At 37.7% G+C, this 72,089-nt stretch overlaps 1 protein-coding gene across 4 annotated transcripts; it reads right to left on the bottom strand.

The window, feature by feature from the left end:
• Positions 1 to 8,186: 8,186 nt before the first annotated feature.
• Positions 8,187 to 49,439, bottom strand: RAB11FIP2 (RAB11 family interacting protein 2). 4 transcript variants are annotated; one of them, XR_003433938.1, is made up of 6 exons: positions 48,597 to 49,438; positions 42,732 to 43,174; positions 41,552 to 42,020; positions 37,917 to 37,992; positions 18,297 to 18,342; positions 12,461 to 12,523 (listed from the first exon to the last, which is right to left on the bottom strand). XR_003433938.1 is itself a non-coding variant. In XM_027112711.1 (5 exons), the coding sequence occupies exons 1-5, from the start codon at positions 48,947 to 48,949 to the stop codon at positions 12,293 to 12,295; spliced, it is 1,542 nt and encodes a 513-aa protein (XP_026968512.1). In that variant the 5' UTR covers positions 48,950 to 49,417; the 3' UTR covers positions 8,187 to 12,292. The 4 variants fall into 4 exon arrangements, 3 of the variants coding, with proteins under 3 accessions (XP_026968512.1, XP_026968513.1, XP_026968514.1); XM_027112711.1 differs by lacking the exon at positions 37,917 to 37,992 and having other exon boundaries at positions 8,187 to 12,523; positions 48,597 to 49,417; XM_027112712.1 differs by lacking the exons at positions 12,461 to 12,523; positions 37,917 to 37,992 and adding an exon at positions 14,556 to 16,453 and having other exon boundaries at positions 48,597 to 49,436.
• Positions 49,440 to 72,089: the final 22,650 nt, after the last annotated feature.

Genomic DNA, 72,089 nt, shown 5'->3' on the forward strand with positions numbered 1-72,089 from the left:
TTACTAACAACAGTGTTGCAGTCAACATCCTGACAAATACATGTTTGTATACATTTTCCAGAATATTTGTAAGATAGATTCCTGGAATAAAATTGCTGGATCAAAAGGGATGCACATTTAAGATATTCATAGAGATTATAAAGTTGCCCTCCAAAGAGCTTGCTTCAAGTTACACCCCAAATGATCTAGCATCCGTGTCCCCTTTTCCTGGCAAGCCTGTGCTTTAACACAGCTGAGCAACCTGATAGGTAAAACATGGCACCTTCTTCGTCTATTCTAATTTGCAGATGTTCACAAGGCTATTTGGATTTTTCTTCTGTCTGCCTTCTGAGTATTTTCCTCGTGGTCTTTTTCTTACGGGTATATGAGGGCTTTTTATATTATAGAGAAATCAGACTTTGTCTGTCATTTGTGCTGCTATCTATTCCCCTTTTTGCCATTTGCCTTTTGATTTTGTTTACTGGATTTTTTGGTGGTGTTCAAATGTTTTAAAAGTTGTCTGTGGTCAAATATATCTATCTTTTCCTTTATAGCTTTAGGTTTTGTGACTTGAATAGAGAGATCTTCTCTGCTGTAAACCAAACAGAACAAAACTCCCACATTGTTTTGATACATCTCATATTTTACGTTTAAAATTTTAATCCATATAGAATTAATTTCGGTATAAAGAGTGAGGTGTGGATTTGAACTTGTATATTTTTCCAAATGGAATTCAGTTGCCTTAAGTCTATTTATTGACTGACCCACCTCTTTCCCATTGCTTTGATGTTTGTTTTTCGTCTTTTGAAGGTAATTACTCTCAATTAAAAAGCTAAATCAGACTCATTAGATCCTGGGTATGAAAATTTTTCAGTTAGTTTATTTGATTTAGAAGCTACTGGCAAAAAACATCCTTTTAAATACAATTCTAAATCCATTCAGCAGTTGGTACTTATTTTTCTCCAAACCAAAAACTTCCGTGTCATAAATGCTGATGAAGGTTTCTTAAATACAATTTACTTTCATTCATCTTTCATTTCTCAATGATACGGCTGCAACCCAAGTGGTGAATGAAAATGAGTTCTCTGCAATTCAGAAAAGGATAACATAGACCATCTGCATCATTACCTTTAATTATCCAAGAAGTGTCCCTATACTGGAGATAATTCCGTGGTTTTTTTGTTTGTTCCAGTCTTGCTTGGAACACCTCTCAGGTTTCAACTACATTTAAAAAAAAATTAAACTCATGGGTTAACAAAGAGAGTCATGGAAAAACTGCATATGAGCTCATCATTAGTTCTTCATACTACCAGATACATCTACCATTACCTCATTGTCTAGGATCAGTATTTGTCAGATGACGTGAAGTTCTATCCTCACAAGAAAGTAACACTCAAGTGCAGTCAGTTGGTGCTGCTATGATTAACTTGAGAGTACTTAACTGGTTACTTCAACTTGAATAGGCCTTAAAAAATTCAAAAATGCTCTTTAAAAAATGGGGGCGGGGCATGGACGTCATGAGCCCTTGGTAGACATCACTGATGGATCTGGGCCCTATTTCCGTTTGTCCATCTTGCTCAACTCTATCATTAGCATTTAGAACAATGCTTTGCACATAGCAGGTATTCAGTTTGTTGAGTTGAAGGATGGAATGAAGGATGGATCAATGGGTGGCTGGGAGAGCCCAGATGAGGCTTCACCAACTTCCTTGACACAGCAGCTGTTGATTGAGCAATTAAACACTCAAGATGACATCTATTCACCGAACTGCACTGAGGTTTTATTCTGGACTCATTTTCCCTAACTGTTCAACGAAAGACATGTATATTAAAGGAAGCACTTCAGTTAGAAAAGCCTATCTTGCCTGGTGTTCTTATTGAAATGATTTATTTATTTTTGTATCATGATACAATTAAGAAAACTGTTTTTATATCTAAAGTTTCCATAAGACTCCTAAACAAAAGTGGATCAATGTACTCCCTGTTTTCAATTAGGGACCACTCAAGGTTTCTTTCTCATTAATTACAAATATAAGCCAAATTAGAATGAGAACTCCTCCCTTCATCAAGGACAATGGAAAGTGTTTTTATAATAGCCATGGTTGCAATATTTTAAAGTACAGATAATTAAAATCTCAGCATGCTGCCAACCGAATCACATACAATGAAAAAGTACAAACTTCTTACACCATATTTCAAAGCACTAGCCACTGAAGTCCTCCTTCCCCTCCCTCCTCTAACAGGCATTTACTGAGGACCTGGAATGTGACACGTGAACTCTAAATGGGAGGGCAGCAAAGGTGACCAGCTATCTGGTTCTGTTGGGCTTGCATACAAATGAGCAGGGCGTGTAGACAAGTGAACAAACATGAAGAGTTGCAGGTGACCAGCCCCCACTAAAGTAAAGGAAAGAGTGAAGTTGACTAAGCATGCCTCTCGAACTCTGGTAGACGGCCTATAATTTAAGACGAACATTTATTTCTGCCTGTTCCCAGTTCATACTGGCAAGGTTTTGGTAGCAATCATGTCTCCTCTAGATACAAATTCCACTGCCTGTTAAAAACCTTTATTTTTATTCATTTCAAAGGGGCTGGCTCCCTTAGAAGATAACATCACTGTTGGTAACAGATGTTCACAACAATAATATGGATTTTAATAAAAAATAATCTGATCACTCATTCAACAAATGTTATTGAGTACCAACTAAATACCAGGCACTGTGCTACGCATCAATGTTGGGGATACAAGGACCAGAGGCTCAAAGTCTTTGCCAGGAATTCTTTGTGTATAGTTTTTAAATAACTAGTAGACTCAAAAACGAGGACAAATAAATGTACAAGACGGTGGTTTGCTGGAGGTCAGCAAAGATCAGATGGGGCGCTTTGCAGGCACTGGAATGAGCAGGATTGGAAGAAATGCCAAATAAAAAATTTATTCATATGATGCCCCGTCCCACAGAAGAGCTGAGGTGATTTACAAACATACATACAATTCAAAACGATGAAATAAATGAGTCAGGACAAAGAGAAATATGGGTAAGTTTACCATGCATACTGAAATTCATTCAGCTACTAGAGAGTGCCGAATACTACTGATTGCCAAATGGAAGAGAAACTTAGATGAAGCTTGTTCAACTGGTTGATTCCCTCCACAAACAGGAAGAACTCAGCACAAAGACAACTGAAAGGCATTTGTAAAATGATTGGCCAGTCTGCGGAAATCAACAGAAGGAACAGTCCCAAATTAGTTTAGGTGGATAATAATAAGTACCTAGGGTGTCTGTGATAAAAAGAGTAAGGATCAGACAAAAGGTCGAAATAATATGCTAATATCCCCAAATAGTGAGTTCTATACAATAGTCAATCAGAAATTAAGATGTGGTACATAGCTGTGGTCTTAAGGCTTTTGACAGATGTGTCTTTGGGGTTTGAGGTCCACCCAATGAGTGAGGTTACTCCTGCTACTGTGAGATCCAAAGGTAACAATCACTAAACAAAGAGAAGGTTTGATTCTGAGGACATCTGGTTTAGGCATCAGAACACAAGAGCTGAAAGCAGTTACAGAAGGCACTGCTAAAGGGTGAGTACCAGGCTTAAGACTGACCGTTGGCCAGACATTCCCGTGGCCTGGCAGGAACTAAATTTTGTCCCACATATATACCATTCCGGCCCATTCTTAGAGGCAGGCGGCATCATGACAGGTGTCTAGGCTACAAGCTCATCGGGTGGTGTGACCCTTAAGTGACAACAAGCCTCCTGGAGTGAGCGAGGCTCCTTGGAATCACTCCCAACTAGCAGAAGGGTGGACTAAGAATCCAGAAGTCTACCTGCAGCTGAGTGACTTAGGAAACCTTTCCATCTTTCACAAGGTCCCTTGCTCTGGGGAGACCCACCCAGGGCGCCAACCTGCTCCCATCCTCCACCAGTTCAAAGGAAAGAAAGAAATAGCTTCAACCTCCAACAGCATTAAAGTACCATCCAAGGCCTAGGATTTCACTGCACCCAGCTCAGTGTTTCCAAGACTACCAAATTCAACCTGATGCTCCCCCCAAATCCGTCCTCCAGGGGTGACCCCAAGACGGCCAGGTTGTCCTAATCCCAGCCTCCCTCTTGGGCCCGCTTCACAAAACAGCCTGCTTATCCTGGTTCCCATGCAGCTGCCGCCATTACTCTGCAGCAACTTCTCACACTTAATGAGGGATGCTCAGAGGACAATTCTAAGTAGTACTGATGCCAATATTTTTATTTAAGATCTATTCACTTAAAGGCAAAGTGACATCTTAAGGCCACTCAGCAGAGCAATTTGCCCAGAATAAGAAAAGAGCTTCAGTTTTGGAAAGACTTCCTGCTAGATTTCAGACATTTTTTTTTTTTTAGTTAAAATGCAAGGATTGTCTTCACAAACTCTTCCTATTATTATTTCATGTGTTTTCTGCTTTATTTGCTGTACATATCTTCAAAGTGTGCATATTATTCAAGTATGCCTAACAGATGGTCTCAAGTGCTACATATCATATAGCATTAAGTGAATAGCTTGGTAAAAAAATAAGTCAAGGATTAAAGTATTTTATAGCTTATAAATCACGAAAGATGTTCAGTAACAGTATATTAATAAAATATCTTTAAATGTAAACATAAAAACACTAAATACTGCTATTGGATCAGTCAACTGTTTATGACAAATGACTTATTTCTTAAAAGTGCTTGTCCTATATGGTTTCAGATTATAACCTAAATTAATCTGAGGTTGGCAACTAGTTTTCCTGTGAGCCTGGCCCACTGCCGCCTTCCCTACCCAATTCCCCAGGCTTTTCCTGCTATTTCCCTCTCATTAATGCCTCCTTCATAACTAGGAAAGGAAATGAAATTCATAAGCCAATGTTCTTACTCTTTGTCTAACTTTAGCAAAATTTTGCTGAAAGAGGCTGAAAGCACAAGTTCAAGTTGAGGATTCAGAATCAGCCGTGATTTTAATGACCCGTGCTCTCTAGATCCCTTTCTGCCAGAGGCTAATCTAATGTTTGGCACTGAAGTTTCCACTGAGGGTTTGAGAGTGATGATTGAAACAAACAAGAAAAAAAAACCCAACAACTTTTGCCAGTGTCCAGACGTCTCTGAATCCACGTTACACTGTTAATGTTCTAGCCATTTTTCCACCGAGGAATAAAAACCAATAAAATACTCTGCTATTGGATGTTCCTCTCTCATACCACCCTTATTTTAAATTACGTTATTTTTAACCTAATGCATAATGGTCTTTTCCTAATCATCCAGTGTTTCCAGTATCTGATGCAAGATCTAACAAGACTCTTACGTTTCATTCTAGATTTCCCTAGACACGAGAACTCGACTCAGTTTTGATTGTGAAAATAATGTAAGCTTTTTATGAACTATTTGACAAAATGATTGTAACTAGCAAACTTACAAAGTGCCTGTTAAACAGAACCTCTCACTTCAAGTCACAAGTTGGCTTCACTTGTTATATTAAGGTTCACTGCCCAATTTCACACATACATTCAAAACTTTTATTCTACCGCATTCCATACATGGCTCCATTTTCTGTTTCCTTTCTACACTACTATCTTTTACCTCAGTTTTCAAGGCCTCTGTGAGGCTGAGAAAGATGCCCTCCTTAATCAAGCTTGGCCGCCACGTCAGAACAAAGGAAGACATTATGGCAGTTTCCGCATTAAGGCCCATGTGCATTTTTGCCTTCCCCATCACAATAGCAAATCTTACTGCACAAACAAAACAAGATATCAAAGAATCAACGGTATTAACTATGTATCTACTCTGCATAACACGTTATGCATTATCTTACAAGCATTCTATCTATATTAAGTTTCATCAGACTTAAGTTTCTTTAAAACACAAAATATCCATTTTATCAAAAAACTAAAAAAACAGGTTCATAAATAAATTCAGGACTGGCAAGGAAAATTACATTAAGTTAAAAAAAAATTCTCTGAAGTACATTAAACTAAGAAAAAAGGGGGGTGGGGGTGGGTCTCTATCTCAATGGTAGTCAGATTTGAATGTGCATTTGAAACACGTGCAGGGCTGGTTAATAGAGCTTTCTGGGTCCAACCCCCAGAGTTTCTAATGCAGTAGGTCTGGAGTCGGGCCTGAGAGTTTGCATTCATTCTCCCAAGTTCCCAGGTGATACTGCCAATGCTGCTCTGGGGACAACACTTTGACAACCAGTGATCTAACCATCCAGCTTTCCTGATCTGGCTGGCATCCAAAAGTACAGTGGAATTTTAAATAGTGGATGTACAAAATCAAAGAAACTACGGAATCAATGACCATTATATTTCAATTGAAATATGTATTTTATACCCTAAAAAAAACACACACACACAACACCACATTGACTTTAGATGACTGGAAGTTGTCACATACCATACGTGATGTGACCTTAACACAGGACAGTGCTAAACTGATCTTTGGGACACTAATTAAGTGCTAAACTGATCTTTGGGACACTAATAGTTTTTATACAGTTTTTTTACCAAAAGGCAAGACCGTCATAAATAAGATACTGAAAAATCATAATTACCATAAAAAGGTATGTATCAGATACTAGATAACATTCTAAAAGGCTCTAAACACCAGAGCGGTGGCCCTTGTACTGTAACTCAGATTCACCGTGCTGTTCTCTCTCTGAAAAGCATCTGCACTGCCAGGCTCAGGGGCAGGCATACCTGAGAAAGGCTTTTTCTTTACTGCTGTAAGAACATTTCAAATGAGCTCTACCCCCGTAACAGATTTTTACATGCACAATACAGTGTCATTAACTGTAGGCACCATGTTGCACAGCAGACCTCCAGAACTTATTCATCTTACAAATTGAAACTCTAGAGTCACTGAAGAGTTACTCCCTATCCTCTCCCCACTCCCTCCCAGGAGTCCTGAGCTGTAATTCCGTCTTACACATCACACATGCCCTGCATGCCCCTTGGCCAAGTCAGGTTTTGATTAAACACAAGATCACCTGTGGGGGAAGTAAACAACTACACTCTGCACTGTTCTGATGACGATGATGACGACAATGACGGTACATCAGAAACAATGACTAAGGAAAAGACTGTGCACTAATGGCCTGCGGTTTTGTGGGTTTTTTGTTTGTTTGTTTTTTTAAAGAATCAGTTGCTAACACGTGGAAATCATATTTCACATAAAATCTATATTTTCAGTCTCTGAGATGATCAGGTTTAGCAACCCTGGCCTCGCTTTCATTTCCATCTGGCCTTTCTGAGAGAGGCACAGCATTAGAACAAACCTATGTGGAAAACAGCCACTTTAACAGAATAATAACTCCCTACCCTCAAATTACCTCAAATATCTTTGTCTCAGTAGACTAAGAAAAAATAAACGTGTGTGCTGCAGATAGACAGAAAGGGGAACAATCCAGAGAAATACCAGGGGAAGTAAAAAGATACAATAAATGGGCCTCTAAAATTGAGGGCAATTAAGGACCAGGAAGGTGTTCTGGCCTGCAGAGAACTCCCTTGTTCCAAGAGTGGATTACTTACCTTCAGGACCACTACGTGTGGATCATGTCTCATAATCTATAGAATAATACAACTGCTTAACACTCTGCCACACCCACACCATCATCCCAGGCCCTTAGGTTCCTGCTTCCCTCAGACAGCATCTGGGATGGACAGACATACACCTGGACTGCAGGCTGAGAGGGCTGGGAGTGGGCATGAAGTAGTGGTCTCTGCCATGAGCTGGACACTAAAAACTAGTGAGAAATGCCGTGGCTTTGCCAACTCTACTCTACTCTTGAGTTCCACAAATAGCTGTTTTGTTAGCTGTCTTCAATTTCCTCTGAAAGCTTGTACAGTCCTTACCGTAGAGGGCTGTTGTAAAGAATAAATGAAATAACGCATAAAGAGAAAGCACTCAGCATAGGTCTTAGCCTCTGTATAAATATGCAGATGTAATTTGCTACCAAACAGTAAGTTCTGTCCCTGTGAGGGGATATCTTATACACAAAGGGCTGCTAAACAGTGTCCACGCTAAACCTTACTTTTCAAAACTATTTTCATAGTGAAGTGAGTCTGTAGGTCTTACAGAATACCTGCTGCCATACATCAAATAATAAGAGGCATCCTACTGTACTTTTAAAAGACAAGGAGGGCTCACGTACAAATGAATACTCATGCTGTTTTATCTGCGATAAGAAATTATGACAACCAAATTAAGATTAAACATTTTAATCAACTATAATAAACCAATAATCATATATAAAAATTCTGATTCATGCATCAGATTACATAAATTATACAACTGTCATGTTACATAATGCTTACATACGTTGGAGTTTGTACCTGCAAAAATGTATACAAGTTACTAGAGCATTTTACTAAGTGTAATACTCTTCAGTTATAAATAATGCTTGTATCTTTCAAATACCTGCTAAATATATACATTTCTAGATCTGCAGCATTTTTTTTTTTGTACCTCAAAATCAAACCACCCCTAAGATCGAAGATTGACAGGTCCAAATGTACCATTTGTTACAGACTTCAATTCCACTGTAAGAGTGTATTTTTTGACATGGAAAATAAATGAAATAAAATGTCAACTCCAGTTTAATGCTTGAAGAGCTTCTACACTTCTTATTAAGTACACCAGAAAACCCTTCTTATGCAGATTAATTAGTTAAGATGCTACCTATTACATATTAAATACCTCCAATGATTGCATCTGGATTATTAAACTTATAAATCTGTGAAAACGGGGGCTTTCAGTGTGTGCTGACAGACCCTTCCATGTATAATCATGAACCAGCAGCACTGCGATCCTTTCCCTTTTACTTCAAAGAGATCGAGGGAATGAGCATGCTTCATATTTCATTTACACACACACGTGACACCAACCATATCTATAAGACATATGAGCACACAGACATCAGAAAGTTTCACCTTGTTTTACAAATCCAAGGTAGGCTGCTTTTTCTAAAAACCTAAGAGGAAAAGAAGTTCTAGCGTAACAATTTCTAGATATATTAAAGACAGCAATTCTTTTTTTTTTTTTTTTTTTTTGAGATTCTCCTTGCTAAAGAATAAGCACCCTTATGGGGGTGGTAGGCAGTGGGGTGTGAGGGCGGAGGAGTCAGTGAAGGATGTGAGGAAGGCAAGTCTGTCACTAGCGAGCTGAGTTTTACTTAGGTTTCCATTCATGAAACCCTTTTAAATACAGGCAACATTTTCACAGCTGGAAAATTACAACGAAATCTTCACTTACTGCTAAAAGCAATAGATGTAGTTATGTATAATCTATGGATACTACTACATTCATGGGAGGATGGCAAAACTAGGCTCAATGCAGAATACAGCAGCAAAAAGCAATACTTAAATATTTTTCATGAATGGGTGACACATTTTATATACAATTCTAAGATTTATTCCCTGGTATTTAATAAATGAACTTGAAGCCTAAGTGGTAGGACAGTTATGTTCAATACTTTGAAGCTGAATTTTAGAACTGGGAGGGGAGCTGGTTGTAAAACTATACTGTTTAAAAAATATTAGCAGAAATATTTTTAATTATGTAACAGAAGTATGTTAAGCTTAAGACAGGTTTGAGACTATTATAAACTCTGCAATTTAAAAAAATCCTCTTATTGGTGGAAATATTTTTGAACATGCCTTTTTTAAGCATAAAAGCAAAAGTAAACTCTGTCTATAAGTCTACTGTGCTGCGCGTTATTTAATGAGTACATATGTTTTATTTCCTTGTCTAAGTTACTAACAAAATATACCATTAGAATACTTAAAAGTTATAGTTTGCAAAAATAAACTAATGTGATCTTTTGGCCTTTTTTTCTACAACGCTAAAAATTAAAACTACTCTATTTGCACTTCTGCCCACAAACACAGGAAACACTGTTATGTTCACATAGGAACTCATTTTTACTTTTTGTTTTTAGTTCCTTATATTGACTGATTGATTATGAATATATATATATATAGTCAGTTTGATTCCAGGTCACGAGTGAAAGAAAGTTCATAAACGTCGGAACAGAACATTTCGGGCAGTGATAAATGCAGATTCAGTTTTCAATACAATTCTTGTCTCAGAATTAAAGATAAAAATATTAATGCAGTTATAACCAAATCATTAACGTATGGACAAGTCTAATCCTTAACAGTTTTTATACAGGCAAAGAATCCTCCTTAAAAATGAATTTCCTCATAAAAAGAATGGCAGTCCCTTAACCATACTTTTTCATGAGCTCTATTTACATAAAACATATCCCCAGTACAACACTGGCATCGTGGTTCATTCTATAAAGAGTAAATTTGGCCAAAGCATATTAAAATATCTGCAGATAATGTCATAATACTGCAAACACATGGATTTTAGTACTTTTAAAAGTGTAAGAAGAGCCTCAGTTATACCAACAACAGAAAAAACAAATACTAAGAATTGTGCAACATTTAATAAATGTTAACTAAAAATGGCACCATGTTAAAAAGAACTACCAAGACCTCAAAATAAAATTCTATACCACATTGTGAGGTTTATTACAGAAATTTAGAAGTGGAGGAAAAAGTCAGTGAAAGCTATTTCTCCTTGTCTCCTATTAAAAATTATTTGTATTTCAGAAAAATTTTCAGAATTTCAAAATTTATGCTCTCATAGAAAAACTGAAGAAACTCAGAAAAATACAAATAAGGGATTTTAGCTTGTGAATATAAGCTTGGCCAAGTATTATCTGATTCAAAATATTAAACTGAGCAAAACTATTATATGCCTTTGTATTTAACTCTCAGTGAAGTCTTAGTAGAGATAAATATTAGACAGAAATGCATTTGGTAAAAGATTGGGGAATATATGTCTCCATATACAGGTGAATTTTTCATCTTAAATTTCCTTTAGAAGACACAGATTCAGTATTTCATAGTATGTATTTCAGACTTTTAAAGTTAAAAAATCAGCAGATGATTAGTAATATTTCTATATCATGTTCACTTTAAAGACTAATTCTGTACAAATATATAAAGAAAATTCATGATAGTAGTCAACATTTTTGGGGAGCAGACTTAAAAACAAAGCTGACACAATTTTGTAATACTGATTTATTCTTACAGGGTGGCTGTAGAATAGTGTAAAATGTCGTGCTAGTGAAGATCTATTCTAAAAACTCACCCCTCCTTTAGTAACTCTTATTTTGGTTCAGAAACCAAATGCAACCATCTGTTCCATTATTTTTGTAACTTGAAACCGAGCCTAATTTTTCATTCCTAGAATTTGTTCATTGCTTTGGGTTATCAGGCATCAGAATGATCACCTACTTCCCCCCACCCGCTCCAAATTATCTTCAGATATAAATTCCAAATATTTTCTTTGCTAGTACTGAATATTTTAAAGACATTCAGAATCTCAACAAATCACACTTGCTTATCTTCTGCTTATAGCTCAAACAAAACTCAAATATTAAGATAAAAAATTAATTCAAGAAATTCATGCTGTTGCAAGGTTAATGAAGTTTCCTAAAATACATCGTTCTTTAAAAAGGGGCTTTAGATCATTACTTTTGGAAAAAGAGAAAAGATTTGATGCTGGAATAATATATAGTAGCAGCTTATTTTGAAACCAAGGTTCACGTAGTCAAGAGTGATTTGAAGCAGCTTCTGTGTAACAAACCATTATAGTAGCAATGACGATTTGTTTTGCATTGACAGAGCACACATATTTTCAAATTAAGAAATCCTAATTGGTATCCTAATTTTAGAGGCAACCAGTTGTCTTTAAATGTTCTAAAAACACATGTATATATGAGGTATATGCATGTATTTTATATACAAAGATACATGAACAGATTATTCATGTACATATATGTATATAAAATATGAACTTTTTTTTAGTAGTGTTTATAATGAGCAGTATTCCTGCAGCTAAATCTGTACAAATTGACTTCTGAGAAACCAACCACAGTATCAGTTCTGCTTGATGAGAAACCTGTTCCTGAGGAATAAGTCATGTCCTTCTGAAGATACTCCTAGGCTATGGCAGATTAGCGGGCCGGCACCAGCACCTAAGTGAATCCTAAGGAACTGCTTGTTCACGAGAATCTGGCCCATCTTCACTTTAAAGGTTTAAATTATTTAGCTCACTTCAAAGGTCACTCTTGATAGTCCCTGCTAATATTTACAGGTGAAATAGTTCTTCACAATGAAGGAGAGTATGGAATGAAACCTGATAGTGTGGTCTCTCTCAGTAACGAGCTTTTCTTCTATTTTTTCTCTCTCTTTCTTCCTTTCTTTTTTCCCCAATTATAAATGCAGTACCATTGGCTTATGAACTAGTGGAGAACTTGCCAGCTTTCCTGGATGGTTCGTACGGCACTCTGAGAATACTGGGCGTCTCCTCCATCACCCTTACAAGGAGGTTGTCGATGTAGTCCTCCAGCTCCCGGATGTGGGAGTCTTTCCTCCTAAGGAGCTCTTTGTGTTTTACCAGCTCCTGCAGTACCTCCTCGTAGGTGAGACTACGGTAGCCTGCAGTGGCATCAAAAGGGTTGCTGTCCTAGAGCAGGATAAAGACGGTCACTTTAACAGACAGCACATCAGGGGCAAATTATGAGTTATTCTGAAGTTCTACTGTTTCAAACCCTTGTCAAACTCTTCTCTATCCTTGGCTAGAACTAGTGTGACAGTTCACAGAACAGCTAGCCAGTTCTGAGGAAAGGACTAAAGCAGATACACCAAAGCCTTGATTACAACTCTAAATTCTTAAATATAAGAAACTGACCACGTAATTTAAGATTAAGTTAAGAGATAAAATGCTCAATAATAAACATAATTAAAATAGACAAAATCGAAACATCTGTAAGAATTAACTTTAGGAAATATAAGAAGCTACTGAAAACTATACATTTGGATATCACTTTAGTCCTCGTGGAATTGCTTCCGCTAAACTGTAGTTTAATGTTATGTCTTTGCCTTTTTATTGAAGATGGTTACAAGAAACAGCAATATCAACTCTGCTTCTCCAGTTTGCTATGAGATGTTGATGGCATTCAGAACTAAATCCATGAGCATCCTTTATAAGAAGGAAGCTCCATGGGAGTAACTACTGTTTTAACTTATAGGCAAATAGAACCTTTTCTCCTCTGAGTAGTCTATTTTCTCCTCCTAGTACTAATACCTATACAATTTATTTTATTTCCCTTTTTGCCTTGGTTGTCAGGAAACTCAAGAGTTCAACTACAGTCATGCTAACACTTAAGATTAGTATATCTGCATTCTCTCCCATTTCACTTACTTTATTTTGTTTAACCTCATTCTATTGGTGAAAATTCTCTTAACACAAAGGTACAAACATAAACCAAAAAAAAGGCATTGATTCAATTCATTTTTATTACAAAGCATCCTAATATTAAAAGAAAAATATTTCTCAGAAATTTAATCAAAAAGGCACTGTAACATCATCTATTTAAAGTGCATAATATCTAGATGTTTCATTATGTAAAATATAATGCCAAAATATAAAGTAGCAATCTCTATGCCTTCTTATACATAGTTCTATCACCACATTCAACAACTTAAAATGGTTTTCATCACTTTCTTTCCAAACATTTCCATTTGGCTTTAAAGAAAATAAACTAAAAGACTGAGGAAATTGGCCTTGCTCTTAAGGACTAATAGTATCTAATCTATTCAGTGGAGGATGGAGAACGAGGACTGGTGAACGTAGAAAGGTCTTTTTTTTTCCTTTTTTGTCATAAGAATTAAATTTGTCTGTATTCAATTTCAGGATCTATTTTAATTTGCTATGCATCCAGGAGTTTTCATCAGTAAAACCAAAGTGTAACTTTTTATCCCCTCCTCACCAGGCCCCATGACTTTGCTGCACCAGAGAAACAAGCTAGAGCACAGATACCAATTTGATGCTTGTGTTACCCAAGCACACTCCCTTCTCTAGGATAAAGGCAAAACAATATTCCTGGCTGAAAACTTCTCCAATCCATAGAATCTCTCAGGTTTTGCAGAGAAGATATAGCTTGCATTAGGCCTTCAAAGATTTTGCCAGGCAGAAATGCGTAATGGGCATCTCAAGCAGTGGCTCTGCTTGTTCAAAGGAGGAAGCAAGGTTCAAGGCACAGTGGCTAATAAAGGTGATCAGTGGAGCACGGCTGGGAAATAAGGTTCAGGACAGGGCACAGAGAGAGAGGCTGAAACAGTGGGTTCCAAACAGAACATCAAGGATGTCTGATGCTATCACACTTAGTGTTATGGGAAATAGAAAGCCCATTGAAGGTTTCTAAACAGAGGAAAGATGATGAAAGCTAAGTTTTAGGAAAGTGGCAGCAGTGGGTAAAATCATTTAGAGGGACCGCGATTAGTTACAAAGCTATTTAAATAGTAAAGACAAAAGTTAGGAGGAGCCTCTACTAGATTAACAGAATAGAGAGGATGCTAAGAGGAAGTTTAAAAATGACTCATTTTACCATTAGAAACTGGGTATAGATATAACTTTATGAATTAGATTACCTTTGTCCCCCAAAACATTTCAGAATATTGTTTTACGACAACTAAAGGACAATTCTGGAGATACGTGTTGGTTTACTTTTTATTCTCTTCTCTTTCAGATCAATTAACTTTTTGTTAGAATAAGTATACACACATATTTACTAGTTTAATTGGTCATAAGTCGTCTAGAGATACAAAACTTAGATTTTCCTAAACACATTCCTATTCACATTTATTATACGCAGCAGGTTTCTGTAGAAAAGATAAGACATACCATAGAGCTAAATATATTTTAAACATTAATTAAAAATAAGCTAAAGTTTCTTACTTTAACCTAAGTAATTCTGCACAAATTTGAGACTGAAACGCACCTAAGTCTCACTTTCCTTCTCTGATAAATGAGATGTTCTCTAAGGTCCCTTTCAACTCTAACATTTCCTGGTCTGCAAAGAGGTTTTTCAGAACTGCATTCTAAAAAAGTGATTATGTCCAACTAATGTGATTTAATTTTTCTAAAACAATATTTACTGAAAAATAGCAGTTCTTGTGAGAACTGCAGGGATTAATGAAATTAAACTAAATGGGATTCATTACCAATTGATTGTTTTACCTTTTTTCTTAATTTAACATAATAATAGCATCAGACTGGGCCTCTCTTAATCAAATTATCCATATATGAACTGATTTCTCCAAACTAATTAAGTGATAATATGCAGTTAGAAAATCATTTATATTGCTACATTTAACACTATACCAGTGCTACCAGAGAATGTAGTTAAAATAATTTTTTAACATTTCTCTACAGACAATGAGGATGAAAGACATGTCAAAAAATTCTTATTTTGACATAAGGAGTTTAAATTAATGCCATGACACAAATCAATCTAAAATTTAATCTCTCAAAATAATCAATTATTATCCCACAATACTGTTCAGCACTTAAGATATAAGCCATAATCTAGAATACACAAATCCATCATTTGGCTTATTTTTCCCCCTCACAACCATCTAATACTTATGGATAAACAGATTTCTTGGAAATACAGTTCTGACCTTTTCAATAAATTTTCCATTTGTCCTTTTATGTGAAAAATTTACCCCAAATTTCTGCATCAAGTTTTTATGCAAAAAAACATCTTAGAAACACATGTACTATAAACTATATTCTGGAAAAGAATATAAAATAATTAAAAACAGTTTTATGCTTAGTTCCACATTTTATCCCATATTTGAAAATCATGTAAACCTTCTAATTTTAGGCATAAGATTCTTAAATTGACTAATATACTCAATAAATACATCTATCCTTCTGTTTGTTGATATAATTCCAAATAAAATAAAGATTAATATTAACTAAATACAGTAGGAAATTAAAATATTTTCTGGTTACAAAAATTATTTTGCTTAAAGAGGAAAACTCTCAGGCAAATGTAAAAATGAATTATTTTTTCAAAAGATACTTTTAATACTATTCTTAGAAAAACTAAAATTGAGAAATCTCCAAACTGGTAAAGACTCAGATAACCTAACATGGGACTCCTACATACTCAACAGTTTCTCCTCTAGCACTCCATAGAGATGGCACATATGTTTCTAAGATGTCTTCTTATATTGAAATTTAATGTAAAGTTTTCTTCTCTCTTCCCGTTTCATAACCAACCCATTTTCATTCCTACCCAAACTCTGTTAAAAATTTCCATATGCAGATATAAGAAAATAAGAGTTGGGTGAGTGAACAGAATTATTACATTAAGTTGTCTAACTGGAATTTTAAATAACAGTTGTGCAAAATACTTCGAGAATTACTAGTGATCTATTTTTACTTTACTCACAGTCTAGCCTTTTAAACTAGGAAATGTATATTTTTTACAATATTTAAATTTCAACAAAAGCAAATTATCAAGACTCAAAATAACTGAAGATTTAAAGAAAGGTTGTCCTGGTAACCAAATATTGGTGGGGTACTAACTGACATCCAAGGCAACTAGAGGAGAGAGAGAGAGATAAGACGAAGGCTTGGCATTCTCTGATCATCTCATTATTGTTCTAATGAGGAACTTTGCTCTGGGAATATCATCTCAGCTACTTTCACATCTTTTGTGCTACTCCCTTCATCTCCCTTTCAGTTCTTAATTAGGCCTTAAAGAGCTCACACTGCCCTTTCAACTGGCTACTGCTCCTGTTTAAACACTGCTTTCACAGACAGGTGTTGGCACTAGCATATAAGACATACAAACTTAATTACAAAATACTATGTCCAGAAGGGGAAAAAAATATAACTTGGTGGACAGCTATTATTAAAGAACTTAAGGTAAATTACTTCAAACATCTTATAATCTTCAACATAAAACTTGTTCAAATACTTTTTTCAATAACGATCAGAATAAGGATGAGCAGCTTTCTCCTCTTAATTGTATCTTGCAGTAAATTAACAACACCTAGTAATCCTTTAACTGTCATTTAGAATAGTTAGTATTCCAGAGAAAAATAATCACACATCAAGGATTCTTTTATCACCTTTAAATCCCTGAACTAAAACAATTTTCACATTTTATTTCTTTAAAGAATTCTAAGGATGCTTTTACAGCAATAAATTACAAGATTTGGAAAAGTACATTTACAAGCACATAGAAATTGTAATTAAGGTTACTTAATAAACAATAGCTGCACATTAAATCGATTTTTTGATGTCGCATTTTGTTTGAGATTAAGTAACCGCCTGATAGAATTCATTTTACTATCTGATCAAAGGCTGACTTCATATATTCTGACATTTCTCGCCAGTCTGCCATAATATAAAGACTTGAGTATTTATGAAACATCAAAACGTACACATCATGTACATTAAAACAGCAAAAACACAGTACAAAGTCCTCTGCCTCTATAGTGTTTTCTACCATTTTAAAGACAAATGACTGCATTTAGAATGGTTTACACAACACCATGGTTTCTTCTCAGCCTATCACACCACAGAAGACTGTGATATGCTATTGCTTCGAAAAATTCTTATTACACATCTGGATCACACACATTAAGGACAGATGGTTCAAAGAGCAACCACCAGCCTCTTGGAATAAAGGCTTTATTTCTGTTATTCAGTGAGAATTTAGTTTCCTACCAAGACATGTGCCCATATTTTTGTAAAGCAACTTATTCTCTCTAGGCTTAGTATAGTATTTAGAATAGACTGAAGATGTACTGGACCTCGGAACAGAGGTCGAAAACTGGACTTCAAATAACAATGAAATGAAGTTAAGATATCTGAATAATCCTTGCAAAATATGTGAGCTAATCTGGCTGGTCGCTACAAAGCCTGTTAATATATTTGGTTTTGTTCTGACTTGGAAGGTAAGTGTCGTAAAGGATCTTTCACACACACTCCTGGTTAAATGGGTCTCTGGCCAGGAAGCTCTTCCTACTGTTAAATGTTCACAAGCAGGTTTATTCTCCCCTCAACCTGATTTACAACAACAGTAACAAAATGGCAGCTTTCTCCACATGCTCTTATTTCACAACTATAATGCTGACATACAGCTTTCATATCGATTTTTAAACAGTCTGCAAACAAAACCTGTATATTCTAAATTGGCTTCAATTATAACTATGTTTGCGTACACTTCCATAGATCATACAGAAGTCACACCCTATGGTATACTAAAGTTTGAATTTTGCTGTTTTTCTTTCTCCCTAAATCATCATACTAAGCTATAATCTGTGGATAACTGAGGGATTCAAGGAGACGGAGGCCTTTTTAGAAATGTGCCCCAGACAGAAAGACAGCTTGTGGCTTGGTTTTTGGTAATTCTCTAACCCCCTCTGCAACTTACCGGGATTTTCCTGAGGTCTTCATTACTTGTCGGATTCATATGAAAACTGAGCAATAAAAGACAAACATAAATGTTAAAAGCGTATCATAGTACACGTGGGAGGAAACATAAAAACAGGACATTTTAACCAACATTGCAATAACAATTTCTAAACTCCTATATTACCTGAGTGAGTGAAATTTAATCCAGGATGTAACAGAAAAACAATATTTACTAAACATTCTAAAGCAGCTACAATTTTAAACTTTGAAGGAAAACCCTTCAGTATTATTAGAACTGAAGAACTGTACCTCTAACGTGTACTTTCTAAACATCTTTAAATATAAGCGATTTTACCTAGTGAGATGTTTTATAAAATTAAATTCTATAATGTTATTATTCATTTTATATACACACACTCACTTACCTTAGGCCTTCTAATATAAAACTGTAGAGACTTAAATAAATTTAGGTTGGGAAGACTGTAGACTAAAAGAGTTGAAGCAATCTTTTAAAACAATTATTTCTATAGGTATTAGAAAAATTAACCTTTAAATGTTATCCTATCAAGAAGAATGAATTCGGAGCTGTGTGAACCATTTCTGTCATTAATGAATTTCTAAGTAGCTGGTCTTCAAAATTTAAATACCCAAATGGACCAAAACAAAATGGATTTCTTGCATGCACAGAGGACGAAAACATCACAGCTGAATGCTATAATCGTTTTCTTCTTTGAAACATGTCCATTAGGAAGGGGACTGGAACCAAAAAGAAGCTAAACTTCAAAGCCATCTGGTGAGTAAATATTTCATCGTTGCTATTCAAGTTTAATTTTTACCCGGCACTTAAGAGTATTAACCATTAGAACCTCTACAAAGCATTACTGTCCTAGGAACCTTTTTATTCCAAAAAAAAAAAAAAAGACTTAACTGTAAAATATATTTTTTCATTATCTGTGCTTTATCAGCCAAATAACTGGAATCCTTTGAAGAAATTCACTTTTAAAACTTTTGACTGTATGCACAAAAAGTCTGGACACTGAAAAGTATCTATTATTACAAGTACATATCCCCAGCTGTAAATCTACAGGGCATGCAGGCATGTACAACCACCTCAAGAGAATTTCTCACATATCCAACGTTTCATTTGTTATGACTAAGATTTGTAGTACTAGCTTCCAGAACCGGTTGCTGACCTTTTCTACCTAGAACTCCTGTGGATAAACCTGGTATTTCAGTAGAGCTGGGTGACATGGTAGGGAAGATTGAAACATGTTTTAAATACCTACGATGCACCATTTACAGGCCGACTCGGCTGACACATTTTCTCATTCCCTGTACCTCACCGTCTTTATTGTGTTCTGTATGGTCCCAGACTAGAGTCACTGTACCGGCAAAGTCTCAAAAGCCTGACAGAAAAGTGGCTTAAAAGAAAACAAATACAAACCCAAAATACATTATCACGTGGTACCCCTAGGCCTAGAGTGCCGAGGGAGCAGCTGATAACATGCACAGTTCTCAGCCTCCCTGATTTTCAGTCCAAGGAGGTCAACACCAGGGACCAGTGGGACTAATCTCTCCTTGTCCCGTGATCTCACAGCATGTTGCTCTCTAATAGGTCAAGAAACGCATTCTGCTGCATCTCTCTCCATCCGACTGTGACATTCTCGAAGACAAACTGATTTACATTCAGTGTAACGGCACACCGTACTGGTTACAGGCAGAGAAGTGCTTGAGGGCCCTGGAACCACATGGTGTGAACTCAAATCCTGGTTCTGCCCTCTACTTACTTGCCTTTGAGTGTGTCTGGGTTCCTTCCTCTGTAAAATGGGGATGGTAACAGGATCTACCATGTAAGACTACTGGGAAGATTAAATGAGTTGACCACATGTAAAACACTTAGCACAGTGGTTAACAGACAACATGTTCAGTAAATTATTTTAATAAAACATTTGCATAGCCCTTAGAAAGTGCCAGATACTGTGCTAAGCACTTTACCAAAATTAACTCATTTAATCTTCATAACCCTTAAGGTAGGTATGCTCTTCATTTTCAAAAGAAGGAAATGAATCACAGAGAGGTTAGGTAGCTTGTGTGAGGTTGTCCAGTGGATGAGTGTTGGAGGTGACACAGTCCTAGCCCTGTTTTCTGCTCATAGATCTACCTAGTGAGCACAGGCCGCACGGCTGAAGCCCTGAACACACAGGACGCGTGGATCAATCAGATGTTTTGAGTAAGCACACAGGAGAGATGCCCTTGTAGGGGGAGAGCACCCCTGAGAGTTAAATTCTTAGACTACCCAGAGGAAGGAAACGTTCTATCGCAGCAAGGAAGGTCTACTAAGTCAAGGAAAAAGTAGAACTTAAAATTACATGACGGTTAGGTTCGGCAGGCCAGAGAAAGAGAACTCTGAAGACACATGCTGTCTGGGGATGCCGGACAGCGGTGCCACTGCAGGACACGGAGCAGACTGGTACACAGGAAGCGGGATGGGAAGGAGCCCCTGAAGGGTTGTCATGCAGAAGATGAGCTCTTAGAGCTGATCCATAGAGCAACAGGCCATTTTTGACAAATTTAATCTTTCATAAATGTTATTTAGATGTTTCATATCTATCCTATCACATCCTTGAAGAATAAACAGTATTATGACTGTATAAATTTCATTATATGTCTCAGGAAGAAATTATTGAACTGAGAAATAGAAATGCTGGTATTATATTAATTGTAATAAGAGTTTTGAAGGAACAGACATTTAGGACAAAAATTTTATCAAAATCACGAACCTAACCATATGTACTATCCAACGTCTTCAGCCTATGGGGAAGTGAAACTCAGTGACAACCTGAAAAGTGTCTGAGAATTCTCAAGAATGGTCACAACTGTAAGGGAAAGAGGTATGGAGCACAGCGAGCCCCAGCTCTTTGCCATTGTACCTGAGTGTAACCTAAGCTCGCCCACACTCTCCAGCAGCCCAGTGCAGCGATCTGAGGCCAGGGCTCTGGTACTGGCCATTGTCTGGAATCTAAAGGCAGGACCCCGCTCCTGTGTTCGGCTTTATATTCACAAACTGATGCATCAAATACGTGACCAACTCAGTCATTCACAGCTGCTTTTTTTGATCTGTCCTTAAGTGGGAAAAAAAAAGTTAACTGAACTGGATGAATTAGCTTGGGGGGAAATGTCTCTATCCAAGTGCGGCACCAATTTGTGCTACCCTTCTTGGACTGCTTCCTCATGCCAGACAAGATACTGAATAATGTAGTCTGCTCAACTGAGTTGTTGACAGGTTAAGGAAAATGGTGTTTTTAATCATGTATAAAAATAAACTTAGACATGCTCACACTGAAAAAGTCTACACAAATTTAAACTTCAGAATTCAAAACAATTAATTTTTGAAATCGGAACTGAAAGAGTTTGGTGGCAGCAGAGGATTTTGAAGTAACTTTGAGACTGATAAAAATATTTTTAAATTCATATTTTAAAAAATAATTTAAACTAATAAAATGCTTTACCTTAACATTCTGAAGTCTTTAGGTTTAATAAAAGCTTATTTTTTACCTTGTGATATTTCCAATTTTTAAACAATTTTTCCTGGTAAACTCGAAATTTTAAAATTAACAGTACTCAAATGTATTTCAAGGCATCATTAGTATCTCTTCAATAACATCACATTAATTTACTTTGAAGTTAGGATAAATACTGAGTAAGTAAATTGGTGAAACTTGAAACTGTCCTTCAATTTCTGCTATGGACTAGTCTTCCACAGATAAGCCAGAAAAGCAAAGCAACATTTATAAAGTGATAAAACTGACCACTACAGAAATCACTAAAGCATTTGTCAGTGATCAGAGTTTTCTTCTATGTCCTTCCTTTTCTCTTTTTAAAACTTTTTGCTCTCTTTTGGAGCAAGAATACCTAAGAAAGGGAAGAGACTATTAACAGTGAAAAAGTCTGTCATGACAAAAAAAAAAGCCCACAGAAGAACAAAGATCTATTAAAACTGATTAACTAGCTGCCTTGTCAGTATAAGACAAGGCAAACTGTGTAAATTCCTGGCTCCAGGGTTTTAAATCTTTCAAGGAGAAGTCACGTAACAACACCTGAAGTTCTTTCCAAGGCATTTTAAAAACAACTATTATTACATCTTCCATGTACCTCTTTCCAAGCCCTGTTACTGCTGGAATTATAAAGCTAAGTCCACTTTGGCCTACAACTTGACTCATTTTGTATTTAATAAGTCAATTCAAGTTATTTGCAAAACTCAGGACCTCGTCCTGCTTGTCTGGGAGGTGGGGCAAAGAGAGGAAAGCAGAGTGGAGGAGTAACTTTCTTAAACACCATTCAATTTCTTATGGTGTATAGGAAATAAGTATAACTTTATCACAGAAGAACTTCGGACATGAATTCTTTTCAAAGGAGAGTAGTATCCTACTGATCTTCTTGTTTAGCTGGCAGAGTGGGCTCTGGAGACCTGGAGCTTCACTTTGGTGACAAATGTAGTTGAGGGGGAGGGGCGTAAACTGAGAACTATAACATAATACAAAACCTTTAATGAGTCTGAAAAGAAGAAAAGAAAAATACACCATTTACAGCGAAGCAAGGGCAGAGAGTAATGACACCAGCCTAGCAACGACTGGTATTACTGGACTTTAAACATGAGCTCAGAGACAGCTGGTTTCAAGCAGGCCAACACAATTTCCTGAGGATTCTTCCAGTCAGAATGACTAAGAAAAGTGCAAGACTTAGACAATCTTAAAGAGACAGAACGAAGGCTGAAAAGCAACAGGTATTGAATTTTTTCCTGTTTGCCTCTCCTGCTCCATTCTGCCCCTCCCTGCACCCCAGAAGGCTGATCTCTGGAAAGGGCATCGCCTGGGTCCCCTTGCCCATTGGCTTCCAGTTGTGCTCTGCCACTGGGAGGCACCTGCAAGAGACTGGAGGACAGAAATAAGGGGAGACAGGGTATTTATTCCAGCCCCATCCTACCAACCTCTTCAGTCGCCCTGCTGCACTGCAGCTTTACCAGTAGCTTCTGTACAGACAGCCACAGCTGTTCCTTCACACCTAAGCATGGCAGTCCCTTCCAGATACTGCTGGTCCCTAGTGCTCTACTATCCCTTCCTTGGTGTCCTAACCCTAGCCACCCCTCTATAAATGATATCTTCACTAAACTTACTTCAATTACTCGTTTTGAGTGTGTCATTTGTTTCCTGCTAGGACTTTAACTGATACAAGAATATATAATAAATGCCAAAAACTGTTCACTTAATAATTTAAAATAGGAGAGAAAGAAAGGAAGCCAAAGAAAAACTGCACTTTTGAAATGGTATAACTGAAGTGACTGGGATTTGAATAGTACCACTGCACAGTTATACATTGCCTTACAATTTATAACACATTTCCACAAACGGAGTTCCTCTCAACTGAGGAACAGTAATCAATAAGGTGGGATGCGATCACTCACAGAAGGATCTCATCCAACTGAAATTCCAACTGATCCATCTCACCTTCCGATTCTCCCACTCCGTCACCCCATCAGACCTGCTCTGTGGACCCCCACTGTCATCCCAATTGTTTCCTAACCTGTTTGTATTTCCTCACCCGTCTCACCAGAGCATACTTATAGTCCATTACCCCTCAGATGTTCCACCACTTTTATTTTGCCAATCTCTAATCCCTCCCAGGTCCCTCACAAGTAACTCCTGCTGTCTTCGTTACTTCACTGCCTCACCTTTTATAACCTGAAACACATCCCCCCGCCACCGATACTCACGGCCAACAAGCGATTTTTACTTAAGGTAACAGCCTCATTCTCTTTAACCTCTCAGCTCCCTTTGATGACTGTTCTTTCTGAGACTCTCCCACTCTGTGATAAGTGGTGGCCTAAATTTTCTCCTATGTTTCTGATTACCTATCTTCTTCCCCGTTTCACCCTAGGTGGGAAACACTAGCTATTTCTTTTTTTTTTTATCTTTTTTTTTTTTTTTTTTGCGGTACGCGGGCCTCTGACTGTTGTGGCCTCTCCCGTTGCGGAGCACAGGCTCCGGACGCACAGGTTCAGCGGCCATGGCTCACGGGCCCAGCCGCTCCGCAGCATGTGGGATCTTCCCGGACCGGGGCACGAACCCGTGTCCCCTGCATCGGCAGGCGGACTCTCAACCACTGCTCCACCAGGGAAGCCCCAACACTAGCTATTTCTTAACGTTCTGTTTTCAAACCTCTTTTTCCACTCTACCTTGGAAATCACTACTTCAACTGCCACCATTAAATGGACAGATGACTGCTAAATCTTTGATCTTCAACCACAATCACTTTGTCCTTTGCAATACCGCCTTTACAAATGTCTGTTTAAAGTCTCACACTGGATATCTTACCTGCACTTAACTTGTCTCAAAGTTCTCCCAAACCAATCATCATCTTGACTTTTCTATCAGTTCTGTCTGTTTCTTCCTTCTGGTACAGCCAGTCTCCTGATCACCAAAGGTGAAGCCTCAGAGGCACCCCTGACTCCAGCCTCCAGCTTGTGCCTCATCAATAAGCTGCCAAGTTCTCCCCATTCAGCTTCTGGACATGGATCTCTCATTGTTTCCTCACTACTCACTTTCACAGCTACCTTTCTGCTCACAAGACCACATGACCACCTAGACTATAACAGCCCGGACTGCTGTAATAGCCTCCTCTCAGTCTCTGTCACTACTCCTTTGTCCCATCCAGCCTATGCAACATGGCTGGGTAGGACATTCTAAAACTAAAGTCTAACCTCATTATTCTTCTGTCAAAAAACTTCTGGAGCTTCCCTGGTGGCGCAGTGGTTGAGAGTCCGCCTGCCGATGCAGGGGACACGGGTTCGTGCCCCAGTCCGGGAAGATCCCACATGCTGCGGAGCGGCTGGGCCCGTGAGCCGTGGCCGCTGAACCTGTGCGTCCGGAGCCTGTGCTCCGCAACAGGAGAGGCCACAACAGCGAGAGGCCCGCGTACTGCAAAAAAAAAAAAACTTCTGGCCTCCACCTTCCTCTGGAACAATAACAAAATTTCTTGGCCTGGCTTTCAAAGCCTATTGGGCTTGACTATACTTATCTTTCCAAACCTACTGCCCACCACCCAGTACCCAGGTACAACCTATTAAATTGCTCTAAATTTCATATTTTATTTTTAATCAAGAAATAGACATTTTACCACCGATTTCAAAGAATTAGGATTAAAAGAGAGTTAAAATGGAATGTTTTGCATGACGAAGTGCTATTCCAATTTCAGATATATGAACCTAAATACAGACCTTACATAAAAATCAACTCAAAATTGATCACAGACCCAAATGTAAAGCACAAAACTATAAAACTCCTAGAAGATAACACAGAGAAAATGTAGATGATCTTGGGTATGGTAATAATTTTTTAGATACAACACCGAAGGCAGGATCCACGAAACAAAAAATTTATAAGCTGGACTTCATTAAAATTAAAAATTTCTGCTGTGCGAAAAACACTGTTAAATAGAATAAAAAGACTGGGAGAAGATATATGAAAAAGACATATCTGATAAAGGACTGGTACCCAAAATATACAAAGAACTCTTAAAAGTAAACAATAAGGAAAAAAAATCCAATTTAAAAATGGGCCGAAGATCCCAACAGATACAAAGATATACAGATGGCAATAGGCATAAAAAGGTGTTCCACATCATATGATATCCAGGAAAAGCAAATTAAAACGAGATACCACCACACACCTACTGCCATGGCCAAAATGCGCAACACTGACACCACCTAATGCTGACAAAGATATGGAGCAACAGGAACTTGTACCATAAGATCCAGCCATTGCACTCCATGGTATTTACCCAAAGGAGTTGAAATGTATGTCCACACAAAAACCTACACACAGATGTTTATAGAAGCTTTATTCATAACTGCCCAAACTTGCAAGCACCCAAGATGTCCTTCAGCAGGTAAATGGATAAACTAGTACATCCAGTGCTTAAAAAAAGAATGAACTCTCAAACCATGAAAAGACATGGAGGAACCTTAAATGCATATTACTTAGTGAAAGAAGCCAATCTGAAAAGGCTACAGACTGTATGATTCCAACTATATGACATTCTGGAAAAGGCAAAAACTATGGAGACAGTAAAAACATCAGCAGTTTCCAAGGGTTTGGGGGGAGGGACCAGTCAATAGGCAGAGCACAAAAGATTTTTAGGGCAGTAGAAATACTCTGTATGATACTATAAAGATGAACGCACGCCATTATATTAATACATTTGTCAAAAGCCTCAGAATATACCACACCAAGAGTGAACCCTAATGTAAACTATGGACTACGTATAATTATGACGTGTCAACGTAGGTCCATCAATTTTAGCAAATGTACCACTCTCGTGGGGAAGGTTGCTAATGGGAGAGGCTATGTGTGTGCAGGTAAGATGTATATGGGAAATCTCATACCTTCCGCTCAATTCTGCTGTGATTTCAAACTGCTCTAAAAATGAATTTTTTTTTAAGTTTGCATTTTGGGTATCTATCCTAATCCCTGGCCTCCCCACCTCTTTCTACTACAAACTGCTTACAGGAAGGAATGATATCTCAATCTTTTCAGCCCTAGCATCTGACATAGTACCTAGGGTATGGCAGATGCTTAACAAATGTATGCTGAATAAATTAACAGCCAGTGCTTAATAAAAATTGGGCTAATAGCTGACTGAGTAAATCAATAGTAGGTCAATACAGGTTTCGACAACAAGGTATCAAGTCCCCAAAGAGCAGAGGATATCGTTTTTCTGAATAACAAAGATCACTTTTATCTAGACCTGACAGCATATGAATGGAATATTTTTCCATTCTTTTTAAGACAGAAAGAATTACTCTGATACTTAAAACTGCCAATATGAATTGAAATAAGTTTCAAATTGGTGACTTCTAATATAATCCATTCAACTAGCCAGTTTATCCAGTTTACCAACCAAGTCTACCAGTTTAGGTATTTGACCACAATACAGATTCAACTGACAATTTTCTGGTAAATCCTGAAAACATTTATTCCATAGAGGTTCAATGTTAAAGGAGTTTAAAGAAATGTTCTTAATGATTCCTTTTATAAAAGCCCTAAAAAATGAAGTGTCCAAAGAGACTTTCCACTAGTAAACTCAACCTTTAGCACATTTCAATTATGTCTATTACACATGCAAATAGGGCTTAAGAGCCACAGTGCAACTCAATACTGCTTTTTTCCTGTTTTTTTTTGTGTGTGTGTGGGGGGGTGGGGAGTGAGTACCAAATCAAATTAATGCTATTAGAGATTAAAATACTCCATTATCTCTCTTGGGACTGGGCATGCACACTAATACCGCCATGGCAAAACAGAACCTAATTTATAAACGTCTATGGGGATTAACAATAATTTACTTATTATTATTCTCACAGGATATCTTTTATGAGATCTCGTAGGCAAGACAATTAGGAAATTGTGGTCAGTGATACCAAAGATCATGGACAGCAAATTCAGACCTAACTGGTTTTCCATCATGAAATGGTAATGACGATACTGTTGAAGAAGTCCTAAAACTTGAAGGCTGAAAGATACCCATGAAATTAAGGCATGTTTCATCAAGAATATCACGTTCAATCAAGTTTAACTTACTATTTTCTCCTGGTGAAGAAAAGAAATGATTATTTAAAATACAGTCAATCAAACAATTCACAAATTTCCAAACATAATCTGTATGAATTCCAAAAATTCTCCATTTCTTTACAACTAAGCTTCTCAAACTTTGTTCTCTTTAGTACCCCTGATCCATGAGAATAAATCTGACAACAAGCATAAAATTGCCTCGACATCTCAAATTTAACTTAAAAATTCAGGTAGATTTTTAAGTTTTACTCCCTATCATAATTGTGCTTCTCTTAATAGAAAAAGAATTTTTTCTCCTTAAATCTTTAGGAACCTTGTCACTCTGGGAAATTGTGTTGTGATTATCCTGTTGCTCTGAGTAGATCCTGGTCCACTGTCTGCCATATATCCACTAGAGTCTACCTGAGGGTACAGGGGAGTGGAAAGCAAGTTCTGTTTACTTTGGAAGCCAAACAGTGAAACTGGACAGAAGCGATGAGAACAAGGCACGAGGGCCCTTGACAGGGCCTGACAGAGCACAGGTTCTGTCTGCGATCAAGGCCAACCCAGCATCCCTGATCAGCCTTTTCCTATGAGGAGAGGTTGAGGACAACCTGGGCAGAGGTAACTCTTCCAGGAAGGTGGAGAGCGAAGCAAGTTGGCTCACAAGACCCTTGGCCAAAAGTACCACAAGCTGGCTCTGTACCCAGGACGAAGCCAAGTTCTGGAAAAGAAGCCTTGGTGCCCTCTGGTCACCAGGAAGGCCTCCAATGTTCAAGAACACCCTGCAATGAGGCCCCTGGCCAGAAAGCAACTGCTTCCTTAACCTGTCATCTCTGCAGACCCTTCAAGGAGAGGCACTCAAGGCAGCCAGACTTCCTGGGGACCCTCCATTTGGTGACACAAACCCCAAACTCCTGTGTATCCTCCTTGGAAGCAGAGCTGCTGGGGTGACTGGGGGATTTCTGGCCATGCTACACCCTAGGCTGAAAAGCCCAGCCTTAAAACATTCTTGGCAAGTAAAGAGCTGGTTTCACAGTGCTACGAAATTAATAAAATTTTGCTAGAAAAGAATTTACTGTTTTGTGTTAAGATACACTCTCCAGCCCCCTCCCCAAAAAAGATAAGTATAATGATTTTACTGGAAATTATACATTATACTATCTCTCAGAACGCTGAGCTCGGAGACTACTCGAGTAGAATCTTATACTTTTGCTTAAAAAACAAAGACAGGGGCTTCCCTGGTGGCGCAGTGGTTGAGAGTCCGCCTGCCGATGCAGGGGACACGGGTTCATGCCCCGGTCCGGGAAGATCCCACATGCCGCGGAGCGGCTGGGCCCGTGAGCCATGGCCGGGCCCGTGAGCCATGGCCGCTGAGCCTGCGCGTCTGGAGCCTGTGCTCCGCAACGGGAGAGGCCACAGCAGTGACAGGCCCGCATACCGCAAAAACAAAAACAAAAACAAAAAAAAACAAAGACAAAAGAGTGTACTTTCACTGACAAAGAAATGAAAGAGCCAACTTCTAAACCTTGGTTAGAAGGGATATACTACTACCTGTGTGAATTTCCTAAGGCAGGGACCCTCTTCCCAAAGGGGTCTCTGAGGAGTTTTTGGTAAGCGGCATTTATCTTTCTTACTATGATAGTTTTGAACAATTTAATTTGAACTCAGTCATGTGAGTTTATGAAAACCTCATCATCCTTTAAGGTAAAGCCACAGCTTAGATATTTACCCTGCACTGTCCTTATTAGTGCTATGCGATAATTTCTGGACACAGGATTTTATAGCAATACTGATTAGAATACCTTTGCCTTGAAAGTCATAAAATAAATTTTCTACTAAATACAGGGAATACTTTTACTTAATTTCAATGTGGTTTAGTTTATTTCATCAAAGATTATTACTGAACATACATCTTGAAAAAAACTTTTATCCAGTTTATTGTTTTCTACCAAATGTATGTCCTTTATCAGTCAGTGAAAAACATGAGCTCCTAACTTCTTTTATTTACGGTTTTTAAAGTTGAGAATCTATTGTTACTTGTAAATAATTTCATTTAACTTATTTAAACCAATTGTTACAGATTCTGTAGATGCTTTGTAATAAGATCATAGCAAGAGCTACCATTTCCAGGTTTACCATGTGGCAAACCTACCTTCAGCACTTTATGTGCCTTACATCATTTAATCTCTTCCACAACACACCAAGGTTGTTATTCCATTTTACAATTAGGCTTAGAAAGGCTAAGTAAGGTCATATAGCTATTCCAAAGACTCAAATCCAGACCTGAGTCCTAAACCTGAATTCTTAAACCTATCCTATACTCGCTTTAGGATATTCTACTAGTACTGTATTTAGATATTCTATTACTATATTTATACTTTCATGTAACACTGAAAAATCCTCAGGTAGAAGTAGTTAAATATACCTTCTGAATCAAATATTAAATTATGTTTGGTATGATTTCCATTTTAAATTTATTTGGGGCATTTAATTTCTTTTAAAGTGAAAAAATCTACATGAAACAATATTGTACACCTCAAGTAAACAAAATATGTGATTAACCTGAATACCCCCATTCCCACACCAGGCTCCATAACAAAGAGGTTGTTATACTTAATGCAGAGCTGCTGCAGGGCACTCACTAATTGGCTCCTGGTAGCCTAAAGTAACAAACATACTTCCTCAGGAACCTACCAGGCAGGGAACAACAGACAAAGACTATAGTTCCAACTAGAAAAGCAATGGTAAAATTACTAAGTAGTTAGCAGACAACTAATGATATAATAGTACACAGTCACAATTTATAAAACATTCCTTCCAAACACATCTCATAATTTTTAAAATAAGCTTTCTTGCTATTTACTAAAACAATTGTCTATCTACTCATTCCCCAACGTAAAAAATCATGTTCAACGGTCAGGAACAAAAGTTCAAAGGCCTCTTCCTTGAAGAAGCATTTCCTAATTTCTAGCAAGCTGTTCCTCTCCCTTCCCGCAGCAAATGCTGTGTTCAACACAGTTCACTCTGCCTGGATTACAGGTCACTGCTTACACATCCCTCTCCCTAGTTTATGAGGCTACTAGTAACCTATGAATCTTATCTTCAACCCATCCAACCCCTAGCCCTAGTAGACTTTTACAGACATGTTTGTGAAAATAATTTTAAAAATTGGCAATTTGAATTAAGTTTTATCCTGGACAAGGTGATCCATGTAATTGCTATTTAAGTGGTATTAGCACTTTTGTCAAAAAGATATGTAAGCTTAAAATAAATATATAAAATACATAAAACATTTTTACTTGATGTATAATATATTCAAAATAGTTACATAATACTGTAGTTTAATATTTATATTAATTCTTACACATTTACATTATAATTATTATCTGTCATATAATAATACTGAATTATATTTAACACATCAAATAATCAGGTAACACTACCACCATATATTAAATATATAGAAACAGCACCCGTATTTTAAAAATTAAAGCTTTACTGCTATGAAAAAAGGTAACCACAGGTGATATGGTCACAGTAGTCCAAAAGGAAATGTTCTAAATATAGAAGCAGGAGGCCTGGAAAAGTGGTATACAGAAGTAAGGGAAAAGTATAAAAGAAAGAAGTTATTCTCTTAGTGAGAAGCTAACAAAAGGGGGCAAGGTTTGGTAAAGCCAAAAGCCACTGGAGAGAAATACATGGAGTAATTACAGTGTTAAGGTGAACACATTTTAAATGCATTAAGTCCACAAGCAGTTACAGAACACATTGTTGTGTTCAAAGAAGCCAAAATATTTTCCAGCTTTCAAAAACAAATTCTCAAGAACTGTTATTATGTTGATACTAACTTGCTTGTCTCGAATAACTCAAAACACATAATTCCTATTCTCTAAAAACAAAATTCTAAAATAAACAAGACAGCACCTCGTTAAAAACACAAAAAACCGTAGCCCTCTCCATCAAGACTGAAATGCCAAGTTTGATTCAAGACTACAGACCTGACATTGCTGTAATACAGTTTTTACAGTACTGTGATTCATCAAATTGAAGACACCGATTGAAGACACATCATTGGAATAATCCTCCTTGTTTTTTCTCCTTTACTAGTCCCCCACCATCCCTCCCCTCCACACACACACACACACAAGCAGAATGGTTAAATCCCATCTATATTAGCCCGGAAATGTATCTCAGAGAGGTTCCCTTCTTCTCCATCCTTACTGTCAAGTGACCTCCATCAACTCTCACCTCAACAATCACGGTAACTTCCCAACTTGTTCTCTTGCCCCAAAGCCTCCTCCCTGTTCCCACTCCTGGCCCCAGCAGACCCCCCCACCATGCTACAGAGTTATCTAAGATATTACTCTGATCATATCACAACCCAACTGAAAAGTCTTTCAAAGTACCCCAACGCCTATACAATGTCCAGTCCTGAGCATGGAATTCAGACCTAATATTTACATGACTGCTTTTATGAGCTCTAAGAGCAGGATTTATATCTTAATAACCTCTGCTGTCCTTGTCTATAGCAAGTATTGCTCTATATTATTAAAGTACTGCTGTTCATCCAAAAATAATAAAAATGAAAATATCATTTGATTATCAGATCTGAAATTCGGAAAAAGTCATACTGATGGCCTGGAGCAGCCACACGTCGGAAGCAATGGAATGAATCAGACCTGCAGGGCTTTCTTTCTTCATATTCTTAATCTTCAGAGTATAACATGTTTATAATAAAGGTTTGCTGACTGGGAGTTTTCTGAACCAGAACTCGATTCATACTCCAACAATTTCAAATTTACACTGGAAATGATTAGACCAAGTATCTGAAATTGGGACTCTCGAGTCTCAGACTTAAAGGTACCATAAGATCATGACTTGAGGGACCTTTGCATATTATGTAAAAAACAAACTGAGGAAGGACAGTCTTCTCTCTGCCCTAGATCCTGACAGTCTTAAACTGGACAAGGAAAGTAGACTGCCAATTTGGAATAGACAATTTTAGCCAAGAGGCCACAGGTAAAAAGTAAACGGAATAAAAGTCTAAACTTAGAATCACGTAATTTATGTCTCTCCAATGTATTGCTCTTAAAATATACAAGTTCATTAATGGCAATTAACGAAGATTATTAATCTACATGTAACAAGCTTCTCTGCTTGTTGATTTTGCAAATAATCCTCTCAAATTCTATCTTAAAGCAAAATATTTATATATGATTTACAAAAATTAGTACACTAAGGTCATTGGAATATAATCTTAATACTCTCCTATCAGAAACTTCAAGAAGACTTACATACTACATCTTGTATTTGATCATATCATAACAACCTGTTCTCTTTAACTATTGGACTCGCTATGTGTTATCCTGTGTCCAGTGCCTAAGAGCTCGTTAATTACCTAAACTATATCTCCATAGGTCTTGTTAATTACCCGTCTCCTGTCTCAGAGGACCTTGTTAATAACTTGTACAGTCTCTCTAAAGAGGTCCTAACAACACATTAAAATTAAAGATGCTTTTCTTTTAGCACCTGTCAAGTGCTGTAAATTGAGAAATTTTCACATCAGTTTATTAGCCTACAGTAGTTTTTGTGGATTTTTTTGGCTTGTTTTCTTCTCTCACAGATTCTCTGTGTATCTCAATCTCTCAGCTCAAAATAATAATAATGATAATAACTTAGCAAAGTCTTTTTGTTAGAGCTTTTATTGTTTTCAATTTTGAAGTCTATAAATATCAATTTGCATTAGCAAGTTAGCAAAAGGATGGCATGGTTGGTGCCTGCAAATTAACCCATGGGGAGATGTACCAATTAATGAAAGCTATTATAATGAGTATTAGGATGACAAAGGGTAAAAAAGTTTCAAGTAGTACCTGGGGAGTTAAGCATAAAAGTTCTAGTTAGTGTTAAGGGAACTAATCACATCGCATATTTCATGCTCCTAGTCATTGTTTCATTAGACACATTCTGTAAATCCCTGGGCACTAATGGATTAATGGCTCCAAAATTCATGTCAAGTTTTTATTTTCTGTCTCATAAATGAAGCTACAAATTTTCAGCTGTGTAAAAGATTTATAGGCTGCTATGAATAACAGGGAGATTATCTTTAATATCAGACAAATAAGGATAAAAAATAAATATTGCTATTAAAGTAAACCTTATGCAGGATAAGGTTTACTAAGCCAAAGACTGAGCTTTAAACTTATACAGGAAAAAAAAAAATGTCCATAAGGAGCATTATAAAAATGAAGGTTTTAAAACTATGAATATAGGTCTTTTCTTTAGGATCATCTGTTTACTATAACTTTTTAAAATAAAAATGTAAGTCTACAGTGAAGTCTTTTTTATGGACATATTATACAACTTCATAATAATGGTTACATGCTTAAAAGCCTATGGTGATTTTTGATTTGAGAAAATTAGAGACACATTTAAATATACATTCTAGATAACTAACTTTTTTGCAGCTTTTAAGAAAGGTATGGTACAATCATCACCGGAATTGATTAAAGAAAGCAGGGACGGAGGAAGGGAAAAGAGAAGTAGGTTAACCTGATCCGGAAAGGAAAAGGCATACTATCATGCAAAATTATAAAATATTAGTGATAAATATGAGATTGCCATCTCAGACACTATTTATGTACTGCCCTAAAAAATACCTCTTTGGCCTAAGTTCAGAGCAAAGAAGTAGACAGGTTCTTCCACAGCAAATACTGCAAAAGGAAATATATGCATACATGCTCTAATAAAATCAATGATACTAGGCATGTTATTATACAACATACCATTAAGTTCTGTAGCGCAACTAAGAGTTTGCTACATGGTATATTCACAACTACAACAAGGCAGAAAATAATGAAGGGAAAGTGTGTTCTTTGTGCAGGTCATAAATAGAAGGATGTTCCCAAAACAAAATTCTCTGGTAAAAATATCTCCCGTAAGGTCTTGCTCTCTGATGAGCTACCTCTAACATCAAACAACATTAGCTCATCCTACAGAGTATGCTTATATTACTGACTATATTTTTTTAAATTTCAGAATAAGACATACACCACAAATTTTCTCCTTATATTAATGAACTCTCTTAATTAACCAGGAGGTATCTTCAGTCCTAAACTGGAACCTCAGAAGAATATACCTCACAAATGTAGTCTCTTCAATTTATTATAGGTAGCATACAAACACAAGCATATTTTTTAAATGTTGTTCATCACTACTGATGCCTTGGTGTTACCTGAATCCTGAAAAACAACCCATCCACAGATGCCATAAACATTTAACAGTCAGACATTTCTGCCTGGTCTTCAACGCCTAAGTAAATTTAGATGTTTCTTAGCCATTCAACCAAATTCATACTCTTCTCCACACCCCCGTTTTAGTCAAGCCGATCTCCTCACTGATCCCTTTACTTAGTTAGGGCCCTGTAGACAAAGCTAATATGACTAAACTGTCCATTCAACTATGACTTTGCCAGCACGACTCCTGATTCCTATTCATAAATAAGTACTTACTGAACTTTTATGAAATAGATGATATAATTTAGATCAACAATTTTTAAGCCTGAGAATCAGCAGGAAGTTTTTTTTCTTTAAATGCTGACTTTTATTTCAGGGCCTACTCACTGAAGATTCTAGCACTGATGACATGCAGTGACCTAGGTGCTGCAGGCACCCACAAAAGAAGATTCAGCACAACTGTTCAGCAGTTGATACAGGTTAGTGGGGACAACTAAAACTGAGACACAATGAACATCGTACAGCAATTATGTTCTATATCAGCAGAATTCCACAGAAGGGAACACTATGTTATCAATCAAAATAGGATTAAAGAGTTTTCAACATCAAGGATAGCTAGGCTTAGGACACTCAGAGATGAGTGAAGAGTGCATTCCACAGCTGAGCCAAGGAATAGAGTTGGCCAGGCTTATAGGGACCGCAGGGTAGAGAGGTGCAGTAAGGAAATGAACTCACCTGGCACAGAAAGGTGAGGAATTGTAAAAGAAAAGTTGGGTAGTTAAGAAAAGCCTAAAATACAATAATCCTTGAAAATTAGGAACAAGAGTTTGGATTTGGTGTTGCACACCAGTGGTTCTGAAAGGTTTTTGAATTAGGCTTTCTTAAAAAGAACAAGAGGCACTATGGCCCCTGTGCCGTAAATGATAAATAATAATGATGCTACGTGCTATAATAAATAAATGCAAAAATCACAGTAACAATATTCTGAAAATTTATCATTCAAGACAAGGTTCAACAGTTATTCTTGTTTATCAGGTGGCCTTCCAAATGCATTCAGGGACCCAGGTTGTCCCTATCTTATGGCTCTGCCCTTCTTAAAGACCCCCATCCAGCTAGTACAGGGTTCAGCAAACTATCTCTGTAAAAGGTCAAATAATAAATATTTTTGGCTTTGTAGGTCATACAGTCTCTGTCATTAACTACTCAACTCTACCATTATAGCACAAAAGCAGTCATAAACAAATGGGCGAACTGCACTCCAAGAAAACCTTACTTGCGAAAACAAGCAGCAAGCCAGATTTGGCAACCTTCAGCCTAGGGTATGGAGGAAGACAGGCAATATGGGGGACTGTATAGGAGGTTTTCATGGGACTAGACCTGAAACTGGTATACAGTCATCCCTTGGTATCTGTGGGGTATTGGTTCTAGGATCCCAGGAGATTACTCAACTCTCTGGACGCTCAAGTCTCTTATATAAAATGCCATAGTATTTGCATGTAACCTACACACATCCTTCCCATATACTTTAAGTCACCTCTAGATTACTAACAACACCCAATACAATGTAAGTGCTATGTGAATACTGTAAATACAATGTAAATGCTATGTAAGTAGCTGCCAGCATGCAGCAAATTCAAGTGTTACTTTTTGGAACTTTCTAGAATTTTTTCCCCCAAATATTTTCGACCCGAGATTGATTCCACGAATGTAGAACCTGGGGATATGGAGGGCCCACCGTACATCTCTTCCACTAAGTCTTCAATAAGCCAGAACTTGGTCACATGTCCCCACCTAAGTGAACGGTCTAGCTCCATCTCTGTAAAAAAAAAGGGAAATCTGGTTTGGTGAACATACCCACCTATTTCCACTTTCCAGAGGGAAAATAACCCAGTATTAAAGAAGAACTGGTTGTGAACAAATTATTGAAAATGGTATAACAAACATTCAGGAATATTTGTTTTTGCGAAGTTAATTACTGCTGATGCAAAAAATCATTATTTTACAAATTGTAGGGTTAACCACATAACAAATTAGTTGATACTGATTCTGCTAAACTACCTGTGATTTGTAATTAAAAAGCAAGAGCAAGAGCAATTTTAAAATACAAACAACTCAATACCAATAGTAAATTAAGAAAACATTTTCCTGAAAATTATAATCCCAGCTACCCTTTCACATACATGTGTAGTTGGACTTTTACAGCATGCCAAGTGTTAGACAGTGTCCACACTTCTTAGAATTGGCATCCAGGACACACACAATACGGTACACTCACCACACCCAATTCAGTGTTCTCTGGGTCCACAGCTAAACCATGTTTCTTAACTGGCTGCACTCAGGTTGGGACATGACTGAGCGCTGCCCAATGGGACACACGTGGAAGTAATGGGTACCACTGCCAGGCCTGGCATATAAAGACGTCCCACATGTGATCCTCCACTCTCTCTCCCTGCTGCACGGCCTTGGAGGATGGGTGTTAAAGGGTGGCATCACAAGAAGGAAGGAGTCTGGTTCCTGAGCAACTGTGTTGAGCTGAGCAATAGCATGGAACAAAGCAGCCACTTCTTCCAGCCCCGTCTCAGAGAATTCAATTGTGACAACAAGGAAAAATAAACTTTTACTGGAGCAAACCAATGAGATCTGAGGTTGTTTATTGCAGCTGATAACCTAACCTAATTAATACGGAGTTCTTAACAAACTCCAGAAATATGTTAATTAGGATATGAATATTAAATTTTGGTAGTCCCTTAAAACTCACTTAGATTTCTAATCATGTTTAGTTGTATATAAAAATGCACACACCTGCCTTTATGGATCTGTTGTTGGTGTTAGCAGGTGTCTCAGTGTTATTAGCCCACACTGAGCTGGAAGCAGGAGACTAAGGGAATGAGAGAATGAAAGTAGCATTTTAGGAAATCCATCTGCTATACCGTGTTCATTTAATCAAAAAATGCTTTCCAATACCAGCTACTTCCCATCATGCTGGAGATGAAGGGTTGAAAGATGAATGAAATGCAGGCCCTGCCCTCATGTTGTTCATGGAGGTGAGAGGGAAAAAAAGTGGCTGGTCACATTAGTGAACAATGAGATGCCCACAGAAAAGAAGATTAGGTAAGAACATGCAGCACAAGGAACAGATACCTCTTCCTACAAGAGTAAGAGAGGCTTCAAAGAAGTGGGGGTGGGTAAGAGGAAAGAGACTGAGAATTAGTAACTGCAGGGAAAGGTGTTTCAAAGAGCCCTGCTCTTTGTAGAAGTAACCCAACAAAAAGCCTAACTGATTTCCTCTCTCAGTTTTATGTAAGACTATGGGATCTATTCCAAGAACAGAACCAAAATGCAGTAATTTTTGTGATTACGAGGTGATTTCTTCAGGTGGACTTTACTTACAAAGAAATAAAAACGAACTTTCAAGAAAGCGTTCCTTAGTATTTAAAATTTTTTTGGCATAAAGAAAATTCTACGGTTGTAATCATACACATTATTCACCCAGAGGGTAATAATATGGTTCCTGTGTACCTGCAATCATAGCGGAGACAGCTCACTAAAGAACAAAATCCAGTTCCACAGCTACATATTTTACCCTTCACTTTGTTCAGCATTCTCAAATATATCAGTCGGGCTTCCCTGGTGGCACAGTGGTTGAGAGTCCACCTGCCGATGCAGGAGACATGGGTTCGTGCCCCGGTCCAGGCAGATCCCACATGCCATGGAGCCTATGGTGCTGAGCCTGTGCATCCGGAGCTTGTGCTCCGCAACGGGAGAGGACACATCAGTGAGAGGCCCGCGTACCGCAAAAAAAAAAAAAAAGAAAAAGAAAAAAAAGAAAACATCAGTCACAAGTGTCCAAGAGAGGACTTCCCTGGTGGCGCAAGTGGTTAAGAATCCGCCTGCCAATGCAGGGGACACGAGTTCAAGCCCTGGTCTGGGAAGATCCCACATTCTGTGGAGCAACTAAGCCCATGCACCACAACTACGGAGCCTGCACTCTAGAGCCCGTGAGCCACAACTACTAAGCCCACGTGCCACAACTACTGAAGCCCGCGTGCCTCCACGACAAGAGAAGCTACTGCAATGAGAAGCCCGCGCACCACAACAAAGAATAGCCCCCCTCGCCGCAACAAGAGAAAGCCCATGTGCAGCAACGAAGACCCAACACAGCCAAAAAAATAAATTAATGAAAATACATTTTAAAAAAAAAGAGTCCAGGAGACTCTGTAAATGGATCTATTTAGCACTACAGAAAAAAATAATTCACAGCATGTGTCCTAGTGATGTGAGTCTATAGCTTCAAAGTGCATTTGGTTTAGATGTTAAGGTGAGAAATCTAAAATGTCCCATATAACTGAGGAATGATACTGGGAGGATAAATATGAATAGACCAAACTACCTCAGACTATATCCTTCCTAATTCCACTCGAGACAAAGTTGCTTTCCAAGAATTTGAACTGTACTCTCTTCCTAGATCTATTTATATTCAATCCTTCTTTTTTTACACTATTAATTAGACCTACCCCTTTATTGCAAATGTTTCACATTTATCACAAAGATGGTTTGTGACACAAAAAGGAAGAGTAACTTCTCAGGAATCTACAAATGTTTCTGTTCTTATAGCTGGCATCTCATGAATATGAAGAAGAGAAATTCTTAAAGTTAAAAAACCTATTGTTTTTCACACATTTGCAATCATTTTATATAAATATCACGAAACAGCTCTAATTTTGATACAGTATTAATATCGAAGTAACCCAAAACAAAGCCTGAATTTCACAAAATGCCACACTCACTTTTAAAACATTAATTTTTAAGTCCACGTAAATAAGCCCAAGTATAAGGCAATTAAAAATTTGAGGATACCTATTTTTCCATATGCTGCCATAATTTAAAAATTATTTTCCTATTGTTTCCCATTTTTCTTGCTTTTCTTTGACTCTAACATTATGTAAATTATCCAATCTCTAAGTTATCTCAGTTCTTTACAGTAATCCTCTTCAAAAAAAGTTCAGTTAAAGAGGGGAAAAAAGCAAATACATTTCTATTTACCTCTGTAGTTTAAGACTTAACCGCAATATGTGAAGTACACTATGTAAAATACCAAAATGAAATGCTTGAGAATAGCATGAAAAAACCATGGACTCTTCAATAAAATATTAATACCATATGATAAAAACGTATTTCTTTGGAGTACAGTCTATAAAGAAAACTGAACAATACTTTCTAAAGCCACAGCAAATACCCATTTATTGATAAAAGAAACACCAACTTTCCCTGGAAAACTCTAAATGCATGTTTTAGAAGATCAGAAGACAGGCAGGAGATCACAAGCCTAAAAGGGCAATTGTTAGTACTATTTTCTGTTCATAGTAGGACAACACAAAGCACTGTTCTTGAACAAAGTATGACATGGCAATGTAAATAGCAACCACCGTTTATGGGTTCCCTATTTGGGGCCTGGCTTTGTACCATGTACTTTATCATTTATCGTCTCCCAATCCTATCAAGTAGATATCATTTTCCTTATTTCAAAGATGGAGATGCTGAGGTTGAGAGAGGTCACAGAGCTACTGAGCCAGGTTTCCCACTGGGGTCTGAACACCATACGTCCTTGCCTTGGGAAAGAACGTCTATGTTACATGGCAAACAGTCTACCATGCTCTTCCATGATGACTGCTTAAGGTTCCAATAAATTCATCTTACTCTTTGCTTGAGGTTTCCTTAATCAGCTATTCCACCATTCACTTCTGCAAAATCTATCATTTTATTTAAACCATACAGTTCCAACCTGTACTAAGGAATTAGAAAAGTACTATTACATAACTGAGAACAGATTTTGAAAATCTAAACCTTATCATGATAGATTATTTCTATAACTATAAGTCATCATTACAGATACTCTTTGATGTATTTATAGTACCCACAAGGTTCACTGAATTCCAATAAACATTCACAAATAAAAACTACTCTAAATAGCCATTTAATAAGGATAGTTAACACCTATTATGAAAACCATTAATACTGAAGCCAGCATTTCTTAAAGAATAGTCCATAGGCTGCTATTGGTCCATAACTAATCTCCGGAAAATAACATCTAGAAACACAACTTATCACCTAAATTTCTGGCTTGAATTAACTCCCACTGGTGATTCACTCCCACTACGTCTCATCAAAAGCTATGCTGTTTTCTCTGTAAGTTTCGGTGAGCTTCTGGCTAACATAAGTAGAAATAAACTACAGTGGGGATTAAGAATCTTTTATCCTTCTAAGATAAAAAGTTCAATTCCAAAGATGTATGCAACACTGCCCGGCTCCAAAATTAATTATAAAAATAAGATAAGAATTATTTTTCAAGTAAAATAAAAGGAATTTAAAAAGGATATTTGATACTTTCAAGTACAATATTTTCCAAAATAGCACAATTTCCCCCCATTTAAGCTTACCTTGAAGATGGCATTATATTTGAAGCCCTGAATTTTGTTGTAAACGGATTAGTTGACTCATAATCAAAATAGTCCTGACGATTTTCACTAAATGCATTAGGTGATTTCAAGTCACAAGGGCTATCAGATCCCCCATTGTTAAGTCTATCAGATCTTCTGCTGTCTTTTTTTCCAGTCACTCTTTCAAACAGGCTAACTTTCTCCCTTTTTTCTCTTTTATTTTCTTTTCTTACTTCAGTTGATTTTGAAAATAAATTCATGCTGCTGTCCCACGATTCGTTGCTTTCTTCAAATGGATTTTTCTTCCTTGGCAGTGTTGCAAATTTTTGGGGTAATGAAGCAGTCACATTTGTAAATGGGTCATTTTGTCTTCCGAAAGACGATTCACCTTCACCCACACTGCTGTCAGGTTGGTTCATTTTAGAAGTATCAAAGCTTAATGTTCTTCTGTGTGGAGATCTGAGACTTCCTGCAAACAATTTTGTAGTTAGTACATAATCAGTGACACATTACATCACACTATTTGACATGTTCTGTGTGCATACTGCTGTTTTTAGAATGAGAGCAATTAGCTATTTAAAGATATTAACCTTTTAAAATAATCAAGGAAAACAACCTTAAAATGCTAAGGTACAGCGGTATGTAGGCTAATAACAATTAGTATCTTGCTAGACAATTAGTAATTTACTCAGCTCAGAAAGAAACAATCACATAAACAAATTATAATGTCAAAACTAAAGGTTCTGCTTGGCATCATAGTGCTATAAATTCTCAGACTTTTTTTCATCATTAGCATTAAATTTACTTTCTTACTTCTGAACATTAAAGGTTTCTTTTCTAGGAACTTTCTGATGAAACGGAATATTCATTTATGCTTCAGGCTTTTGAGACAGGAGAAACGGCAGTTAAGAAAAAGAAGCCAGGCCATGAAAAGAAACCAAGACTCATTTTTATTCTCTAATAATATAAATACAGTACTGAATGCAGACAAGCTCTGCCTTTAATATACTTACCAATTTTGAGTACAGTAGGTACTCAATAAATATTTGATGACTAAATTTAGAAAATACTAGCAAGAAACTCCAATTTTTATTCCCTAACTTTGAAGTCAAACTTTAAAAATTAAGAGGGTAGTTCAAACCACGGAGGATCAACAAGAAAGAATGCATGAGTCACTTACCACTTTCCGGAACTGCTCCAAAGGAACCTATCTGGTGTCCGAGAAGATGCGTTTGAGCAACGGTGCCAGCCTTCAGCTTCTCCGAGGATACGTGGGCCCCAGTTAAATCAGACATTGAATGCGCTGAAGAGAGTCGCTGAGGACCCAAAAGGAAAGGCTTTTTTGGTTTAGATTTCATCTGTATTTCACTACTTGAAAATTCAGTAGTGGCATCAGGCATGTGAGAACTTGGAATGATTGCAGAAGATGTATCAGAAAATGTCCCATCATTTTTTCTACCTTTCATCTTATCTTTTAATTTTGCAAAAGGAGATCTTGTTTTGTCCTTCATTGATAAGTCAAACATACTTGCTGTCATATTGTTCCTCATAAATTGAATATTGACCTTTATCTCACCCCTGTTTTTGGCTCTTTTTCCTTGTTTGGATTCTAAACTAAACCACCTTAAAGAGAAGGAAAAACTGGGTTGTAACATGTAATGAAGAGAGGATTATTGAGCTCTGTTGTATACAAACAGCTTTTTAGGTAAAGTTACTCTACATCAAGGCAATCTAAGCACTAAACGAGAAATTGTCAGCCAGAGTGCTTCTGGTTTTATTCAATGCTTCATTTAAAAAACAGATAAGTCTCTGTCATGTGGCATATACAGAAGGAATCAGTCTTTTTTGAAAAGCTATTTAGACAACTTTTTCTTTCATGATTTGAAAATCACTCATCATCAAAAATTCTTACCAACCATACATAGCCTATTATGTTTCCATCTGGGGTAAGTGTTGCTAATGGCTGAAGAACATTTTTTAGCATTAAAAGACACTAAGATAGAGACCCTGAAATAATTCATCAATACAAACTATTTTTGAGCACCATAAAATGATAATGACTAATTTTTTAATAAAATAATAAATATTTAGCCTCTATCTCAAAATAGTTCCTCTGCAAAAGCTATTAAAAGAATTTTGTTAATATGGGAGACTACTCCATATAGTTTGCTAATCATGAAAATCGCATATGATATAATTTGCATTCATATAAAATGGGTCAAAGCCTCTTCCTGAATAAAATATGCAAATTAATAAAATGCAAGAAGTGACAAATAGTCATAAATCTTGTAAAGCGTTTTTGATGAAAAAAGAAAGCTTACGTGCTTCCTCTTAGAATCTATTTGTTTCATTAACTATTGGTACTGTGACAATACCAAATAAAACTTATTTTAACTGGAGCCATATCCTATGCTTTTAGTCACTTCAGTGAATTACACTGCCCATTTTTAAATGATGTGTAAGAAGCAAAGTTTATTTTGGTTTTGTTTACAGTATTTTTATCCATGAGAACCTCTCCAGCTGTTGGTGTCACAAATGGTCAGTATACAGGGCAAACAGCCAAAAAAACTACAAACGCCAGCCTAGAAGAGAGTTTCCACAATGTTTTCACATTACTTAACAATGAAGTATATTATCCGTCCTGTATATATCTGATATATCCCGTATATATCCGTATATTATCGGAGACAGGTCATCATTTAAATACAGCTCTGCAAGTGTTAAATTTTCTTAGCTACAAAAGGAACTCTGATCTAATTTTACAGGATATACCAGAAGAAGCTACATTTACTATCAATTGGAAGACTGGTTCAAAGGCCTTTCCAGGCAAAAGAAAACTGGCACATAATACATATATTACTTGCTACATCTTAGCAAGTAACATGCAAGAGAAATATTTTCTATTTAATTTGAAGCAATTCAATCAATTAAGATCTAGTTGCATCAAAACAAGCAACTTTTTAAAGAGAATATCTTATAATAGAAAGCATTAACATGAGACCCTAAATAGAGAAAATCCCTTATCTGAGGCAAATGGTGAAATCTGAAAACTCAGAGACTAGAAATAAAAAATTACAGCAATAAATTTTGTGGAATAGAGAACCTTCAACAAAACAAAGTTGAGCACTCGAAAAGCCTGGAAATGAAGCAAGGTTATATATCCAATTATTAACTCACAGTTTGGGGAAACAGAGCATTTTCCATGGGGGAGAAATCCTTCCGATGGATGGCCCATGAGAAATGCTCTATTAACAACTCAGGTTATATAGAAAATAGGTGAATCCACTTTGCAAGAAATGCACCCCCCAACCCCACAAATCCCCAAACAAAATGAACCAAACAAAAACTCCAAGCATATAGGGTTTGCATGTGTATAACAAATCAAAGCAAATCTGAGGAAAAAATGAAGCAATAACCCAATAAATGTAAGGGAGTAAGGGTAATCGAAATTCATAAATTTAAGAAATGAGACCAAATAAATCATCTAGTCTAACATCCTTATTTCACATATGAGGAAACTGAGGCACAGAGAATAAGTAACTTCTCAATGTCAGATCGGAGTCAACAAGGAAAATAGCCAAAATTGATGAATAACAGCTGCATGAAAATAGTAGTTGTTTTGTATCTAATGAATCACATATGTCAATAAGGTTAAACGCATACCAGGTTGTACCTTACAGGACACTGTATTTAATCAGGAGACATGAGAGCCAACAAAGAAGGCAATGTAGGTTTTGTCCTGCTAGACTGTAAGCTCCTTGAAGGCAGTGTGCCTCGCACTAAATAAATGTTTACTGAATTTTCATTTCTAGAACTATATTCTGAAAACAGCCATGCTACAACCCTGTGTGTGTGTGTGTGTGTGTGTTTGTGTGTGTGTGTATGTGTGTATGTGTTGCACTGTTTTGTTCTTTGGTAAGGAAAAATAAAGACTTAGGTAAGCTTTAATGGATAAAGCAAGTCAGTGTTTGAATATAAACTGTAAAAACAGTATTTTCCTTCCTCCTCGTCAAAAAAAACCCTCCAAAAACCCAACTGCGAAGAACTTTAATATACCAACTGAAAATACAGGCATGACAAATAACTCTAGCTGCTTTGTTTTGAAAGTGATATAATAGGGAAGTCTTAATGAGACCTTCAAGAATCATTCCAGAGATAGCACTTGTTTTCCCAGGCTTCAAAAAGATAAAATGAAGACATAGCATTTGAGGCTTAGTGGATTAATGCTGATTTTTTTTTCACCTCTGGAGTGCTGGATTTAAACTGTATATGGCTTCTGTTCAATTTTTAGTGGGCACAGGTCCATGTTCAAAAACCACCACACATGTGGGAACTATTCCCAAGCAATTGGTACTGTGTGGTCAGAAATGGGACAAGATTGGCAGTAAGGGTGCCAGAGGCCAGGACGCAGGTGCACTGCAGAGCTGCACACAAAAGTCCTAAAATCTGCATGTGCTTGAGTCATACCTAACTCTGGGGACTCTGATAGTTACTACTTTTCATGAGCATTTAAAAAAAAAAAAATCAACATCACCCACTTCTGCTGTTAAAAAAAAAAATCAATCGGTATTACATAACAGCATGAACTATTTTACCATTCTATTATTAAATACTGTATTGTTTCCTTAAATCTCGTGCCAGAACCGACCCAGACACCCATTAAAGTGGGAGATACAGAAGTTCTCTTTCCATGCCCCACTCAAAGTGTTCTGGCTCAGGCCCCTCTTCCCCTCTCCTTGAAAGAAAAAAAAAGGCTTTTAATTTCAAGGTATAAAAATAAGTAAAATGATAGTTTTAGCCACCACACTTCTTGGCTTGTCATAACACAACTGGAAGACAAGCTGTAAATACTTGTCTTCAGTGTCAAGAGTAGAAACTGTCACACCCAGCAGTTCCATGGGACTTCTAAATCAGCTGGTAGCCTTCATCACTCATACCGGTTTTCTAAAAAGCACTTGGGAATATGCTGACAAGGCTCAACAATGTGCAGAATATTAAATATCTTTCTTGCAACACACCGGTGACTCAAGTCTGTCTCTTACTGGGCCATATGTACAGCTGTGCTGGAAAAGGAAGCTATTAACTATATTAAAAAACTAGAAATATTACCAATAAAGAGATCTCATCAAATACGTGGTCCCCATTTACCCACAAAGAAAGAAAATGTTAGGGATTTAATAACATATGAAAATCACTTTGAATGCAATAACATCACAAGCGCTCTTGATAACATTTAAAAGCATTTTCCTTCCCAAAAGTTCTAATCCATTTCATATAGTAGCCAATAGAGAATTTCTGTAAGGAGACTACGATATTGGAGTATCGCTTACAGCCAACTTTATTGTAATTGTGATGCTGCCAAAGATAAGGAGTAAAACAAGAAGAAACTTTAAAAGCTTATTTCATCCTCAGAATCTCTGGGTTCACACAGTTGGGCCTACTTTCACTCGGAAAACTTATATTTCAGAGAAGGCCTGTAGTATATCATCCATTAACACTAAAAGTACGGAAAATGCAGTATGAAATTTGAAGATGCAATATACTTAAAAGTTTACATTCAAAACACTTCTAAATATTATTTAGTAAGGTCATCTAAAATTGGCAATTTGAAATAAATTATTTGGTGATTATCCATTTTTCAGTTTAAATTTGATGAAGAACTCCTCAGAAGTAACTGAATGCTACTTTGTAGGTATCAAACAGTGTTATTAAAATCATTGATATATATTCAACTTTACACTTTTCTTTAAACCCTTTTCTCTCCTTTTAAAATATTTTCATCTCTTCAGTTAAATATTTACCATTTTCCTCCAGCATTCCTAGTATTACTTATCTCTCTACCCTTTTATCCCACATATAGTAAACCAAAGACCTGATTAAAAAATTTTTTTTCAATAAAAACTCCAATCAAGAGAATCTTGCAGGAAGATATGTACAGAAAGAACATGAGATGGCTGTTTTAAAATATAAGAAAATAACATGAACTTCAAGAAAGTTATTATAAAAGTTCTTCTTAAAAGCATAAATAAATTTCAGTTATAACTGAGACAGCAAAGCTATTTTTGAAATCTGAAGTCCTCATAAATTCAACCTATATTTTTCTCTCACTAATTACATCAACTTTAATGTTTTCTCAGACTAGAGAAATTATAAGTTTAAGCAAGGGGTGAGTATCTCTATCTCAGAAAACATACTATTTTCAATTTAAGACATATATCCTAGTTTTAACTTATATTATGGTTTTTTAAATTAGAATACATCTAACCTAAGTTTGTAAGTCATATTAAAAAGCCCATGTTTTTATTGAAGATGTCATTAAATCATTTCATCACAAGAATTTAATCACTGTCTCCAATCTGACTAGCATTTAATATGGTCTAAACACACTGGCTTTACAGAACTAACTTTGAAGTAATTGCATTCAAGGTTGAGGATATCTGTACATACTTTTAAAACTTTTCTTTTAATAGCTTTAGACTCCATGAACATGTACTGACCCTTAAATCTGAGCTAAAATAAAAGTCAACTGTGTTTATAATGATGAAATAAAATACTGAGTTCTAAATTTGGTAATTTACCACTTAACAGCTTCAGAGTTCAATTAAAAAAATATATATATATATATATATAAGACGTCATATTGGCAGACTTAATTTTCTGATGTTCCATTTTCTGAAAAACTGTTCATGTTTAAAGATTGTAACAATTTACATATATGTTGTTTTAATTGGTCAACACTATGGTCCAGTCCTCTTATTAAGCAGTGAAACAATGTTTACTTAAAATCCTGCGCAAAATATTCAACTATTGAAGATGTTTACCTCAAACAAATGAGAGAGTAATGGATCATTAAAGACTCCACTTAAAAAATGTTTCTTCACAAGGGCTATTTTTACTTCAGATTCATGCAAATATGGTGTTTAAAACTGGGTCATATTTCAGTCCAAAAACCAATGCCCCAGATAGACAAATAATTTCCAAGAACAGGAAATCCATAAATGAGATAATAAACTCCCCCCAATTCAAAATAAATTACATAACTTACTCTGTTTTCCTTCTTTGTTTGTCCTCAAAGATGTCATTGAGATTGATGGCCACCTGCCCTAAAAACTTATCCAGACCCACCAGGGACCTGTGCATAACTATGAGGAAAAGGATGTATTTCTCTGGATTCCCCTGCATTAGCAAACCAGGCAGCTCAAAAGAGGCCTCTTCCTTCCAGACTGGCTCAAGGGTTTTCTCAGCTACAGACGTGGAGTACTTTTCCTTGCCCAGCTGAATTATAGTGTATGTGTCATTGGTGCCACTTTTGCCTTTTGGCTTAAGATCTTTGGCTTGGAGCACTGTGACCTGCACGTGGGTCGGAAACCACTTTTGGGCTTGCTCGGAAAGCATCATTCTGTCCTTTTTCTCTGCACCGAGTTCACCAGCGCAGGCAGGGCCCCTCCCGCAGGGAGAGCCTGATTCCTTAAATCACTGCATCCTAAGGACACTTAACGGAGACAGGCAAACTCACAGCTGCCCGACTTCCCTACGGCTGATGTCCAAACGGCTTGCTGGGGCAGCCTGGGGGCACAGCTGCTCTGGGGGTCCCCTTTCCTCTGGAGAAGCACAGGGGCCCACCATCACCTGGCCGCGCAGTCCAGGCCTCCGCGCGGAGGCCCGCGCCTCGCGTCCGCACCTCCACGCTCAGCCGGCCCCGGGGACTGGCCCTCGGCGGCGACTGGTGGCTCCCAGGCCTCCGGGCAGGTGAGGCCAGGCCACCAAGGCCCGAACGGAGGGCGGCAGAGGTGGGAGGGCGCCCCCGCCCCAATTCGCAGCCCCGGGCTTTCCGCCCGCCTCCTCCGCGCCTCCCGCCCGCCCGGCGCTGGTCCGCGGGCCCGGCTGGGCTCCTCCTCCCGACCCCGGTAATACGAACCGCCGGCGGCTCGTGCGGCCTCGCTCCCTCTCGCAAACCTCTCCCGCCTCCTCCCCCTCGCCTCGGCTCCTCCTCTCGGGCGGGCCTGGGGGCGGGGGCGGGTCGCTGTGGGGTGGAGTGGGACCGGGGGCGGGGGACGCTGCAGCTCCGGCGCGGAAGAACCGCGGGGTGGGCCGCTGGCGGAAGGACGGCGGGCGCGGGTCTCGGCCTAGCCGAGCCGGCGGTTCCTAGCACCAGGCGGGCGGCGGCACTTCCGGGTTGTCCTTCTCCATCTTGATCTCGGGAATGCGACGGGGCGGGGCAGGGCCGGGCGGGGCCCGGGGTCAAGGGTCAGCACCTCCCCGGTTGCCGTGGTGACCGGGGGCGTGTCGCGCGGGCGCTGAGGCCGTGAGCTAGGCGCCCAGTGCTGGAGGTTCCTCGAGCAGGGGGGCTCTGGGGACAGCGGGAGACTGCTCCGAAAGGAGGCAGTCAAGTCCCAGGGCACGCCCGGTCTTGGGAGAGACCCAGTTTCAATCTTTGGAAGCTGTCTTTGCTGTACCGTGGATGCCCAGTGCCTGGCACCGAGCGGGCGTTGGATGAGTGGTGGTGAAATAAATCAGTCCCTTTAACTGGCCGAAAACATACTTTTCCCCAACCCCTTATCCACTCTTCCCTTTTTGAAAGGAGAGAAGGCTGCTAATTGACTGGAATGACATCCCCCACTCAGACGACAGGAAAAAGGGAAGCGGATAAAAGATTCCAAAGCTAACACAGGGGTTAATAAATTAGATCCTGGGAGGCACTGGGCTGGAGTCAGAAGACCTGGTTCTGATCCCACATCTGCCACCGTGGAATGTATGACCTTGGTCAAGTCATTTCCCCTCCCTGAGCCTCGTTTTCTTCACAGGTAAAACAGGTCTCCGTAAAGTCTGAGACGCCATCGCCACTCTGTGGGCTTACGCGTCCAAAGGACCCCCTTGGGCACTCACAGTCTGTTAGTCTATCTAACGTCAGACGCCAAATGCAGAGGTGATTCTGGTCGTATTCGGCTAAGTCAACTAAGAAAAGCAAACAGCCTCCCTCACCAAGGGCAACCGACAAGTTCCTTACCTGCCCTGAGGGCAAGTCCTGAGGGACACCAGCGCTGTTGGAATGGAAGGGACGGTGTTAAGAGAAGAAAATGTGGATGTGTTAATACTGCATTTTTTCTGAAATCAGCCTGATCTAATGGGAAAAGTTTGGGTAATGGCTGATGAGTCAGGAGCCTTGCTTGATGTCCTGACTGCCAGAAATTCAGTACAAAGCTTGTGATGGGCACTTAGCTTCCTGAGACAAGGAAGTTAGATTCTGGGAGCCTGGATTTCCTAGTCCATAAATTGTTGATAAAATTGCTACTATAGAGTTGGGAGGGGTATTAAGAGATTATACATATTCATTTCCTGGCATAGTATGGAACATACTTCTAAGTCTCCCTTCCTCCCTCTATTTATTACAAGATACATTCTATCTTTATTGTATTTATTTCTGTTCATGTCTTATCTTCCCAAGGAAAGTCTAACCTCTTTGGATTGCCTTGTGTATCATGGATCATCACTTCACAGTGTTTAGCAGGCAGTAGACACTCAATTATTGAATGCCCTTCTCCCTTTACAAGACTAATTTTGAGAGTAAAACAATATGATAGATGTGTATACACTTTTCCAACTTAAAATGACTATAAAAGTGTAAGGTATTGTGTTTATTATTTTCAGGCAATGTTTAAAACTTTTCAGTTTGGGGAGAACATTGTGTTCTCCATGTTTTCTCGCTATCCTCATGGATACTAGCTGCAGCACTTAAAACTCTTAAGAAACAAGGGTCTTTTCATTACTTTTTTTTTTTTTTTTTTCCTTTTTTTTTTTTTTTTTTTTTGTGGTACGCGAGCCTCTCACTGCTGTGGCCTCCCCCGTTGCGGAGCACAGGCCCCGGACGCGCGGGCCCAGCGGCCATGGCTCACGGGCCCAGCCGCTCCGCGGCACGTGGGATCCTCCCGGACCGGGGCACGAACCCGCGTCCCCTGCATCGGCAGGCGGACTCACAATCCCTGCGCCACCAGGGAAGCCCTTCATTACTTTTTGAATGGAGGTATGGGAGGGCCCAATGCATTTGTGTCAGAAGAGCAACCATACAGTTGGAAAACCTTAGGGGGAGAGGGGATAACGTTATATATTATTTTAATCTTATGGAAAGAAGATACTCTCCTGACTCTAAAGGACAGCACCACAAACCTCAAGACTACTCAGATTCTAGCACATTCTTTCAGGGACCCACTGACACTTGCTCGCATCTATAGATTTCATTTATTGGAAACCACAGTTTTTTAGTGCTGCTTACACACAGTGGCTGGTGTATGTTCTGCATGAAGTAGGCACTCTAAAAAGAGACATTAGATTAATTTATCACCAAGATATTCAGGGAACCAAACTACAGATGAATCTTGAATAATCTTGAGCCATCTAGAATGAAAAGACCTGGTTTTAGGTCATTCTGATGAAAGTTTACTATAAAATGTAAAAAAGAGGCAGAATTTTCCATCTCTGAGAGAGTGTATGAAAAAGCCATGTGTAGAAAACAGAACAAAATCATCATACTGTTAATATTGCACCTGGATCCCAGAGTGGGCTGTTGTCAACCTGAAAGAAAAATATTCTCAGGGATTTTTAAAGGATGCATTGGAATAGTCAACAGTGAAATTTCAACCAGTATGTCCAGGGAGAAATAAATTGACACCCAAAACTTACAGAAACAAGATAAACATCATGAAAAAAACTTAAGTGTAGAATTGTTATAAATTGCATTTTAAAAGTCGTCATGTCTCTATTAAAAGCTGTAATTAAATAAGAAATAGGGAACTATAATAGTGAATGTGTGTTTCTAAAGAGCTTAAAATTGTTTGATAAGCTTTATTAATGATTATAAACTTGTTTACAAGTATCATTTCACCCATCTGAAATATAGCCATCTCTAGGGTGGAAGTTGGCAGCAATGATTCACAGCAACGCAGTAACAGACTTCAACAAAATTCAGGGAATACTCTAAAAGCAAGAGCTGAACAAATGGAATTACTAACATCTCTCCCTGTTGCACCTAAATTTCTTTTGAGTTTTCCCAAAACTTGGCTAGAGCCAAAATTGTTTAGTTTTACTATCTGGCAAGATCAGAAGTCATGGCTTAATGTTCTAAGCCAAAATAAAAAAATAGTATATTTTTGCCCCGGAGAAAGCAAATAAACAAACAAATCAAAATGAACTAAATAGAACTTGAGTTGCATTATAAAAGTGTTTTTCTATAAGAAAGTGTTTTTTTTCTCTTTTGATTATTTGTATGAAGAGTAAAAACATGTCAGTCGAGTCAAATATATGGTTGGCTCACTGTGAAATATAATGGTAATTATGTAAGATCTGAGATCAAAGTGGTTCTACAAAAATGTTTATTGTCTTACAGTCTAAAGATTCTTTTTACTAATTTAAAAATATACAAGGACCATAATTTAAACAGGGAAAAAGGATTGCATTCATAAGGACAACATACCAGAATTAAAGGAGTCACTTTTTAAAAATTACCCTATGACTAATGATATGTCCAGAAATGTTTGGTGTAATTCCAAAAATCAAGGGCTTGGAAAAATAACATATCTTAAAGGAGGAAAATGCTGAAATTTCTAACTGTTAACAATACTGCTGCAATGAATAAAAATGATTTGGCCAGAAAGTAAAACTAATCAATATTTATTCTTCAATAGTGGAGGATTCTACAGACGAAAATATTTACTAAATGCTGTACCTTTAATAAAATCCCATAAGGAGACTTATTCTAAGCATCATCATGAATCTTTCCATTTTTTTCCCCCTTTGGGCATCAGCATCTTCAAAATTAAGACTTGCAAATCTATTGTAGGACAATTATAGTGCTCTTAGTTTTTAAATAGCCCACATATACATTATGTACCAGATATTGTTTTCCAGATGAAGGTTCAGAAACATAGGGCAACAAGAAGCTTTCCCAATGTACCATTACAATCTTCAGACTTCAGATACACACACACACACACACACACACATGCTGCAAATATACATACAACTCAATGTATATAAAATATATATACATATACAATATGGCAAAACTCAGGGTTATGTTGGCGATACATACATAGATAAACTCCACATAATCAGTAAAAAAGTAAACTTGGCAAGCCAATTAGAAATTATAATAGCTATTAACTAGTATTGGGGTTTTTTGGTGATTGTTTTGTTTCTAACATTGATTAATTTGTCTCTGGGATTGGGCAGTGTATGGACACAGTTTGTGATGCAGGAGAAGCAGTGTGGTGTGTAGTTTAAAGTGCTCTAGTCAACAGCCTGTATCTTAATCCCAGGGCTACAGATTCCTAGCTACATATCTTTAGGGAAGTAATTTTCCTTCTTTGGACCTCTGTTTATTCATTTGTAAAGTAAGAGTCTATAATAGGAACCACTTAAAGCATTTTCTATCATTTAATAATTTGAAGTAGTACGTCCATAACACAAAGAAGCAAATCGCATTATCCTTATCTAATTGAATTTGGTCAATATACTAAAGCAGATCCCTTTTTATGTAATATATTAATGAAGGATTTTCTAATTCAGGAGAAAAAGATCTTCAAAATGAGAGCTCTCTCTCCCAGATGAAAATGACCATCACAGAAAGGAAGTAAATATAACTTTTATTTATAGACCCTGCATGAGGAAATTGACACGAACAACTCAAGATTTGGAAGAAATTACATAAAGGGGTTTTGAAAAGTATTAAACTTTTCATTCGTAGTAATAAACCTAACTTCTATTCATATTACTTGTAGCTTTTTCAATCTATGAAGATATGCTGAGAAGGGTAAGAATTTGTGGACCAGAATTCATATTTGTACATAAAAATGTTTAGTATGGATGCTTTTTAATTTCCTCTTCATGGTATCTTACTATTATGTTGTGCAATTTTTGTTTCCTCAACAAAGTCAATACATGTTAACGCACAGAACATGAACTGATTTACTTTAATACTTTATAGTATTGGGTCAAATGAATAAGCCCGATTTGATCTTTTCTCCTTCCAAAGGATATTTAAATTGATTCTAATTTTTCAGTATCATAGACAATGCTGCAGAGATATCCATATATGTCTCCTATGCACATGTGCAGGGAATTTTTTTTTTTGGTAATCGTGCCTCTTTTTGACAACTGACAATGAAATTATTAGGAGTTTGTGAATGATAGTGTGAGAAACCCATGGGCCTGAGCATCAGAAGACATGAGTTCTAATTCTGGCTCTGCAACTAAGGAGTTGTAGACGTGACAAGTCATAATCTTTCTGTGCCTCTGAGGCCCCTTCCACCTCCAGAATTCTCAGTTATATATAAAAATAAATAGATAAAATACTGTACATAATATATTATATATTACATACAACATAATATATTATAAATTTTACATGTTGTATATAGTATATAATATCTAATAACATATCATATACACATATATAATATGTATAATTTATAATATATTATAATTTAATAAATAGATATATTGTAATGTATAATGATGTTATATGTTAATATATATGATTTGTTTCTATGTATACATATATTGTATATATTGATAAAGTAAACTAAGTTTATATATGTATGCAATTACTGAAAAGCAGAGATTATTGCTATTGGAAAAAGATTTTGCAAATACACAGGTATCTGTCTTCAAGTTGTGATTGTCTCACTATCATGAGTCTTACTGAAATCTTCCAGAACATTGCTACTTGTATGGATTTATGTGGAAGTTAACAAGGACGGGATAACTTTATTATTGAAAGAAATGTTTATCAGAGTTACATAAACTTATCATCCCCGTACTCTGTAAACATCTGTTAATAGTTTTTCATGACCAGTTAAAATCCAAGATGGAGGATTTTTAGAAACAAATAATAAGGGATTAGAATTACAATATTTCTGGAACTAATATATATGTTCTTTGGGAGAGCATTAAACTGGTGAGCAGCTTGCAAAACCATTTGATGGGATGTTTTTCTCCCCCTACATAAGATCTACTGCTCTCTCTCCCTTTCTACTTATTTAATCTATCCAAAACAAAGTAGAGGACTTTAAAAGTATTTGTTATATTTTGTGTGTTTGATATAAAGCCTGGGGAAAAGCATTTCATTTTGAGGGCTAGACCCAACTCTTCTTGCTCCAAGGTCAGATTTCTGCTAAGCAGTTTTCAATCAGCCTGAACAATGTTTTAGTCCATCTGAATGTCTGATAATAAAAATAGTTTTGGCTTAGAACCGGGTGCTTATCTTTTACATGGTCTGGATTAGGTCACCTTCCGAGCACTTACAGGTTATGATATAGGGAACGATGATTTCAAAACCATATTATAATCATTTTCTAGTTATTGAAATGATCGTTGATGATCTACATAGCCAGAATTAAGCATCGGACTTAGTTTGGCAAAGTAGACCTAAAAGCAATACTTGCTTCCAAAAAGTGAAGGAATAATGGAAGGAACATTGGACTGAGAGAGGCCATCTGGGTCAACCAACCAGCAGTATGTATGACCTTGAGCAACTTAAATTCTTCTTTAGTAAAATAGCAACTTGTACATTTCTTCTACTTCCAAACTTGGATCTCAGGTTATCCAGAACTACTTCCCAATGGACTTACATCAACAAGCAACTGTGTTTTACCGTGGTTGTTTATCAGGCTTACCCAGGAGGATAAATAAGGTATTTAGATTGTGTAATTTGTGCCTGTAACTGTGCTCTTGTAACCTGAGGTCTTAAGAAAAATTAAGGAAATTTTTTAAAAAAAAACTCCTGTCCAAACTACAAAGTGCATTGTATGAATTTCTAAGCTCAAGTTTTGACTAAATCATCTTTGTAATTTCAAGGGGTTTTGTTTGCCTTTTCTACATACACTTGGACATTGGAAAGGAATGGAGCAAACTAGCTTTGTAAAAATGAAGTCCGGTGCGTTAGGCACCTCAGGAGTCAAGGGCTTGCAACATTTTCTAAAACAAGACTTTCTCCAAAGCTCCTGGGATACAGGCACTCACTCAGATAGAAACATTCACTCAACTTTCATTGAGTGTCCATCCCAGGAAAGGTTTTGTCCCTTGGGCACTAACTACCAGTGTGACCTCTGGAAAATGATGTGAACTCTCTAAATTTAGGTTTGCTCATCTGCCAAATGGGTTGTTGGGAGGATGAATTGAGGGGTCATGTAAAGTTCAGAGAGGGCCTGGCACATAGGAAGTTCTCAAAAGATGTTCATTGCTATTGGGTTGGTGGTACAATTCCAATTCTCTTTGCAACGGCTTTCCTCATATCTGAAGGCAATGGCTAGCAGCACGGTTGTTCTGGGCTATTCTTCACCAAGGGGTTAAGGGTCTGGAGCTGCAGCAGGTGCTTCTCTAGCTCAGCAGGTGAGAGCCAGCCAGCGGAGACCCTGAGTTACTTTAGTTTCAAGCCAAACCCAATGTTGTTAGACACTTTTTTCCAAATAAAAATAAAATAACTCCTTAATATTTCAGACCTTCACTTAATATTTAATACTGACTTTTTAAAGTATCATTTTAACAACTTTATTAGACAGATTTTGAGTTGCAGAAAAATAACGAAGACTCCCTAAATTATGTACCTTCTATCTCTACAAGTAGCTGAATTAGAAACTTAAGTAATAGATCATATACCAGATAATATTTTAATATACTAGATTTCTACTTAGAATTGTGACGAATTTAAAAACAAAAGTATGACATCCTTTGGTACACCTAGTAACATAAACATTCAGCGACTAATCAGTGTTTTCGAACTCCCGTGTACCACTCTAATTTTAAGCATGTTATCTCTGTACTAATAATAATAGCTAATATTTGCTGATTGCTCACCTTACGCTAAATTCTTTAACATTACATTCTCATTTAATTTGAAAGCGATAAAGCTATAGCCAACACAAACATCACCATTGCCTTTTCCTATCCCATCACAAAGAAGGAGGAAGGTTGTACAGTAGACTGTCCTCTTAGGCATTGCTCACACCAGGATGAGGCAGGAAACTTGGAAACCAAATCCTTCATATCCTTCGAACAACTCTTGTACCTCAATTGGCTTTAAGCATTATCGTAGCATCCTTGACACAATCCCAGAGCCTAACACTGCTTTAGTGAAAGCGTAGAGACAAACAAAAGACAATTGATCTATTTTGCAGCTCATGGCATACTCCCTGGAGCAGCAGCCTGTTCTGTGGTGTTTGGCATCCACAAACTAGAGAGGGATTGTAATGTATTAGTGAACCCTCTCCATTGAAAAACAAGTCACTTTTGATATCACTTCATTCTTCTGCTTTCATAGCTCAATGTTGGGAAATTGTTGGGTTTTCATTCAGGAGACCAAGGCTCACATAGTACCTCAGCCTACTCATTATATTTATTAGACATTTGCTGGAGAGTAAAACACAATAATGTATGGAAGAACATTCTGTAAACTATAAAGAATTTTACAAATATGAAATTTTATCATAGGTTTTAGTCCTGTATCTCTCACATGCATACCTACTAGCATTCACACTTTTTCTTCTAGCATCAATAGTTGCTTAGAATGATAAGTGTTGGACAGATTTAAAAGAAAGAAAATTCTAGTTTACCATCATTCAAGCTAAGTTCAACTCAATCAAATTTATAGGGTAATGAATAAATAATAACTTGAAAGCTACATAGATAAATATATGTGATGGGTCAAATACACTGTACTTAGACAGACTAAATTTAAATTTATTATGGAATGAGAATCCCAGTACCCTCTTGGAAAAACACACCTTAGCAAGCTCATGTGGTTGTTAAGGTTGATAATACGTTGATAACACCTTACGTGCTTCTCATTCTTAGTTATACCTGGTCCCCTTGTGACCTTCCTCCTAGTTTCAGGCAGCAGCTAGGAAAACCAGACTTACTGCACCAGGGTCCAGTATCAGCTTTGCCATGTCAAAGTAACCAGTAAGGGTAGAGATAACAAAAGCCAAAGTTTATGCAGTAAACAAAGAATTTTGGAAGAATGCAATTGATGGAAGAATTACACTGGACAAAGATTTTACCGGTCAGGGAGAAGGGAAAAAATAAGGATACTGGCACAGAAGGTCGAGCTTGTTTGATGTTTTTTAACGTGTGCATGGTATTTCTCTTCCTGCTTTTGTTGAGCATAAGAATTGGGCATATTGTTGATAGAGCCTCCAGACCAAAAGCGGTTATCGCTTGTATCTTGTCTCCTGGGAGGGTCCTTGAAGGTGTGCAAGGTACTAGAGCTCCCCACTCCTTTGCACCACGCTGCCTTGCAGCAGCTACTGTAGCAGTAGAACATCAGGGCAGGGGAACCCTAGGTAGAGAAGATCCAAGGTAACCCCCGGAGCCTCCTGTCATCAGAGAGGCACCAGAAAACTTCTGAGAATTTCATCTTCCCCAGAGAAGTGTGAAAATGACTAAGAAACCACTGGTAGACTTAAATGATCATCCAAATCAGGACTGGAAAGGATTGGAGTACACGGATCCAAGACCAGGAACCGACCACGATGGCACACACACGTATTGCTATACATAAGGAGATGCTATTGGGAACAGATTCCAACAGCCATGGACACACCCTGGCTGGTCCCCTGGGCCTCAAATTCAGTTCAGCCCTTAGAACTTCAGTTCTGTCCCAGGGAGAAGGGTAGGGAGGCAGAAATTATTACCCGAGTTTAAAACCTGAAATTATTAAAGTTATCCAGCTATGTTTTCTGGATGAATTTTGACAGGGATAGAAATGGAAGAATCAAAACAGAGATTAAGTTGAATAATAGGGAAAATAGTTACATTTCTTACATATCACCCCAGGCTGTGGCCTAAAATACTATACTCACTACAAGGGGTAATACATTATAAGCAAAGCGAAGTGATTGCCAGAGCCCATGGATTTGAGGGGTCCCTCCATGATGTTATAAGATGGTGTTGGATCCCCTTTTCTATCAGCTTACGGTGGTACATTAGGACTAAATGTTAAAATGTATTAGCATATATAACAAACACTACAAATGTATTAACCTGAAGTGATGTCTCTAGTGAACTTGGTCCTAAAAATCACCTGCGGTGGATTGGACACCTGACCTCTCAACAGCAAACAGGGAAAAGACGTAGAGCCTTGGTTGATTCCAAAGGCAGTTGAAATTGATATCATGGTGTGGCTTCTTGCAAAGTTAATGCAAATTTTGCATGCATTGATGGAAATATAGTTCATGAAGGTGCTCCAGTATTCTCCTTCACTCTGCTCTCCTGTTGCAGCGGATCACTGATCTGTGCCCCGACCTGAGGACATTTCCTCTGCACAGGCAATGCGTCTCATCCCTTGTCGTCTCAAGATTTTGCGTCTTCCATCCTCCCTTCTCCCTCCTGCATCTCAGCTGTTTTCTTCTCTACTGGATCAAATCTCATCAATATACATATTCTCCAATACTTCTCATATTAAAACAATAATCGCTCATTTGACCTTACATCCCCTCCAGCTACCACCCCACTTTCTATTTCTTTTTGGAGGAAAACTTCCTGAAAGTCTTGTCAAGATTTGCTCTCTCTTTCTCCCATTTTCTACTGAAAGTGCTCCAATCAGATTTTGTCTTCCCTACTCTACACCTACATGTTGCCAGGGTCAATGGTCAGTCCTCATCTTATTGGGCAGATTAGCAACATTTGATACAGTTAATCACTTAAAGCTTTCTTTCATTCATGAGGTAAAACTGATGTTAGAATTTAGGGAGCAAAGACGTCTTAGAACAACACCAAGGTTCAAAGTGATGGCCTACTCTGTTGCAGTATTGGGTGTATTATAGTTTAATGTCATTGTGATATATGATGATTAGTAATGAAAATATAAACCAAGAGCTAGTTTCCTGTACTCATTTAGTGTATTTTTTTCAATTATATTTAACATATGTTTTATATCCACCCACTGCTTCCACCATAAAAGTTATCAAACAGCCTATACTAGGTGCTTCTCTAAAAAGCATGATCACTAAAGACAACTTTTATTTGGTAGCTCTAACAAGGGACTTGGAGCTTGGACTTCAGGTATAAATATCTGCATCCTGGGACCTTTCTCTGGTTTGGTGATGTTAAGAGTCTCACAGACCCAGTTCAACTTTTCTTGAGGCAGGGCCTATCAGAGTAGCTCTGACTCTATCCCCATGGCTGTGGCTGGATGGAGGGAGAAAGCTGGGACCCCACAGTCTGCAGAGGATTTCACCTTTATCAGGGATGTGGACAGAGCCAATTCTCTTGGACTAGGCTGTCGGTAGGCAACTACGATGAATGACATATAAAACGTTAAAACACAGACATTGAAGACTTTTGGTGTGGGTCAAGTTTCAGGGTCAAGCTTCACATAGGGACAAAAATGCATTCTACTTCTCAGCTTAAATGAAATAAAGTGTTCACAATCACTAAATGTAAGCTCTTGTAATGTCGATGTTGTATGATCGAAGCCCATATTACTCCAAGTATTTATTTCTATATTCTATTAGTGTTTGTAGATTTTTTTCTTTCAATTGTTGGACTAATAATGACTGCAAATTATAATTGCTAATATTCTCTAGAGTAGAAAGCTTTCAAATCACCTCCCAGCGTTAATACCTATTTAAAAAAAAACTGAGCTGCATTTGGAATTTCCTGGATTCTTCTGTTTGTCATGCAAATATTCAGCTCTGCTCTTTTTATGATAATATGAAATAAAGTAGTTTCTCATAGTAACATTGTAAATCATTTGCTTTCTATTACATACAGCTGGTTTTATTACTGTAATGATTTTCTGTGAGTGCCTATTGCAGAACGCATAAGATGCAATGTGATATTCCTTTATTCAGAATTTATATGTAATTATTGTTTGCCCAGAAATAATGAGACAATTTGGAAATACAGTAATTTATTGTAATACATTTCTTTTAAATATGTATCTACAATGAGGGGGAAAAATCTAAATTTCTAAAAATGACATGCCATCTCTTTTTGTTGTATAGACTAGAGTTTTCATCTCACTGAAAATTCAGAATCAAAATCAAAAACAGCTGAGGTAGTTACTCGGGTGCCTTCCTTCAGCTTATTCAAAAGAATATAGGATGAACGGTAAGAATTAAGTAAACCACAAATTATTTTGGAGTGTCTGGTTTGCATTATAAATAAATTTTTCACTGCTGGTTGTTTTTTCAAAAATATTGCCTGTATTTTTGATATTCATTCCTGTGATCTAATGTAAACTATGTCCTACCAGTTTAACGTATTGTTTGTTCATGATTACATTTTTTTATTACAGTCATATGCTGTAAGTATTTCTCACTCTGCTCTTTTGGCTCTCCCCCAAATAGCAATACTCTTTAAGACATGTCATGGAAAGTGTTATTAAGAAAACTATGCCCCTTTCATGTTGGCATATACTAATTTCACACCTTGAATAGAGTCTAACCACATCAACAACGACGTATCCATTTTTAAGACGTGGAATTAAAGTTTATTTATTAAGAGGTAACAACAACAAAAAGTCAAAATAGAGCACCACTCTGGCACCAAAATTTTTTTCCTTATTGGTCTGGACAAGAATTTTTAAATACTTGATGGTAAATTTACATTAGTTTGTAGTTTGGTTTGTGAACCTTTTCGTATACTTGAAAATGGTAAATTTAGATAATATTCTCATATTTCATTCTTAATTACAAAGGTAGTGTCACCATCACAATGTATCCTGTATAACAGGGAAGAAAGAAGATTTCTAGTTATTGTCTGTAGGCCATATATTTTAGAAGTGTGTTTAATTCTCACTACAATGTTCTATTTTATTCTCATTTTCTTGGTGGCTCCATATGAAGGAGCAGAAAGTTTGTAAGAGGGGGCAGAGCAGGGCAACACTGTACCAAGAAAGGTTTTGTGAGGCAGGTGTGATGGATAGGATTCTCTTCTTTGAAAAGGACATTAGTGATGGAGGGGGCAGCGTGATGCTGACTGTGCCCAGAGAAAGCCATGGGCACCATCTACACAGGGGCCACCATATTGGTGGACATAGGGACCCAGGGAACCAGCTAGAGCAGCAATATGAGAAAAACCTCTCCACACAACCAGCTAGTGACCAGCTACCTTCCTCTTCCCAGGGGTGTGAGTTCTTCAAAGGGGGAAGGGTCATCTCAAGCCATGTCCCCTCCCGCTCTTGCCTCACCCCCACTTTAAAGGAAGGCCAACCCACCTTGCCCTCCCAGGTCCCTTGAGCCACACATCTGGGGTAAAGTAAGGTTGGGTGAGTGCTTTGAAGAAGATGTAAATTGAACTTTATAAGCCAGACCAGATAGGTTTGTGTTTTGATTCCAGAGTGGCCAGAATATTAGGAGAGCTGCTGAAGATATTCTGGAGGGATGCGTTGATCATTAACTTCTTAAAAAGCCACCAGAAAACCAATTGATCCAGCCAGGAGAAGTTTATTAGATCTACTGCAATAAGAGAGAACACCACCTTGACAAAGTCTCAGGGGTGCCTCAAAGTGGGGAGTTGGGAAAGGGCCTAAGGGTCTGGGCTGGTGATGCTGGGGCAGGTTTTGCGAGGCAGGAGTAGGGGTCACTGGGTGAGACCGGGCGGTCTGTGACGTAACAGCTTTGGTTAAGTGCAAATCAAGCCTCCAGTCTTGGAATGAACCTTGTTGAGCAAGTAGCTAGTCTTGATCAGTAAGCTCTTTAGTTGACTCTTGTCTTCCAGATGGGTTTATGATGTTCTCTTCCAGAACAAGCGTTTTCCGGACCAAACTGCCTAGTGATTTTGCTTGATCTAAGTAAAGTTTAACACGGGGACCGGACATTTTTCCTGGCGTCAGTACGGCTTATCTCACGGATAAGAAATTACAAGCCTTCCAATGAGAAAGATAGGGTTACCCAAAACAATGTTCAAAGCAGTGATTGGATAAACGTAAAGCCAGTTCATGTTTATACCCCACTTCATTGAGACTTTGAAATAAATCAATTGTACTATATCATTATCCTCAATTGCAATTGGAAACTAACCTTGTCCAAGATCACAAAACGAAATCAGAGGAGGAGTCCGGATTCAAACCCAGGTCTGTATAAGAACCCTCTGGCTTAGATATTTGCCACCCCACTGACCTGGGTTGCTACGCTCTGACCTTAAAAATCTATTTTTTTTTTTTTTTTCCCCACTGTACCATACTACCTCCAATGAAAGTAGAGCTAAGCCATTTTTCTTAGCAGAGCTTCAGTACAATTTATTTTTTCCTTTAGTGCTTAAAACAAGAATATGTCCTTGGCAGGACACATGTTGGTACTTCGTTTCATGCTCTCTTGCACCGTCTGTTATTTCTGTCTTTTCTCTTCAATAACATTGCAAAAAGCTGGAGCTGCCTCTTACACTTCTTTGCTATCTTCCAGCACTTAGAGGGTGCTAAGCATAGACTAGGAAAGCAGTACTACATTGAATTGAATTGAAATGTTTACCACTCCTTGGGTAATCATATCTCCACTATAGAGTTTTAGCTACTATTTAAAACACAGTTGCTCTGCCAAATATTTGTTGTAAAGAATAAGCAAATATTTCCCAAAATGTTCAGGCAAGCACATTACCACTGCAAACAGATATTTCACAGGGAAGTTTTTCTCTTACATCTTAAAAAAAAAAAAAAGTCACGGTGCCTCATCTGCATCAGAAGTAAAGATAAAACTACAGACACATTTGTAAAACAAAGACCAACTGGCATTTCAGCTCCAAAACAGAGGGTGGATTTTCTCCATATGTTAATCAAAGATGGTCGTTTCAGCCCCTGCCCGGTGGGACTATGACGGCAACTCATGAGATGGTGGCGGTTGGTCCCCAAATATGCTAAATAAAGCAAAACAAACAAAACCTCTTATAGGGAGTGGAGCGAGGATGGAAAAATGTGTGTGTGTGTTGGGAGGGACGGGGTACTTGTTTTCCTGAGAACGTTCTTCAGAAGCTGTAGCCTTTCAAGGCTCCTTAGCTGCCCCTCCCCACCTCCACAGACCACCTGCAGACCTTCTGGCTGACCTTTGCCCTTTAGGGTTGCCACAAAGACTCACATCACTTGATTTTTTTTACCTGGATTAAAATGCTGGCAATTGGGGACCTTATGCGATGTTATTTCTGGAGGGACCCACATTCATCTAGGGACAGCCAGAGCTCCAACCATTTTCATGAAAAGTACTTGTTTTCCATAAAATTTTGAACTGTTAAAAGATGAAGGAAACGAGCACGAGGTGGCCAGTGGTCACAGTGCTTTTAGTGGTTTATTTTGAAATTTAGTGAAACAGACATTTTACTGTCAGCGTTTTGATGATGATCACACACTGCTTCTTCTTGGAGGGGGCGCGAGGTGGTTAGAAGTGGCTCTTAACCACGGGTAATGGATAGGGCATCTGCCCAGTTAAAAACTTCAAAACAAATGGAGCGTGTGCATTGCAGACTCTAAGAAACCGTTTGTTCTTTTTCCAATGAAGATCAACTAGCAGAGCAGAATGGAAAACCAGGTAATTCTTTTAGATCCCAAAGCTTTGATTTCAAATTACCTAGAAAATGCATGGGTTGCATTTTTGTGGTGGTGTCGAAACTGAAGCAATTTTTGGAGTTATTTAGCAAACAGCTTTAATTATCCATTTTATTAAGTGATCAGACTCAATGACAAACATGCAGGGAATTCAGAAAAAAATCCAGTCTTCCATGAGGATAATTTGCAGCAGAAATGGGCTCTTTTTATCTGACAGGTGAAACATGCTCCCCTGCTTTGGAGAGAAAACACATTAACCCTCCCTCTCCCTACCTCTCATTTCTTCTCTCTTCTTTGAATTTTACTTTTCTCCACTTTCCCTCTACGTCCAGTGCAAACTCATTGTTTTATTGTTCCTAGTTCAGAATGCTTGGAGTTGTATAGACAAAACATTTCATTGTTTGATAAAGAACTTGCCATTTTTATACAAGGTCACGTTCAAGTTACTGCCTACAGTGTCATTACAGTTTCTTATATATTTAACTCCTTTGGAGCTTCTCTTTTCAAACTATACCCTTTTAACCAAAAAACAGACTAAAATGACTTGTTCTGGGTGGCCTTTGAGTAAGGGCCTTTTATCATGAGACCCTCCATAAGGCCACATGAATGTCACAAAGGCCTTTCAGGTAAGGGGGCTGTGATTGTCTAGATACAGAAGCTCTGCAGAGAAATATTTCTCCCGGCATTTGATGGCTAGGAGGGAACGAACACTTTGATTCTGAAGAATGTCACCTATTCCTCAGCATTTATCTCTGTTTGGTTTTCGAGGAGTTGGCCTCCGGTTTGATAACAGGTCTCGACCTTGTCTTGTGACCAAACCTTCTGGTACCTGGTCCCTGTGTTCTGCTTACTCAGCGCCCACTCTCTCCTTTTGTCTCCTTGTTTTGACCTTGGTTTATTAACCTCATTAACTCAGGCTACATAAACCTCTAGCGGAGGCCAACTGTACCCTCAGGCACACGGCTGCCCCCTCCCGATGCGCCCGCTGCTGCGAGCCCAGGCCCAGCTAACCGAGAACAGACACTTCCACTTGGTTAGGATCTTCCCTCAGGGAGCCAGAGTTGAGTTCAAGTAGGTTAAAGCATTACATTTGTAAATTTGTAAAGGATCAAGTGGTGAGAAGAAGGGCAATCTTGTTCTTTGAGACTTTATTAGCCAGTAAATGCAATATGATACATTTATAGGAGCGAAGACCCAGATTTTCTGAACTTCACTGAGCCAGAAAGATGTGTTTTATCTCATAGAGTTTATGGAATAACTGCAGCATAGGTATGTTTTTACAAGGCACGACATTGACTTGAAGTAATCATAAAGTAAAAACGGGCAGGGACTACCTTCAGGTCTAAGTATAATTTATATACATATTTACCCAATCAAATGCAAAGACCCCAAACCAGATGTTTTTAATTTTTGCTTTAATTTTTAAGCTCTTTAGTTGCTTTTTCTGTAAAAGAAGTTGGATTAACCTTTATAAAAAATGTTGCTTGCAAGCTGGTATAGAATGCATAATAGAATGCACTGACTACGGCAACAAACATTCATATCAGCAAAAAGTGACATGAGCTCATATTAAAAAGTTCCTCACTGTGGCAAAATAAATCAGAACGCTTTACAGCTTGCTATCATTTTGCTAAGAAAACAGAGCTACTGAACCTTTTAGATGGAAAACCTGAACATAGGCAAGAAAGGTTTTACAGTTGATGGCAAAATTCTAGAGCTGTATGTTGACACAGGTCTACTTTAATATTGTTATTTTTGTTATGCATTCTTGTTATTTTTCCATTCTATTCTTGTCATTTCTTGGCTCCTGAAAACAAAATGTTATGTGGGGAAACAGCTATAAATTTTAGGACCAGCATGAAGGGTAGTACAAACTATTTAGGGAAGGCAGAGAGTATAAATAACAGGGATAGAAAATTGTTAGATAAGTAGGTAGATAGGTAGATGTTAGATGACAGATAGATAGATGATAAATAGATGGTGACCCTTAATTTCGAATCTCTTGTTTGTATTTATCATATGCTGGAAAATTAGCTGACTTAGCAAGAAGTTTTCAAGGAAGGACATAAATAAATTTAGATGGTTGGCTTAAAAATATTTATTATTTTTAATTATTGAAGTGTTTTTTTCCATTTACAATGGCAAAAATGTGCTAGCACTTCATTAATTTCTACTCTTGTGCATTCTTAGTGCCCATGAGACAAACAAATCAACTGACACAAAACAAAGCGTGAGAGTCTCTGATCACCCTCCTACTCTTGTGTGCCACTCAAAGGTGGGCGTGGTCAGAGTTGGATGTACATTCTTTCAGTCCTCTTCTATGTGTTTCACACATATATGTACCTATCTATACGTATCTTGTTTATATACATAAGATCAACACATATATATAAATGTATATAAATTCTTCAGTTTCTTAAGCTCCATATGTCATGGAGCTCTTTTTAGGTGAGTAGACATAAGTCAACTTCTTTCTTTTTATTGGCCTCATAGAATTTCATAGCATGAATCTATCATTATTCAGTTCTCTATTATAGTACATTGTAGTCATTTCCAGTGTTTTACTGTTATAAAATTCTACAGTGACTATCCCTGTGAATTGCTTTTTAAAAAGTGGGAGTAGTGGGACTTCCCTGGTGGCGCAGTGGTTAAGAATCCACCTGACAATTCAGGGGACACGGGTTCAAGCCCTGGTCTGGGAAGATCCCACATGCTGTGGAGCAACTAAGCCCGTGCGACACAACTACTGAGCTTGCGCTCTAGAGCCCAAGAGCCACAAGTACTGAGCCTGCATGCTGCAACTACTGAAGCCTGTGCTCCTAGAGCCCGTGCTCCGCAACCGCAATGAGAAGCCCGCACACCGCAATGAAGAGTAGCCCCCACTCGGCACAACTAGAGAAAGCCTGCGTGCAGCAATGAAGACCCTACGCAGCCAAAAAAAAAAATACCAGTAAAACTGTAAAAAAAAAAAAAAAAAGTGGGAGTATTTCTTTAGGATAGTTTCCCAGAAATGAAATTTCTGGGTCAAATAGTAAGCCTTTTTAAAATTTTATAGGTTTTGCTAAACTGCCTTCCAAAAAGCTTATCTTTTCACTAAATGTATGAGTGCCTGTTTTCTCACCTCCTTAAAAGCCCTTGAGATTACACATCTTTTTTTTGTTTGTTTTATCTTTTCAATTGTGTGAGTGAACATTTATATTTTATTATTTTTTGTGTGTGTTTTTTTTTGTGGTACGCGGGCCCCTCACTGTTGTGGCCTCACCCATTGCGGAGCACGAGCTCCAGACGCGCAGTCTCAGCGGCCATGGCTCACAGGCCCAGCCGCTCCGCGGCCTGTGGGATCTTCCCGGACCAGGGCACGAACCCGTGTCCCCTGCATCGGCAGGCAGACTCTCAACCACTGCGCCACCAGGGAAGCCCCTTATTATTGTTTTGATAATTTATTTACTTAATTATAAGTAAACTTAATTGAGCATTTATTTCTTTATTTAATATACAGTTTCTTTGTGAATTGCCTATTCATATTTTGTCCATTTTTCTTTTTTTTAAATTTATCTTCAGTAATTTGTTGAAGCTTTTATGTATTTTGGATTTAATCTTCTCTCTGTTAAGTTTATCGCAAGTATTTTCTACTAGCCTTTTTTTTCTTTTTTTTTTGCTTTGTTTATTTTTGAATACTGTTGGAGCATGTAAAACTATTGCTAGCGCTTAAACATTTCAAGAAATCAGTTAGCTAACATATATATATATATATATATATTCAGTTCCACATTAGTTAAATAATTTTTAAAACCTAAACTTGAATTTTATTTATTATACTCTGAGTTTGTTAAAAGTACCTTTTAAATTCTCTAGACCTTAACTCTTTCCCTATTAAAAACACTGTTCCATATTATCACTTTCACCTTTTAAATTTTGTCTGTGTAAAAGGATATCAAAATATGAAAGGTTTATTTTAACACCTGTGGCAGACAGACCCTAAGGTGACCCCCAATGAACCCTGCCTTCTGATGTTCACATCCTTATATAATCTCCTCCCTTTGAGTGTGGGCAGGACCTGTGACTTGCTTTTAACTCTTAGAATGTGGCAAGGATGATGGGATGTGACTCCCATTACATCACATTATATGACTTTCTTTCTAGATCTCAGTCTCATGCTGCTCTTGAAGAATTAAGCTGCCATGTTGTGAACTGCCTATGGAGGAGTTCATGTGGCAAGTAGCATGGACAGCCTCTAGGAACTAAGGATGTCAGTCATACAGCACCAAGAAATGAATTCTATCAACCACCAGAATGAGCATGGAAACAGATTCTTCCCCAGTCGAGTCTTCACATGAGATCACAACCTAGCTAGTACTTTGACTGTAGCCTTGTTAGACTCTTAGCAGAGCAGCTATGCTATGCCAGACTCCTGAACCACAGAAACTTTAAAATAATAAACATGTATTGCTTTAAGCTGCTATGTTCATAGTAGTTTGTTACACAGCAATAGGTAGCTAAAATAGCACCCACATTTGAAATACACCCAGATATCTTTAGGGGAAAAAAAGTGGTAAGGACTAGAGCATTGAATTATCAGTTCCCTGGCACTATACATAATCATATTAGAAAGCTGGGCCATAAAGTATAATGCTTTAGGAAATAGGAAATTGTCATGTTTTTCTAGCCCTTATAATGTAGTTTCAAGATTGTATTATACTGTTAATGTACTAGAGGAAGCCTAGAAACTAAGGGAAACTGATAGATTAAGTTTTAAAATTCCTGGAAGTATGTTGGATAAAACGCCTAGCATAATTAATGATGACTCTAACTAGTGGTATTTCACCTATGTAGACATTAAAACAAATACAGCCACCACACTGGAGCTTTCGGACTCACGGCTATTTATACGTTTCATGAACAAAGCTGTAACTGACAATAAGAAGTGAGAAAACAGAATCTTCTTTTCAACAGAGGAATTTCTAACTCTCTTCCATCACCAGCCTTCCTCTGCTCCCCCCTCCCCAACCCCCTATTTCTCTCAGTGATAACTTTCCTGATTTGTCTTTCATTTCACATTTTCCTTTTCTTTCTTGCTTTTTCCCTCCCTTTTGCTCATCATGTATATAAATCCAAATATTGAGATACTGGTTTTTAAAAAATTTACTAGCTTTAAGGATTCAGCTTTAAAAAATCTAATATCAAATAATTCTGTGGTCAAACAATATTTTTTCAGATTCAGCATGTAAAAAACAAAGTTTCATGGTTAAACTGCTTAAGGTACAGAGATAAATGACTTCATTCCCTTTGTGCTATGAGGATTCCCCTGAGACATGTGTTCTGGTTCATGTCTGAGCCCCTTTAAACTTGCTCTAGTGTAGTGCATGTTTATTTCAAGTTTAACAGTCTTTGCCTTTCTCCAGCCTTCACTCTTGTCAATCTTGATATGAGACTCCCTTTCTGCCCAAAAGGTCTAGACAATGAATTTCATGCCACTTGACATCTCAGTTCTTACCTTTTCCAACTTTGCCTGTATTTATAAGTGTCAGAATAAATTTCCAGCTTATTTTCCAAAATTGCACAGCACTTTTCACTTTCTGCCTTGCATTATTATTATTATTTCTGCACCTGTCTTATCTTTAGTTTTTGGAGAGCTGAATCCCATAATTCCTGGAACTACACTTTGCAAATAATAAGCAAAATAAATGACTAAGTATATGAGTACCTATTAAATGTTAAAGATGATTTAAAGACATTTAATCCAGTGGTTCTTGGATGTCAGATTTCACAGACTGGGGAAATTAGAAGGTGGGTGACTTAGAATTGCCAGTTTTTATTTTGCCAAGAAGTATAAATGAACAATTATCTTCTATCATCATTTCATAAAACACAATATAAAAACAAAATGGGGTTTATAAATAAAGTTCAACATGCACAAACAAAATTCAAAGGACATAATGTCAGGATAAAAGATTGGTCCTTCCTCCAAGCGGCTATATCAATTTTAAAATAACTTGTGTACTTTATTCTCCTTGCTTTTCTCATTTAGCAGCAGACAGCTGAAATCTTCATATTGTACTGGCACAGTCTGTGTATTTTAGAAATCACTGAGGTAGTCTGACCTTGCACTCAATGAAAGCATCCTCTTTAAACCACCTTGGATAAGATATGCTTGTTTCACATCAGCCTTCAGACAGTTTCCTGACTCTTGCTTGAGATTAGTGATAGGTGGGGAAAAGGATCGCAGTGGGAGTTCCCCCCAAATCTGCCGTCTAGCTTTCTGGCACTTAGAGAAAGGAAGATGTGTAAAAGAAAGCAGGGCTTTTTATTCTGTGCTGAAATATGTATTAAAACAAGGTGCTAGTGAAAACTGAGACTTTTCTACACTCTTTGTTGTTTCATTCTTCCATTTTGGGCAGAGGGTAAGAGTGGGTGTATGTTAAAGATGGTTTTTACCAGTATTTCCAACTAAACCCCAAACCTGAAAAGATTATTCAGATGAATTTAGAAATAACCCATTTTATATTTTAACTTTTTATTTGGAAATAATTTAAGAATCACAGGAATTTGCAAAAATGGTGGAGTTCCCATATATCCTTCACCTAGCTTGCCCCAATGGTAATACCTTATATAACCATAGTACCTTAGGGAACTGACATTGGTACAGTGCTATTAGCTAAACTATAGGCCCTGTTCAGATGTTATCAGTTTTTACATGTACCCCCCCCTTTTTTGATGTGTACTATTACATCACATGTATAGGTTCATGTAACCACCAACACTACCCAGTACAGAAGCATTCCATCACTCTTGGGTACCCTTTTACATTGCAAATTTTTAATAATTTGTTTTATTAGCATAGGGTGATCATAACCATATTCATTTAAACTCAAGAGGTGAAGGGTGGAATTTTCTGAGAGCTGGAATTTGAGGGTACACTTTGAGCCATAGAGAGCTGGAGTAACATTGGAGTTTCTGGTGATACCCTTACTGCCTTGCCCAGCCTTAGATTTACCCAAGGCATGGATGGTG

This window comes from Aethalodelphis obliquidens, unplaced genomic scaffold (genome assembly GCF_003676395.1).
Source record: "Aethalodelphis obliquidens isolate GAN/ISIS:26980383/991018 unplaced genomic scaffold, ASM367639v1 scaffold11, whole genome shotgun sequence".
NCBI classification, from domain to species: domain Eukaryota; kingdom Metazoa; phylum Chordata; class Mammalia; order Artiodactyla; family Delphinidae; genus Aethalodelphis; species Aethalodelphis obliquidens.

What these genes read in the sequence shown, in the direction of transcription:
- RAB11FIP2 (XM_027112711.1), bottom strand. Translation starts at nt 48,949, where the DNA reads ATGATGCTTTCCGAGCAAGCCCAAAAGTGGTTTCCGACCCACGTGCAG. An exon ending in AAACAAAGAAGGAAAACAGA is followed by an intron (nt 43,175 to 48,596) that starts GTAAGTTATGTA and finishes CTTCTCTTTAAG; the next exon opens with GTGGTTTAGTTTAGAATCCA. An exon ending in TGGAGCAGTTCCGGAAAGTG is followed by an intron (nt 42,021 to 42,731) that starts GTAAGTGACTCA and finishes AATTGTTTGCAG; the next exon opens with GAAGTCTCAGATCTCCACAC.